Here is a 72,089-nt window from a genome sequence, read left to right as displayed (position 1 = left end):
GGAATATATCAGTCCCCTAACTGCCCATTGTGCAACTGAAACCAAGAAATGGATTCGGAACACCTCAAAATCTGTGCTTCAGTGGCTGACCATGATAATATCTTTGAAAAATATTGGAGTGCAAGAGGTCAATGACTTTATTGTCAAACGCCTGCATTAGAAAACAACAACAACAACTATAGATGATCTTTTGTACAGATATTTGTCTGTATATTATGCCACTTACCAAAAATAGGAGAGTTCGAAATAACATAATAAAATTGAAAATATCCCACTTAATTAATTCTAGAACTGATTAGAAATATTGTAAGATATTAGTCTGTTGAAAACATTAATCCTGTTCATAATTTTGCAACAGCGAAACTACAATAAATACCAAAATATTACAAACAAAAGAGTGATGTAGTTTTTTTTTTGTGAAATGAAATAAGTATATCTATAATAATTAAATATCAGCAGTTTCATTAATTTTGTATGAAATATTCACTTAAGACACCATATTAATCGCGGTATGGTGAAAGAATTAACCAAATCGATCAAGTATCTTCTGAGATTACTTCATACAAACACACAACACTCTCTCTTTACATAGTAATATTGATAAACATTTATATGCACATAACAGATTAAAATGAAATCCATATAAAAGTGCTAATTGAATATCATTCGTTTATTGTGCAATGCCGCCTTAAATAAACACAGTCATTTGTTTTGACTTCATTGTGTTAGTCTGATTGAGACGGGCACTGATATAAAAAGCATTGCTACTTTAAACCTCATATATCTCGTTAAATTTTGTATAGAATAAAACTTGTCGGAAATGCGTTTGCAAAGATATTTCGATCTGTTGACTTCAGGCACCCTTTAAAAAAACTATTTTAAATGCCATATAGCCTAAATTCTAAGTGGGACCCAACTTAATTTATACAAATATTTTCATAGAACTCGACTCAGCCATTATCACGTTAAAAGGTAACAAATATTCAGACAGACGACATGCAAAAATAAATTTCAAAACTGATTTTTGGTCTCAGGGTAGTTAATTATATGTGTTAACACCAATTTTATTTTTGAATAGCTAAAATTACCAGAAAAATGTTGGTTACAGTTTCATTATTGGTATCATTTTGTTTGGCCAATCTTCCTGAATCAATCCGATCTATAGGCCTATGCTCTACAATGTTGTCTTTCTTATGTCAACTAAATCGAATAATTTAAATTATTTTCGTACAATGGTGCTGCGGATGTAATCTCTTAAACTGTAACCTGATATTCGTCGTAGGAAGCGCATTTGTGCTGCCTCTATTCTTCCTTTACCAGATCTATTGAGTGTCTAGTTTCCTCTTCCGTACTGTATTAACCCAATGAACTCATATTTAAATTATTTAAATTCCCTGCACTCGGAATTAATGTCCAGTTTGCAGATGAATTTGCAATGTGATGTAAAGAAACTCATAATATATAACTATGCAAGATTTCTGATTCAGAATTTATCAGAGGCTATGCCGGAAGCATGTACTTACCGGAAGCATGTACTTACTGATGAAGATGTCTTACTAAGATACTGTGGTGTGGTAAATTTGGAGCGACTATAGCTCGTCAAACGAGACGATTTGGTTAATGGTGGAGCCGTCACTAGGCCTATGTTATAAAATCGAATCACAGTAGTAATAATAATAATAATAATAATAATGATAATAATAATAATAATAATAATAATAATAATAATAATAATAATAATAATAATAATAGAATATTGTACGAAATGGAACTGTAAAAGTTGGAGATTTATCCTTCGAAGAGGTGGAAAAATTCAAATATCTTGGAGCAACAACAATAAATATTGATGACACTCGGGAGGACATTAAACGCAGAATAAATATGGGAAATGCCTGTTATTATTCAGTTAATAAGCTTTTGTCATCTAGTCTGCTGTCAAAAAATCTGAAAGTTAGAATTTATAAAACAGTTATATTACCGGTTGTTCTGTATGGTTGTGAAACTTGGACTCTCATTTTGAGAGAGGAACAGAGATTGAGGGTTTTTGAGAATAAGGTTCTTAGGAAAATATTTGGGGCTAAAAGGGATGAAGTTACAGGAGAATGGAGAAAGTTACACAACGCAGAGCTGCACGCATTATATTCTTCACCTGACATAGTTAGGATCATTAAATCTAGACGTTTGAGATGGGCAGGGCATGTAGCACGTATGGGCGAATCCAGAAATGCATATAGAGTGTTAGTTGGGAGGCCAGAGGGGAAAAGACCTTTGGGAAGATAATATTAAAATGGATTTGAGAGAGGTGGGATATGATGATAGAGACTGGATTAATCTTGCTCAGGATAGGGACCAATTGCGGGCTTATGTGAGGGCGGCAATGAACCTCCGGGTTCCTTAAAAGCCAGTAAGTAAGTAAGTAAGTAAGTAAGTAAGTAAGTAATAATAATAGCAATAATAATGATAATAATAGAGGAAAGTGCCCAAAACCGGACCCCCATTTTGTTTTTGATTTAAAAAATATAAAACAGTAAAAAATTATGTTTTAAAAGCATGTAAAATTTACTTTATAATGTTATGCACCATTTACATTTTACTTTTAGAAAATATAATTAAAAATTGGTATGAAAAAAAATTATTTTCAATAACCTTACACTTTGGCGATTTGAAAAATAGTTGCCGAAATCGGACCCCTTTTAAATTAAACAAAAAACACTAAAAAAATTTGGAAAAAGGTATTAAATAAGAGAAAACATAATCTAGTTTCAAAGTATAAGCATAATATTACAATTACAGGTTTAGTTTTTAAAAAGAGATATAGGATGTATTCAAAAAAGATACGCAAAACGTACAATAGAATTGAATCGTTTAGCAGATGTTCATGTCCTTTTCAGTCCCAGCACATAACGCAAATGACCCAAAGTTCCCCTTTAGGATTCTCCGAAAATTTTCTGTCACAAAACACACATACCAAGCATCATCTTTGGATGGGAAAACTTTCGAGAAGAGATCCAATTCAGATATTCCAGAGGTCACGTCGTTTTCATCTTCAGTGATTGATTCTCACATTTTTCACAAAATTTAGACGATTTTTCACAAGCCCTTTCCCTTTTCTTGAAGGCTGTACTTCTGAACCACGTCCCTGGCCGCGATTGCTTTTGCGTCCTTGAGCACGATTCCGTGCTTGTTGTTCAGCTTCCATTGCTTCTTTAGCTTTCTTAGCTTCCACCAATTGGGCTTCATAAGACGTAGATGTGATGATCGTAGAACTGCAGATCTTTCGCCCCCCTATTCGAGAACCTCTTTTAAATTTTGGAATGGGAGTGATTTCAAACGGACTTGTCTTAGAAGATGTAGAACCCTGAGGATCCTCAAGTGTAGCTGATGACAGAGGAACACCCTGACCTGCCGTAGATGTTGATCGTTGATTTGAGTCAAACTCTACAATAACTCGTGATTCGTTCACATCACATTCTTCTCCGTTCTCTGGAAAGCTCTGCATTTCTGCTGTTCGTTTCTTTAACACAGATTCATAGAAAGAGAAATCTCGTTTTTTGTTTGCCTCTTCATTGTATTCGGCATCTGAAAACAGCTTCTTGTTCAAGGGTTGCTTTAAATCCATTGCTTGCTATTTGAGCTGTCTGGCATCTAATATAGGCTTTGCGAAACAGGTCTATTGCATCAAAAGCACTGACAGCACGTTCATTGTGCCTTAACCACTGCCTGATTTCCTTGCTGTAGTGAACTTACAGGGGAACCATGAAAGTTTTGTCCAAAGATTGTAGTTTGTGTGAAGAGTGAGGTGGCAGCGACACAATGGTAACATGATTAGTTTTTGGCAAGTTGATCAGATCAGTATTCTGTGTGTGGCTAAAGTGGCCATTCAAGAGCAACAGCACAGGTTTTTCTTTGTAGAATTGGCAAACTCGATGAAGTGTCGAAATCACTGAGTGAAGGACTTCATTTGGATCCACCCTGAATGGTACGCTGTAAAGATTGTTCCTTCCTTCCCCATTATGCTCTTGAAATTTGGAACAGAATTCCAAAAGAATAAGAGTGTGTACAAATACAGGTATACTTTAAACATTAAAAAATAAGGGGTCCGATTTAGGCAACTGAAGGGGGTCCGGTTTACGCGACTATAGCCAACACTTTGTTAACTCAATAGATTTTTAACCAAACATCTGAATTAAACGGTTTAATGACAAGTAGTAACCTTAAACCTTACCATTTAAGGATATATATATAGATCGAATGGCTTACCTGCCAATATCTAGGAGAAAAAACAAAAAATGTAGCACAGTGTAAAAACTTTTTCCACTGTCAAAACACATAATTGCAGACTGATAAGCAACAAGTGAAGCGGGTGACGTGTGTGCTCCGCTACAGAGTGGTAGAAGCCTAAACTACTATTTACACTTAGTTCTGCTAGAGTTAAGGAGAATGCAGAGCCAGGAGACCGGGGGTCCACTTTAGGGGGAGGAGTCCGGTTTAGGGCACTTTCCTTTAGTAATAATAATAATAATAATAATAATAATAATAATAACAACAACAATCACAGTAGTAATAATAATAATCCGTGGTGCAACAGCACATGAAGTTGCAATGTCGACTAGCCGACTGCTGGTCTCACGTCCACATACCTCAGCAGAGGTGAACAATCATCCAAGTAATATGAGGTAAACGTGTAATCAGCATGATGATCACCCAGCCGTTACAGCTGGTTTCTTAAACAGCATTCGCTCTCTTCATAACTCCTCAAGTTCATTACGATAATAATGAATGGGCACTGGTATTATACAGTGTCCGAAAATTTATGATAAATTTTCTTCAGCAGGAGTAATCGAACCAATGTTCATACTGTAACGCGTGCCCAGGTATGATATCTTAGACCACGACTCTACGAAAGTAGTACACGTTTATGTTTGAGACAATTTGCAACTATTACAACCCTCGTGCCATTCTCTTTCGCGGTCTTCCCTTTCTATTTTTAGCGTTCAAACGTAATGCAGTACGTTTTGTAACAATGAACAACAATGAATCCAATAAGATTAGATAGTCGATGTTTAGGTAAATTTCTATTTACACGACATTCTGATAATTAGAAAGAATATAGAATATGTCCGAATCATTTAACTTTAAACATTCCGGTTAAAATTAAAAAACCTGTTTTGGCTTTTTAATATAAATGCCGTTTTATGGTCAATTGAATTTTTGTCTTTTAGTTCACAGTTTACTTCAATTTGACACTTGAAGTTTTTAAAGTTTCAGGAAATAGCCTACAATCCAGTTAATGGTCGAAATTCTAAATACCAGAAAACTGAAGTATGTAGTGAAAGGAAAGTCCAAATTATGTATAACTAGGTTATAGGATTAGTGAAGGCTGCGAGATTACTGCATGTTCAATGGCCAATCATTCAAATTCCAAAAAATGTATTTATCTTTCATCAGAATTAGAGCTCTGTTGTTATACTCTGACGGTCTTACCAATAAAAATCCTTATATGTACGTTTAACTGTCTGATACTTACGTAGTGAATAACTCGTTTATAAGTCGTGTGTAAATTCCCGACTAATCACTACATATGTCATGTATATGAATACAACTGTTACACAGCTACGTCATAGTTTCGCCATTATTTTATTGCGGAATGTGACAGAATAATTAAGATTCTCTATTGAATCCGATAGTGAGCGCTAGTGTGCAGCGCTAAGTATCGATAGTACAACTGAGTCTAATCGATTACCACGCCATATTTTGATCAAAGAGTATAGCTACAGCAAATATTAATGCATAACAGGTAGAGCTCAATAAGGAGCTCTACTGTATGTGTGTCTCCCAGTTCAAGTGATTATTCAACTCTAAACCAAGATATTGTGCGTATAGATTCTATGAGTAGAGTTTCATTTAGTGTAATACTGTAGGAAAACTGAGCTCTACTATGTGTACTAAATTTGACTGTACTCCTTTTATCAACATTACGTGTTAGTATATTTGCATGGAACCAATCATACTTTAGATTCAGCATTGTATTAGAAGTGTTTGTAAAATGATCGTATTGTCAGCTTGAAATAATCACACTTGTACCACCTCCAAACAAAATTATATTGGATAACTCATTTATGGTTAAGGATAAATAATTAATTTAAACTTGAAACAACACTGGACTTAAAATTGACTCCTGGCGAAATTCATGTTTAATTTTCTTAAATTCTGAATAAGTATTAATATTTATTATTATTATTATTATTATTATTATTATTATTATTATTATTATTATTATTACACTACCCAACAAAAAAAATGTCATAAGTCCGCGATAAAAATAGGTGATTCTTAACGAAAAAGTTGTGCTGATTTTTTTAAATCGCCATAGATATTTCCTATCACATCAGGTTGAAAAGATGTAAACACATTTAGAATCCCACATACGAGGTTTCAAATAAAATATTATGTTAGATGAATTCTTATGATATAATAATATATTCATGCTAGATTAAGATTAATTCACAAATTAGTTTTATATGCATGCAATAATATTTGGGCTATATTTTAAGGAAACACATCTGCAACTTTACTTAAAAGTGTTTGGTCCCTATGTGATTTTCTTGTGTACTCCTGCCTGTTCCTCTAAAGAAACCAACAGTAATCCCCCACCATTACTGGATCCTTACGACCTTAGTACCTCTTCTACATGATGGAAATATCTTTTTGAAAATGTTCCCCTTGTTCATCACTATCATCATCCGTGTTTTCCGGAAAAAAGTTTAGATGTGAATAAATAAAATGGATTTTCTAAGACATTCGACAACTCATGCAGTATTTCAACATATTTGACACCAAGGTTTTATAGTTTTCTTCCTTTGTGTTTCCGAGAAAACCAAGCACAATTCTTTTAAATGACTTGCCAAGCTGCTAATTTAACCGTCTCATGATTAAGATTAATTAAGATTATTAATCATAATCGACAACTCATGCAGTATTTCAACAAATTTGACACCAAAGTTTTATAGATATCTTCCTTTGTGTTTCCGAGAAAACCAAGCACAATCCTTTTAAATGACTTTCCAAGCTGCTAATTTGACCGTCTGTAGATTTTTTCAAACATTTCGTCCTACATGAGTTTTCTGATTTGAAGTCCAATAAAAATTCCTTCTTTGAATTTTGGGTATGTTAACTGTGAAAACTTGCCTTGTAAATATAAAATCCACTACCGTCCTTATTGAGTGATTTAACAAAATTCATCAGCCCAAGTTTTATGTGTAGCAAAGGAAAAAGAATGTTATCAGGTGAGGAGGTGCTACGATCATCCACTCCTCTATATTTCTTATAGTGGCTGTTATCGCCAGGTGGACGGTACATTGGAAGATTACATGTGCGCAGTGGAAGACTTGTAAATAAATAGTGTGAATTTGTATAACAGATATAATTAACAATAATGGATAACAATATACATTAATGATAAATGAAATAACAAAGAAATATGAAATAAGCGAATGAAAATATCACAAGTTAATCTGAACAAGTACAAAACGATATCTGAGTCGTGAAAGTATTACTAGACTGGGCAAACATACTTATAGGTCATAATACAATCTAATATGCCCATCTCTCAATAATCAATAACTGACCTATTAACCATCTAGTCATTAAACACTCTCTGAATATATATATATATATATATATATATATATATATATATATATATATATATATATATATGGTTAATATATATATATAGAGAGATGGTTAATATATATATATATATATATATATATATTAACCATCTAGATATAAAGCTCAACACAAACGCCCAGTCAGTACACTTACTCAATACATGGCCCATTCAATTACAGATAGCATACAATCTGACCAACCAAACTGAACATATACATAAACTCAATAACACAAAGACTTTACCCAGTATAAAGCGTCACATGACTGATCACTATACATTACCTATTCCACATACGTCTCACATAAACTGTGCAGATTGCACTAACAAGAATCTCTGTACTTTACAATTAACAATGCCCAAGAAAGAGAGAGAGAGAGAGAGAGAGACGGTATATAATTAACAGACGATAATTTCAAATCTCAATGATCGTTTGAATAGGAACGGAAACTCGATGCACTCGATTCCTGAATAGCGGCATGGGAAGCAATAAATCAAAATGGAGTAGGGAAAATACTAGAACAATATATGAGGCCCATACTATTCTAGTTCATTACAGCGTCAAATAGAACGTAACCCAAAGATCGTAATCGCTGCGATATCACACAAACCGTCTTGGAACATCAAAACCTCACATGTCAAATCATATCTCATCACATAATCCCCAATCATCAAACCTCACATATCAACTTATACTTCATCACGTGATCTCCAATACAATATACAATATATATATATATATAACACAATATATTACTCGACGCAATCATATATTATTTGCCCCCAAGACGTATCACTAGCAAGCGATATTTCAAAGTACGATCCACTACAATCTCTCAAACACATACAATCGAAAATAAAAATCTCACGACGCAACTTTACCTACTCCACTGATACAATCTGACACAAGTTGTAAGCACGCTAAATCACAAGATATACATCTGAAACAAAGTTCCATGTAGTGCGTAAATGTACAAAGAAATATAATGACGCACTGTTCTCGAACAATCTATCACGATAAACTTAAGTTACGAGAATTGAAAAGAGTTCGAGCTCCACTTGTCGAGTACACGTCAATTGCCTGAGTGAAAACTATGAATACGGGTCGCAACTCCCAAGTAGTGTTACCCATACGGCTTCCAACTCGTAAGTGATGTTAACTATACGGCGTGCGAGACCTGAGTGATGTTATGTTCTCTCTATGGCGTGCGAGTCCCGAGTCATGTTATCTATAACTGCCCGTGACCAAGTAAACTCACTCTCCCTCTCCCCTCGTGAGACGTAATCAACCGGCCAATAGGATAATTTGGAAAGAAAAATGAGAGGATTCATAGCGCCATCTATAATGTAACGTCTGAAAGCGCTCTGACGGACGACGTGACGTACTAGGTGAACGGCTATAATGGCGGGCACGGCTCACTCTCCCCCACTGCGCTGAATTTCAACCGGTGAGCCAGCGACGGTTGAAATTATCCATGGACGTTGGGTATAGTATCAATTCACTGGAACTCCATAATGCCACGGTGTTCCTGCGCGGCATCAATCCGGCTCCAAGTATTGGGAAATCCATATCCCCAATTCGGGTACCTCGGCCCCGGCGATTCTCTGCAACTTATATGGCCCCGGGTCTCTCCCCGGTACTTCCTGACTGCACTACGGCAGCCCCAACAGGAGGAACTCTGTCACCCCAGAAACCGATGCCCACTGCTTTGGAATTAGATTTCCGGAGCGGCATCCCGCTAGTCGCTGCAACCGATGATTACTGGCCCCTAAGTCCAAACTGGTTCCCATAAACCAGTCGTCGCTCGTAGAACTGCAACTAGTAGAAGATGAATAAGTAGTAACTCCAAGAAGCACTTGGAGGATGAAACAGACGCCAACTGGTCCCCATAAACCAGCGGTTACTGTTTAAGCTCAACGACATCAAGCATAACAGATACGTTGAAATTCCAAAAGTCGTGTGGATGCAATTATGCGAATCTCCGGAAAGTATCCGGGAGAGTTCGCAAGTCGAGAAGTGAAGAGGCTCGAGTATCGCAGAATAGAAACCAGGCGTCCCCAGAATCCGTTCGGCGGCCCGGCCAATGTCGGACGAGTGCCCGCTCGTCAAGTCCTCGGTGCATGCTGATCCCACGATGATATCGCTCTCATAGACAGCACTCAATTAAGGTATGGTAGATTAGGAAAATTTAAGGTAATTAAAAAGGAATATAGGAAAGGAATACGCCGTATTACAAAATCTGCAAACATATACAATACATATAGTACAGAGCAAAAATCCACTATACAGTGATCACAAATAAAATCAACAATGACCAAGCAAATAAAATGAACTAATAACGAGGACACATGGCGGTGCCGCCGGACTCAGGAGCTCAATGGTACATTCACAGTCTGGCCTACTTTCTCCTCTCTCTCTCTCTACTAATTTTAAATGCGGGACATGGGCTTTACGAAGAGGACGGCCGGTATCTGGGCAACTTAATTCCACCGTGACAGGGGAAAGAAATCTAGAAATGGTCAAGGGTTGGGACCATCTAAACATCAACTTCCCCGATACTTGATTCGGAGCGGAGCTTTGCGGGAAAACTCTTACCCTAACTCTATTTCCCATCAGAAATTTATGAGGTTGACGAACGGCATTATAACGGACGGCATTCTTTCTCTTTGCGTCGCGCAAGTTGCGAATGGCATCCCGCCATTGGGCCTCCAACTCAGTTTGCGACATAGGTTCCTCCAACTTCAATTTCCATTGCAGTTGCAGAGGATGGTTTAGACTCCTGCCTAAAAACAGTTCAGCGGGGGTGGACTTTGTGGCCTCATGATACGTCGAATTGAAGCCCAACTGAAGGGCATGTAGATGTTCGTCCCAAGCCAACTGGTGGTCAAGATGAAAGACAATTAGGGCAGACTTCAAATTCCGATTAAATCTTTCCATCAAATTCGGCTGGGTGTAATAAGGGGAAGTAGTTACATGTCTAATCCCACACTGAAAACACATGTCATTAAATATCTTCGATGTAAACACTGTAGCGTTATCAGTAACTATGCTCTCTGGGACACCATTTTGGGCAAACACTTGACAGTTCAAAGTCTTAATTACTAGCTTCGATGTCATTTCCCTAAACGCGAACAGCCAGACAAATTTAGAAAAACCGTCCACCATAGCCAAAATCACCGTATTCCCATTATGGGTTCGCACCAAAGGCCCTACAAAATCAATGAATAGCCTCTGCATAGGTCTGGAGTCCGTCTCCGCAGAATACAATCCAACTCGAATGTTAGAGGGAGGCTTGGCCCTCTGACAGAGCTCACACTTGGTGACATGATCCCGTACATATGCTCACATCTTAGGCCCAAAGAATTCTCTGGATATCCTACCAAGAGTCTTCGTCACTCCTAAGTGTACTCCCAACATCGAGTCGTGAAAATTATGGCAAACCATAGATCTTAACGCCTGGGGAACAAACACTCTACTCTTCCTTGCCTTTGAAGGATGGTAGACCAGCAATCCCCTTTCCATATGAAAATTCCTAACATTAGGGTCTTCTGGTACAAAACTCGATACACTCCTCGATGTTAATTTGATGTTCCCGGAGATTCTCGAAGATAGCAGGCAACTGCCCAAAGATGTTAAATGGAATACTGGACTGTTCCTCCCGCGCTGGCTCCTCTTGGAATACTCGTGACAAGCAATCTGCGACAACGTTGTGCTTCCCGGAAATATGAACGATGTTGAATTTAAAGGGGGCCAACCTGAGGATGCAACGACCAATTCGCCCCAACTGCCGAGGATGGTTTCTCAGGTAGGAGAGGGCTTCACTATCGGTGTGAACAACAAATTCCTTATGCTCGAGAAAAGACCTAAATTTCTCGCATCCGAAGATGACAGCCAGACACTCCCTTTCATATATGGGATACTTATTCTCCAAAGGGGTCAACTTCCGACTAGCGTATGCTATGGGAGCCAGTTCTCCTCCAATGTCTTGATTTAAAACAGCGGCTATAGCGAGATCACTCGCGTCACATTGCAGGACAAAGGGCTTCGAGAAGTCAGGCAACCTCAAGACCGGGGCAGAACACAAGGCCTTCTTGAGCCTATCAAATGCGGCCTGATGAATATCTCCCCAAACGAACGCAGCATTTTTTCTTTTCATTTGGTTAAGTGGGTACACTATCTCTGAGAAATCTCGAATAAACTTCGCATAGAACCCTAACATGCCAACAAACCTACGTATTTGTCTAATATTGGTGGGCCTGGGGAATTGCATTACAGCCCGCACATAGTCGGGATCCGTTTCAATGCCCTGTGCTGACAAGTGATGTCCTAAAAACTTTATTTTTGTGGCCCCCAAGGTGATCTTCTCTGAATTTAAGGTAATACCTGCTTATTGAAGCCTACCAAAGACTTCTCGCAAGTGCTCCTGATGTTCTTTTCGAGATCGAGAGTAAATCAACAGATCATCCGCATAATTAAATACATATTGGTATTTAATATCCCCGAACAACCGATCTATCTCTCTACTCAGTATCTGGGATCCCACCGCAATCCCCATATGTAATTTATTAAACTCATACAATCCAAATGGTACGATAAAGACGGTACAACGCCTACTCTCCGGAGTGAGAGGAATTTGGTAGTACGCTGAATTCAAATCAAGAACCGAAAAAACAGTAGCTCCGTGGAAATGTTGAAAGGCGCTCTCTAAAGTGGGCATGGGAAAACAATCATATTTTATTTTAGCATTACTTTTACGATAGTCAACAACCATCCTAAATTTCCCATGTGGCTTGGGGACGAAAAATGCAGGACTAGCGTAATTTGAGTTACTTTTCCTTTTTACCCCACGCCGTAGAAGATCAGTAACTTGTTCCCTTAAGATCTGCAATTTAGGAGGGGAGCAAGAGTAGGGCGGGGACCTAACGGGGGTACTATCTAGCAGTTCTATCTCACATGACCTTCCCCGCATGCAACCCAATCGCTCTACAAACAGCTCAGGGAATTCTTCAACAAGATGACCGTATTGACCTAAGTCCCCAACACGTGGCAAACCACCGCCAAAGGGTTCTGGGTCGGCATCCTCCGAATACACAAGCTTAACCGGAAGGTTCTTACTTATGGGTTTCTCATCCCACTTCCAAGTCTCTCCTGGCCTGAAGTGAAATCCATAGCCCTATCCCAAGGGAAAATCTCCATGCCAGAACTCACAATATAATCGTTTCCTAAGATTATAGGGACCTGTAAATGTTCAATAATTCTAAAAGGATGAGTCCAAGAATACTCGTTAATACGAAAATGGAACCGCACCAAGGTAGTAACAGGGACATCACTGCCATCTGCTAACTGACATTTTTTCTTGATCGACTGCTTACTCCGTATCTTCTTCATTTGAAGCAAAAATGGGACGTAGTCCGCTCTAATTATGGATGCAGCAGCACCCGTGTCCAAGATAGCGGGTATAATAGCCTCTCCAAATTTTACTGAGAACCAAGGCAAGACATAAGCCTGACTACGACGTGATCTTTTATTAACATTAAAAACCGGATTACGTAGTGTTTCCTTTCGTTCGGGTTTGCTAGAATTTTGAAGATCCTTATTAGGCATGACCCGACACTGAGCTTGAATGTGCCCCGACTTGCCACATCGAAAACACGTAAGAGGCCTCTTTCGTATAACATTTTCAGGCTGACTCACTGAATTCAACGGACGCGTACCTGAAAACTGTTCACGTGAACGAAGATGATACTGCAAAGACCTATCCAGTTGCCACTCCGGTATCAAGGAATTATCTACACTGCGCCCCAACTCACGTAACTCTTCGATCGTGCGCGGCCTAGAATGAAACACGAAGTGTGATCTAATACACGGACTCATGTTTTGCAAAACTAATTGTATCAATTGTGACTCAGTAGAATAATGGTTCAATATAACATTGGCCCTACATACTGAGTCGAAGAATTCCTAAAAATTCTCTTCCGGAAACTGAAATCGGCGCGACAAGTAATCCCTAACTAAGTCCTCTCGCAAACGTGAAGGAAGAAGTTCCAAAACAACCGGTTCAAGTAAGATGGGCCATGTCCATTGAAATCGGATACCCTGTCCAAAAATCTCCAATAATAAACCACTAGTCCGCGGGATCAAACCCAATATGAACTCTCGATCCTCAACTAATCCCAAGGCATGGATACCTATACTTTCCATTAAAAATCCCATCAATAACCTCGGGTTCTTGCCATCAGTCAACCGCAAATTTCTAACCAAATCCAAGTATACTTTCATATGGCACTGTTTTACATCGGAAGAAAATATTCTTCTCTCACCACCCAATTTTCCTTTCTCTATATCCAATTGTGTCATATTAACAGGATCAATTTGTTTTTCCCCACCTAATAAGAGATTAGACGGACCCTCACCTTCCACCTGAATGGAAGCTCGTTTCTTTGGCTCAAAAGGCACTGATGATTGTGAGGCTAATCCCTGCATAGCACATTTGTCTTTAAGTTCATCCTCAACTCGCAGGTGAATATTACTCACAATCTCCGGGTCCAACGTCTTCAAATATTGGGAAAACAGAGATTGTAACTCCCGTTTCCTACCGTCCGTAGATATGCCAGCACGCTCCAGCTCCGAAATCAAGGTAACCTTCGACAGGTCCCAACACCAACCGATTTGAACACTCATACTTAAACAAAGAAATGTGAAAGAAATCTCAAGTCAAAAGAAATTATCAAATTTCAACAAATCCACACTATTATCAAACATCAATCCAATGCACCTCAAAAGTGTGTTGCAAAAGATGCAAACAGTTGATCGAAAACAGCCAGAAGAAATTTACAAGTACCACTATATCAAATCCTAAGCACCAAAAAAAAAAAATCATATATAACCATTAATCACTCAAAACCATTTATATCCACAGTAAACCATTTATAACCACGCTAAACCATTTATAACCACGCTAAACCATTAATAACCACGCTCTGCTACCATTTGAGGAGGTGGTACGATCATCCACTCCTCTATATTTCTTATAGTGGCTGTTATCGCCAGGTGGACGGTACATTGGAAGATTAGATGTGCGCAGTGGAAGACTTTTATAAATAAATAGTGTGAATTTGTATAACAGATATAATTAACAATAATGGATAACAATATACATGAATGATAAATGAAATAACAAAGAAATATGAAATAGCGAATGAAAATATCACAAGTTAATCTGAACAAGTACAAAACGATATCAGAGTCGTGAAAGTATTACTAAACTGGGAAAACGTACTTATAGGTCATAATACAATCTAATATGCCCATCTCTCAATAATCAATAACTGACCTATTAACCATCTAGTCATTAAACACTCTCTGAATATATATATATATATATATATATATATATATATATATATATATATATATATTAACCATCTAGATATGAAGCTCAACACAAACGCCCAGTCAGTACACTTACTCAATACATGGCCCATTCAATTACAGATAGCATACAATCTGACCAACCAAACTGAACATATACATAAACTCAATAACACAAAGACTTTACCCAGTATAAAGCGTCACATGACTGATCACTATACATTACCTATTCCACATACGTCTCACATAAACTGTGCAGATTGCACTAACAAGAATCTCTGTACTTTACAATTAACAATGCCCAAGAAAGAGAGAGAGAGAGAGAGACGGTATATAATTAACAGACGATAATTTCAAATCTCAATGATCGTTTGAATAGGAACGGAAACTCGATGCACTCGATTCCTGAATAGCGGCATGGGAAGCAATAAATCAAAATGGAGTAGGGAAAATACTAGAACAATATATGAGGCCCATACTATTCTAGTTCATTACAGCGTCAAATAGAACGTAACCCAAAGATCGTAATCGCTGCGATATCACACAAACCGTCTTGGAACATCAAAACCTCACATGTCAAATCATATCTCATCACATAATCCCCAATCATCAAACCTCACATATCAACTTATACTTCATCACGTGATCTCCAATACAATATACCTCATATATATATATATATATATATATATATATATAACACAATATATTACTCGACGCAATCATATATTATTTGCCCCCAAGACGTATCACTAGCAAGCGATATTTCAAAGTACGATCCACTACAATCTCTCAAACACATACAATCGAAAATAAAAATCTCACGACGCAACTTTACCTACTCCACTGATACAATCTGACACAAGTTGTAAGCACGCTAAATCACAAGATATACATCTGAAACAAAGTTCCATGTAGTGCGTAAATGTACAAAGAAATATAATGACGCACTGTTCTCGAACAATCTATCACGATAAACTTAAGTTACGAGAATTGAAAACAGTTCGAGCTCCACGTGTCGAGTACACGTCAATTGCCTGAGTGAAAACTATGAATACGGGTCGCAACTCCCAAGTAGTGTTACCCATACGGCTTCCAACTCGTAAGTGATGTTAACTATACGGCGTGCGAGACCTGAGTGATGTTATGTTCTCTCTATGGCGTGCGAGTCCCGAGTCATGTTATCTATAACTGCCCGTGACCAAGTAAACTCACTCTCCCTCTCCCCTCGTGAGACGTAATCAACCGGCCAATAGGATAATTTGGAAAGAAAAATGAGAGGATTCATAGCGCCATCTGTAATGTAACGTCTGAAAGCGCTCTGACGGACTAAGTGACGTACTAGGGCACGGCTCACAGGCTGAAACAATATGTGTTTCTTTCACATTACTTTTCCCCGGAACATAATTCTGCCGCTTTATATATATATTTAAACTCCCTTGCAACTCAAGCAGCAAACCAATTTACTTTAAGGTTACCACATATCTTTCAACAATGAACCTCATATTTTAAAACACGCACAATCTTAGTATACTTTCATAACTTTCTTTAAGACCTACAGAATGGAAGACAGAACAGATGGAAATTCGTTACAATTATGAAGTAACACTACTTGTAAGCTAAACTTAGATGAATCTATAATCAATCGCCAGTCATTTGGATTATGCTCAACTCCTAGTTCACTCATTAAACCATTAAAGTCTACACATAAACACATATTCTCACATTACATCACTTTTTATGCAGGAAATAATATTAATTTACAACCTCATCAGAAATGACAGATCGGTCTCTACCTGAGTTTATCTTATCTTTTTGCCGTGTCTACTTCTAAAAGAAAAGATAGATTTATTACCGGTATTATAACTGACAAAGGCTTGGTTTAATGGTATACCAAATAACACATTTTCATCTTTGCATTTTATAAATATGTAAGTAACCATTTAGGACAGGGGTAGCCAGCATATAACACCGTGTTACCACGCGAACTCGTTTTCGATGTAGAATATCTAAAATACAGTATCAAAAAATTGTGACTTAATGTGACATTTTAAGCATTGTTTTCACAATCTACGTGAAGGTAAATTTCATATTGGTTAGTGTTATTATTATTATTATTATTATTATTATTATTATTATATTATTATTATTATTATTATTATTATTATTATTATTATTATATCGCTTGTATATTAACTGCTGTAAATTATTAAACATATTTATTTAATTATTCTGTACATAGGCCTACATTCTGTGCATTGTATTGATTCATTATTATTATTATTATTATTATTATTATTATTATTATTATTATTATTATTATTATTATTAAGTCGTTTGTACATCAACTGCAGTAAAATATTGAGAAAGCCAATTAATTAAATATCCTGTACATACATAATCTAACAATGTATTACTACATTATATTTAAGTCACTTGTATATCAACTACAATAAAATGTTGAAAAGTGATTATTTAATTATCATGTAGATTCATAGGCTCCTTTGAATTAATAGATTATTATTAAGCCGCTTGTATATCAAGTTCAGTAGTTATACTGTTACTATTATTTATATGTAAGGATTTAATATTACTAACAATAATAATTGCGTACCATTCATTATTTTTTCTTCAGTAAAATATTGAAATTAGGATATAACTCACGGAATTAGGAAACCACTATCACGGAATTTGGATCCCTGTCACGGATTTAGGAGCCACTGTATGACAATGAAGAATCATATATTTTATACCAAACTTGTGAAACTGTTGACACTGAATATTGTAAAAACTGTAGCTGAAGGTCCAAATAACGTCATTTAGGTGTTATTTCAAATTTTTTATTACAATTTTGGCATAAATGTAGACTTTATTAAATATGTCACGGAATTAAGCAACCTTACCCTACTGTACCTTAACATTCACATCGTACTATTATCAATCATCGGAGAGTGCTATGTTAAAAAATTCTGAGTTCGGATAGGGTTACGAACCACCATTTCATATTCCCAAATCGATTCTTGCCAGTAGCTTAAAAAAATGTCAATTTCGAGCTTAGCTAGAAGACTATGGAGCTAAGCATTGGGATTTCCCTTTTCACAGTGACATAGATTACGGTGGCTTTCTCGCGCTGTATTTTTAAAGAAATTGAGAAGCCTTATTTCAGAAATTCGACTGTTTTTTAAATCCAGATAAGAAAAAAGTGTTATGTTTTATTTAACGACGCTCGCAACTGCCGAAGTTATATCAGCGTCGCCGGTGTGCCGGAATTTTGTCCCGCAGGAGTTCTTTTACATGCAAGTAAATCTACTGACATTAGCCTGTCGCAATTTAAGCACATTTAAATGTCATCGACCTTGCGCGGGATCGAACCCGCAACCTCAGGCATAGAACGCCAGCGCTACACCACCAGGCCGACCCAGAGGAGAACATTATGGTGAATTAGAAGACCATCACTTCTTACTGAAGTCGTCATTTCTTTGTGATATCACCGAAAAACAGAATGAAATAGATCTTTGCTTGCAAGAAAAAAACATCTCCCTGGCATTAGTTATGAGCGTAATCAAGAATTTCAGAGAAAGATTACGATGTCTGAAACTCATATGAAGAAAGATGACTAGTTGCGTAGCAAAGGAATACAGGAGTATAACATTTATTTGTTTTGAATGTATTACAAAACAATTAGATGATTTCTACATTGATTTTAAAACTACAGTAGATGTAAAGAGTTATCCTAGCCACTCGTAGTTGAAAAACGTGACTTTAATGGCATTTCCATTTAAGGAACTCAGAATTAAATTCGTGAATGAAATCAACTTCAGTGTTAGTGAAAGAAGACTCCGTACATTAGAAGAATAATTAATAAAGTTGTTTTACCTGTAAGCAAGAGCTATTGATAGCAATACACCTCAATTCTTGAAATTATGGTCTGAAGACTCCTATACAAAATATTCGGAAACTGACGTTTTATTTGACGGCATTTTTAGGTTCTACATACTTATGAGTCAGCGTTCTCTGCAGTGAACGTAGTAAAAACAGAACAGAGCAATCGAATAACTTAAGGCGGAAACATATTACCATCACGTCATGTGGGCTCACAATTAGCGTCGCTTCAAGAAAATATAGTGCTCAAAGAAATTTATTATTGTGTATTACGTATTTTTAAATGGAAGTTGCTATAAGCACATGTACCTTATGTCACGGCTCCCTACGTTTCTCTGACGTCACTGTGACGTTGAAACACATGACTTGTGTTCCTCACGCCGAGCACTCGTCGCGGACGATTGTTGATAGAATAACTGCGGAGTGAATTTTCCTTGTAACATGGAAGAAATATAATCGGATTGGTGCGGGTGCATGAGAACCTTTGTAATTTCGAATGATTAAAAAAAATCAGCAGGAGCGTCAGAGATCTTGTAAAGAAATAGAAAAGCAGTTAAAATTCAGTGGTTAACATTAGGGTTTATATTAACAAGTATTAAGTATGTCTATGTAGGTACAGCCTACAGATTTAATATTAATAATAATAATAATAATAATAATAATAATAATAATAATAATAATAATAATAATACTTACTTACTGACTGGCTATTAAGAAACCCGGAGGTTCATTGCCGCCCTCACATAAGCCCGCCATTGGTCCCTATCTAGAGCAAGATTAATCCAGTCCCTATCATCATGCCACCTCCCTCAAATCCATTTTAATATTATCCTCCCATCTACGTCTCGGCCTCCCCGAAGGTCTTTTTCCCGCCAGCCTCCCAACTAACACTCTATATGCATTTCTGGATTCGCCCATACGTGCTACATGCCCTGCCCATCTCAAACGTCTGGATTTAATGTTCCTAATTATGTCAGGTGAAGAATACAAAGCGTGCAGTTCTGCGTTGTGTAAATTTCTCCATTCTCCTGTAACTTCATCCCTCTTAGCCCCCAATATTTTCCTAAGAACCTTATTCTCAAACACCTTTAGCCTATGTTCCTCTCTCAAAGTGAGAGCCCAAGTTTCACAGCCATACAGAACAACCAGTAATATAACTGTTCTATAAATTCTAACTTTGAGATTTTTTGACAGCAGACTAGATGACAAAAGCTTCTCAACTGAATAATAACAGGCATTTCCCGTATTTATTCTGCGTTTAATTTCCTCCAGAGTGTCATTTCTATTTGTTACTGTTGCTCCAAGATATTTGAATTTTTCCACCTCTTCGAAGAATAAATCTCCAATTTTTACAGTTCCATTCCGTACAATAATCATATACTTAGTCTTTTCGGGATTTACTTCCAACCCTATCGTTTTACTTGCTTCAAGTAGAATTTCCGCGTTTTTCCTACACGTTATCCACATAAACAAGAAGCTGATGTAACCCGTTCAATTCCAAACCCCCTGTGTTATCCTGAACTTTCCAAATGGCATAGGCCTATTCTAGAGAAAAGTTAAACAGTAAAGGTGATAGTGCATCTCCCTGCTTTAGCCCGCAGTGAATTGGAAAAGCATCAGATGGAAACTGGCCTATACGGACTCTGCTGTAAGTTTCACTAAGACACATTTTAATTAATCGAAATAGTTTCTTGGGAATACCAAATTCAATAAGAATATTATATAAAACTTCTCTCTTAACCGAGTCATACGTCTTTTTGAAATCTATGAATAGGCCTAACTGATGTACTGTACCCTTATACTCCCATTTTTTCTCCAATATCTGACGAATACAAAAAATCTTATCAATAGTCGATCTATTACGCCTGGAACCACAATGATGATCCCCAATGATTTCATCTACATATGGAGTTAATCTTCTCAAAAGGATATTCGACAAAATTTTGTACGACGTCAACAAAAGTGATATTCCTCGAAAGTTACTACAGTTAGTCTTGTCCCCCTTCTTAAAAATAAGTACGATTATGGTCTCCTTCCATTGTTCTGGTATAATTTCCTTTTCCCAAATTGCAAGTACAAGTTTATAAATTTCGCAAGATAATGCGCTTCCACCCTCTTGTATTAATTCTGCTGGAATTTGATCAATACCTGGAGACTTATACCTTTTCAGGTTTTCTATCGCAATGACGACTTCAGAAAGTGTGGGTTCCGGTATAAATGGCTCAGCAGTTTGTATTTGAATTTCGTCCCGATCATTTCTATTTGATGATGATAATAATAATAATAATAATAATAATAATAATAATAATAATAATAATTTCAACATAGCAAATTATGAATACATACCACAAAATAATTACATACGAATTAATATATACAAATTATCCTGTTGAATTAGAGAATAGTGAGTATTCAGCAGGCCACATGCACAGTGCCGATATTTATTTTTTCTTGAATTTCCTCTTGCAGGATGAACGACACTTAATTGTCATGGTACAAAGAGTTCAGGCAAGATGAAATAATTTTTAAAATTTACTCTAATTTGAAGAGCTTTTTGTTATAGGATATCTACCTATTCATTGTAAATGCTGTAAAGCGGGAATTTCTGTACACGACTGCTCACTTTCTTGTGCACAACATGCACAACATGAAATGACAAACGAAGCAAGCACTAATATTATGTATATGGTTTTTGATAGGATTTCTAAAGGTTTTATAAATAATCTCTAGCAAAAAACTATGAATTCCAAATACATTTTCAATTTGCGAGCAACTGACAGTATATAATTGAACATATTTCGGATACATATCCTCCTAGATGGTAACGACGAAGTAGATAGGTTGAGGTTCACCATTTTCACATAATGTAGTGCAAGTTGGAACGCCTGTTGTGTTCGACTCTAGTTTCTGCCCAATAATTGATTTATGGAAAATGCTCCCGTCACTATTACGACCATATGAATCAATGTCGATGGCAAGGAATTTATGCACATTAAATAGCCTGGAGAACAGAATGGGTACTTTTATAATAATAAAATACAGAATGTCCCGCGGCGGGATGTCCACAGCTTACCTACGTGTTCCTGGAATTATTTTGAATGATAAAGTTGTAATCAACATGGGTCCGAATTGCAACAGTATCTACAGAAAACACAATTCTAAATTAATCATTTTATTACTTTTTATTGACTACAACTTTGTTTTGAGGAATACACATTCTGAATTGTCACATTTGAGGTTCTAAATGACCTCAATGATTGTCGAGGCATCTTTGAGCTCTGTCTGTAAGACAGTTTATCGCTCTCATTACAAAACCGCCATCATTTCTCAAGTCTTTACCGCACTCCATTATTTTCCCGAAAAATTCGACCCTAGTGTTCGACCAAGCAGCGTACATAACAGATTTCATGTGCCCCCAAAGGAAGTAATGTAATGGAGACAGATCTGGTGATCTTGGTGGCCAAGTCACTGGACCTCCTTAGCCAATCCAACGATGTGGAAACTGTTCATTTAAAAGTGCAGTCATACACCTGCCAAAGTTTGGAAGTGCACCATCTTCCTGCAGTCACATCCCTTGTCTGATAAGAAGAGGAACGTACTCCAACAGCAATGGTAACTCTGCCTTGGAGGAAATGCAGTTAATGTTCATTTGTCAAGGTGTTTGGAAACTCAACAATTACGTAAATGCAGCTGAGCGCATTCTGTTCAGAATTAACTGAACTGCACCCTTATGACAAAGTTGCATAATGTTGTAAGTAAAATTATTAATTTAGAATTGTGCTTTCTGTAGATATCATTGCAATTCGGACACATATCGATTAGAACTTTTTCACTCAAAATAATCCCAGAAACACGTAGGTAAGCTATGGACATCCCACTGTGGGACACTCTGTATAGAACCATAATTTACTGGGCACCTTATGATTATCTGCTTCCCATCTATGACAGTTTGGGTAATTCCACAGCTTCTTGAAATATTCTGCTGATTTTTTTTCAAAATCTCCGTTGGCTCAGGTATTACAAATGATCCCAACTTGTTCCTGATAGTTGTAAAAACCTGGAGCACAATCTTGCAAACTGTGTTGAAATCTAATAGGAAATTCAAGCCCAAATTTCTGAAAGAACTTCCAGTTGTCTTTTATCTATAAATAAAAAAATTAAAGAAACTGTTATTTAATAAATACCTTTTCCATGTAAAACGGTTGCATTTAATATATCATTTGTGTGTATTATTTATATTATTATTTACTTAGTGTGAAGAACACATCCTTCTTGTTCTTGCAATAACTGTTGGCATTAAATAACACACATAAATGTAAATATCGTATATTATCGCGTATGTTCTGTCTTTTTTTCTCGAAATTTTTGCAAAAAATTCTAGAGGTGAATTATGAGTGTGTATTTTCTAATGGGTGTCTATTGAGCATTCATTATTGCTTATCTACCTGTCCATTGTGGCTTACATTAGTACACTGCGACTATAGAACACGGTACAATTCAGCCTTCAGTCTTCTCCATAAGAAATGTAATCATTGTAATAGACCAGTATATCTGTCGGAAGTGGGTTAGCTGACTCTGGTATTTGAGCATAAAACCGAGAAACAAACAGAAAACTTCCAGTGTGCTTTGAATGTTATGTTACTACAGGGAAGCAATAGATAGTACTTAGTTTATTTTAATGAATGGCAGACATGTGACAGAATAGGACTAAATCGCCCACTTTATAGTCAATAGTTTGAAATATATTTATGGTTTCCATTTTTACACCTCAAAATGCGGAAGAGAAATTACGAAGATGCTATGTAAATGCTTCAAACCTGAGTTGTGAGAAGGAAAATTATGATTAGGCGAGAAAACTAACGTCATAGAAATACGAGTTTCAGATGGATTTTCTTCTTTTTTTACAGAAAAAAGACACAGACTAGGCTACATGTTATATCAGACCCTCGGAAAGTTGTGACTAGCGAACAGATGACCACTCACGATGTGACTTCTGAACTCGTGACTTCCGAAGACGCACTGAATATAAGAATACTGAAGACGAGACTGTTGAAAAACAGAGTTGCACTCCAGAAAATAGGAGTAACTTAATCCTGCCATCTCTAGCAATTAATTGCTTCTTATTTAAGATAGATTGAATAATCAATACTTTTTGAATGCAACCCAAATGTTATATTTAACTACTATCCTATGATGCTCATTCTAATGATCCTTGATTTCATTCGTGATATAAACCAAGTAGTAGAATTAATAAAAAATACTTCCCAGAAAAAGAGCCAGACCTGACATAACAGCTAGTGAGATGGTTAAGATAATACAAGAAATTAAATATATGAAGAGAGAGAGAGAGAGAGAGAGAGTCCCAGGAAGAAACAAAAAAGACAATACCATGGACGACAGGAACAAGTTTTTTAAATATGGACAGCGATTGAAAAATAAAAAATAAAAGTAATGATCAGCAATACGTTATTACAGGCATAGATAAGGTATCAAGAAAATTCCTCTTCCTATTCTTTCTCTCCATCATCATCATCATCATCATCATCATCATCATCATCATCATCATCAAACCGACATTCTGACCTTATATTGCATTCCGATTAGTTTATAGGCTACGTCAAAATAAATAAAAGAATTTTCATATTCTATCATTTCTGTGTTACATACATTCTACAATGACTAATACAATTGATTAAACCTTGTAATATTTATTGAATTAATCCTTATAAAACGATTAATGTAATACGTAATATTTTTGTCTTTTCCGCTAATATCATTTGTTACTTTTCATGTATCAGGTGGGTATAATTAAACTGACGATGTTCAGCGTGGCACAGCACAGAGTGTGAAACTTCGTAGATATGCTAATTAAATACCAATGCGCTCGCGAATTATGCCAAAAAATAATTAGTTCCAAGTCTTACCACCAGGTGAAAATATGGCGCGATAAGTAGTCATAATGCCAGCTCTGGAGTATTTTCCGATTCCACTCCTGTAGAAATCACGTGGTTTTGAGTTAAAGAACTCATCCGGAAAGGAAGTTCCTTGAAGGTGTTAGAGAGCGGAAAAAGTGAAAATCTGATGGCGCATGTTCAGGTGAATAAGGTGGGTGCGGAATGATTTCGCAACCCAACTCCTGGATAGTATTTTGTGTGTGGACGGGCGTTATTGTGGAGTAACATGACTTCACGCAGTTTTATTGGTCGTTTTTTCTTGGATTGTGTGTGCAAGATGTTTCAGTTGGTGGCAATAAATGTCGACAGTGATGGTTACACCTCGGGGAAGCAATTTATAGTACAGCACACCCTCACAGTTCCACCAGATGCATAATATTATCTTTTGCAGATGCGCGCTAGCCTTTGTACGGGGAGTTACTTTTTGTTCGGGCTCAACCATCCCTTTCTTTTCCTTAAGTTAGCATAAAGAATCATTTCTCGTCACCAGTAACGATATTGGATAGGAATGTTCGATGTTATTCACGAGCCAATCGATGACGAGCAAGCAAAGTTGCACATTATGGCCACCTGCTGATTTTTGTGATTTTGGCTTGTTAGAGCATGCGGTACCCATACACCAGATTTCTTAAACTTGCCCATTGAATGCAAATGTCACACGATGGTGGAATGGTCACATTTCATCACATTTTTCAGTTCTCGAGTACACTGACGTGGATCATTGTGGATTAAAGTGTTACAGTCTTCATCAAACCCCGAATGTCTTCCTGAACGTGGACTGTCACTAATGACAAAACGACCCTGCTTAAAATGAGTATACCATTTTCTTGTCGTGCTCTCTCCGATAGCATTGTCCCCATACACGGTGCAAATGTTTCTGACCGCCTCCGCTGCTTTCGCCCCTCTATTGAACTCATAAAGGAGAATATGTCAGAAATGTTCCACTTTCTCCACTTGACACCCCATTTTATAGCATCCACGGAAGGAATGGTAAACGGGAAAAGACTTCAGGGCAGAAGGAGATATCAGATGATAGACTACATATATGCGGAGACAAAGAGGAAGGCAGGAAATAGGAAATACTGGAGAATGCTGGGTTTGAAGTGAAAGACCTGCCCTTGGGTAGAACACTATGAATGAATGACGGCTCCTCTCACTATCTGCAGAAATGAAAACTTCAATATGTAAACTCAAGTACAACAATTGAACTTCAAATAAAAATAATAATCGATAAATAAATCTATAGCAATCGGAGTACCAAAACGCGAAGCGAAAACGCTTATAACTTATGCACCAACCCAATATAATTTTAATTCCGCTATTTATTATAATTGTATGTAAATATAAAATACAAAATATATAGGGGACGCAATAGGGTTCCAAATAAAACAAACTTATTGAAAGTAATTACTCAAGAAAACGTATTTTATTTTACGTAATTTATTGCAAAGGTAATTAATGTGTTGGTACCATATTAATTGATTGTCGAAAACTATGCCTAAATATACAGTATTTAACTTCAGAGTACTCCTTAATAATGGGACATTTACATTGTATAAGGCAACAATCAGAGTTAAGTAATTAAATACTTAATATAGATGTAGGAGGTTTGTTGCATTTTTAAGATATGAGAATGTAATAATTACGGTTTTGTTTTTCTTGATAGAAAGATAATTTATGTCAAACCATTTTTAAGTCCATTATGTCAATTGCTATATGTATCATACCAGGTATTTCCACCATGTGTCATCTTCATAACAATATTGAACACCTTTGAATTGTTGTAAGCCAATTTTTAATAAGTCATTAATATATAATAAAAATGAAATAGGGCCAAGAACTGCTCAGGACGCAAAGTTGAGAGTTCCTGGATTCGAATCCCGGTGGCGGAACGAATTTTTCTCCAATAATAGGGATCTAGAAGATTCCTTTCAACATCAATTCTGACACATGAAGTTCCATCCCAACTTGAGTTCACTAAATAAATTACGATATATAAAAAGTGCAGAATATACCACGTATTATCTTAAATTAGACAGCGCCACGGTGGTCTAGTGGATAGAGTAATAGTGGATATGTAATCCTGAAGACCCGGATTCAATCGCCGATGTATCCACGATTTATAACTTGTGTTGGGTGAGCCCATGGTCCGCGTAACACAGGGGTTTGTCCGGGAGCTCCGGTCCCTCTGCGGTATCCCAACAAAGCTCAGCTCATCAGGAGTATAGCGTAGATCATCCTCCTGTGGCGCACCCTGGGCAACGACTATGTCGGTAAATTGGTAGGCTATACATAACAGGTTTCATATAGGTGAATGACGAACAGTCAACTATCCTCCACTAGTAAAAAAAAGAAAAGAAATTAGATTATAACTGTAAATTTGAAGTACGTTAATCTAATGGAATTCGTACAATTTTCAACACAGGCATCGGATATCTATTTTTCACTTCTATTGTTTCAAGAAATTAAAGCAGTTTTTATCACTTCTCAGAGAGGGCGGACCCCAAATAGCAGGCTGTAAATAAGGAAGTTATCGACTTTACCAGTCAACAGTCAGAAACCGTCCGTAACTATCGTGAGCATGCGCAGTACAGAAAAAGCGTTCCAACACAATCCGAACCAGTCCTGAACCGGAAACATGTACTGCAGTCGAGCGTTCCAACAAACTTTTGACACGGGTCCGGAACGGTCAGAAGTAGTCAGTGGATTGAGGCACGTACGGAAGAGTTCGCGAGACGCGCATGTGTATAAGCTCACCAACGTCTCCTGGATACTGAAGAAAGACATGATCGAATGTTCACATCAATGAGGGTAAGATGAAAAGTGACAGTGCAGACAAATAATAAAACTAGAGATTTAATTTAAATTCTCGCCAAAAAGAAAGGGAATGGAAATTATTTGGGTATTGAAATAGTTAATTACAATTTCAGCATGCAGCTTTGATTAAAAGTATAATAAATAACGTACATAAATTAATAATTAAAAAAAATAACTATTTTTAGATGAGAATCCCCCAGTACACGACATTGAATTATAGGAATTCTTGCCTTCCATATTTTTTGTCATCTTTTTTATAGAAAATGATCGAAATTATATTTTCTGCAATTAGAATTAGCTGAGAAACGATAATAATTAAGCATCTCGTTCTCAGCAAAGATGATCAGAGTTATAGCATCTCTGGATTTAGTACATAACGATCCGCGAAAGCGTTCCAACAGCGTCCAGTCCAGATAGCAAATGCTCAACTAGCGCATGCGCATAGGATGGTACAGGAACCGTACATGAACTGATCCATGAACCGCTTGTTGGAACAAACCTAATAACAATTATTCAAGACTTGTGTTGAGCATCTTGAGACTGAAGCGAATTGAGGTAAGATAAGAATGTGAGAATTATGTTAAGGGAAATACAGTGTCAAGATATCAAGAGAAAAATGCGCGTAATTCTGTTAGTATGTCTCTTATTTCCACTTCAATTATTTCTTCGGATCTTCCCCATATATTCGAGCTATGTCATTGCTTGTCGTTACTATATGGAGACGTGAAATGTATATCAAAAGCCGAATATCGAGTTCTTTATTACACCGACTGCCTGACGTCACCTACGAGGCGATTATTATGCTCGTGCAGAATTTCTGTTAAAACTCAGAATAGTTGTTACGTAATTCTACACTCAAGCAACTAGGCGGCTGGCTGAAATCTATTTCACGCAACAGGCTCTTTCTTTAGACGGAATCAGGGACGAATTTACGCATAGGCGTAGTAGACCGCTACCTATAACGGCAAATTTTTAATGGCGCCAGATCTTTCAATTAACAAATCTGCATCTCAAGGTCAATATTTTTCATTTCTTAATACGTTGTATTACGCGATATTTTTACTGTAGAAAATATTTCATTATTCGAATATCCTATGGATACTTAGGGCCTATGTGTTTTTTCAACAATTTTAAAGTTGATAATTTTGAAATTTATGACCAAATATCGTTTTCCACAATTAGACTGAGCTTTTATATAGATTTTGTAGTGCTTTATGAATATTATGTTGTTTTCAGACTAGATCAATGAAAGGCATGTACTTATTCAACCATCTAGAAATTTAGAAAAATTAAACGGAAAGGTGATAATTTTCAGGTAAATTTAAGGTAACTGTAATTCGCAGATAGTTTTACTTATACGAGTAAACACTGTAATATTCACAACATTGACTACAGAAGATTTACCCAAACGTTGATATTGCTCTACGCATGTTTTTGTGTATGCCATCGTCAAATGCTCAGAGGAACGCACGTTGCCATGGCTGAAGAAAGTAAAAAATTATCTTATGATAAAATATGGATAGAACAGAGAAAACTCTCTCCGACACCGGGATTCGAACATGGGTTTTCAGCTTCACGTGGTGATGCTTTATCCACTAAGCCACACTCGATCCCAGTTCCGAAGCTGGATCGAATCCACTCAGTTTAAGTTCTGCCTCTCAGTTTTTCGAAACCCGGAGAGAGTCTTTCTATATTCTAATGTTATGTATAAGTAATCACTTAGTGATTCAAGACGGAGCTCATCCCGTCAGATCCCGGCCACTTAGTCACTCGCAATGAGTGCACCTCTGTACTTAGTGCGTTGGACACTGTGCCACTGCCACATATTCTGTGAAACAGTACATGAGGGTAGGTCACCAAAGAGAAAACTGAGAGGTAGAACTGAGGGGATTCGATCCGACATCAGAACTGAATCCGGTGTAGCTTAGTCGATAAAGCGTCAGCAAGAAGAGCTGAAAACGCGGGTTCGAATCTCTGTGCCGGAGAAAGTTTTTCTCTGTTCTCTCCATCTTTCATCATATGGTAACGCAGAATTCCTGCGCGGAAATATCATATGTACTTCGGTAGGCTACATCATATTAATATGATGTGCGTAGTGATTCAAGATGGCGCTCATCCCGTCGGATCACGGCCACATAGTCACTCGTTTTTTTTATTATGGTGTGTTTCTTTTCCAAGGTTTTTTCCGCTTATTTGCCAAGTACAATTTTTTACATGATATATGACATAATTTATACAGCATTATTCATAAGACAATACGTGAGATCTTGTGACTTATTAACAAATGAATTACTCAATAAGCATTATTTATGACATTACACAAAAGAACAATTTGAAGGTTGTATTATGATAAAAAATTGTCAAAACATGGCATTTTTTGGCAATTTATGAACATATGAAAAAATACTCGATCTTAAATCATTTATTTTGTTACAGGCTTACATTACTACTTACAAAATCAAATTTTAGAGACTACATAATAGTTTTACCAACATTTAATATGGTAGTAAGTTTTTTAAGACACACGTACATACATACATACATACATACATACATACATACATACATACATACATACATACATACATACATACATACATACATACATACATACATGCATGCATACGTACATACATACATACATACATACATACATACATACATACATGCATACATGCATACATGCATACATACATGCATACATATATACATACATGCATACATACACACATACATACATATATACATACACATACATACATACATACATACATACATACATACATACATACATACATACAGGTGTCCACACCTGTGGAATAACGGTTAGCGCGTCTGGCCGCGAAACCAGGTGGCCCGGATTCGATTCCTGGTCGGGACAAGTTACCTGGTTGAGGTTTTTTCCGGGGTTTTCCCTCAATCCAATACGAGCAAATGCTGGGTAACTTTCGGTGCTGGACCCCAGACTCATTTCACCGGCATTATCATCTTCATCTCATTCAGACGCTAAATAACCTGAGAAATTGATAAAACGACGTAAAATAACCTACTAAAATAAAAAACACATACATACATACATACATACATACATACATACATACATACATACACAGTCGCCCTCGGTAGCGCAGTTAGTATAGCGCTCGCTTTCTATGCTCGAGATTGCGGGTTCGATCCCGGCAGAGATCGATGGCATTTAAGTGTGCTTAAATGCGACACGCTGATGTCAGTAGATTTACTGGCATGTAAAAGAACTCCTGTAGGACAAAAATTCCGGAACACTGGCGACGCTGATATAACCTCTGCCGTTGCGAGCGTCGTTAAATAAACCATATTTACATACATACATACATACATACATACATACATACATATAAAGTCCACACCTGTGGAGTAATGGTTAGCACATCTGGCCGCGAAACTATGTGGCCCGGGTTCGATTCTCAGTCGGGACAAGTTACCCGGTTGAGGTTTTTCCGGGGTTTTCCCTCAATCCAATATGAGCAAATGATGGGTAACTTTCGGTACTGGACCCCGGACTCATGTCACTGGCATTATCATCTCCATCTTATTTCGACGCTAAATATTCTAAGATGTTGATAAAGCGTCGTAAAATAACCTATTAAAATTATATATATATATATATATATATGTATATATATATATATAAATAGGGTAAACATTGGTAATTTCGTGATAATTTCATGAAAACTAATTTAAAATGAAAATGTGTAAATATATCCTTATTCCGATTTTTTCATCTAAAAGACGACAACTTGCTGTACAAACCTGGAGACATAAAAGATTGGACACGTTCTTGAATATGTGCCGAAAACCACTTTTACAACTTAAACTGAAAAGTTGGTTATTTCGTGATAACCTTGGTAATTTCGTGATATTGCATTGATAATTTCGTTAGAGGTAGAAGAATTGTGGAAAAATTAATTAAAGTCAAATGAAATTCTCATTTATTGTTACAAGATTTCAAACATAGTAATTCCGTCTAATATTCATAGCAAGAAAACATAGAAATACATATCAACACATAATAAGAATGAAATCAAAGTAAAAATTGAAATTGAAAAGGGATCTTCTTTGCCCTGAAATGGTGAACACTTTTATTACGGACTTTACTATAGCCTATATTACTAGGGTAACTCCAAAAGTAATGCATAACGTTTGTTTAAAAATTATATTTTTATCCTACAGCTTTGCTACTTTCACAGAATGTAGATACATCTTTTAGGAACAAAATGTCACTTTTCCACATAATCCCTGTCCCTTTCAACTGCCTTATGTAACCTACGAACGAGGGCCTGTAGACCAGCACGGTAAAAGTCTGGACCAACACGTGTGAGCCACTCTTTAGCAGCGCGCAGAAGAGAGTCATCTTTTAACCTCGTTCCGCGAAGGGATCCTTCAGTTTACCAAAGAGATGGTAATCGCACGGTGCCAGTTCAGGACTGTAAGGCGGCTTTTTCAGTGTTGTCTATCCGAATTTTCTGATCTGATCTGTGGTCTTGTGACTGACATATGGCTGTGCGTTGTCGTGCAATAGCAGAACATCCTGCTTCTCGCGATGTCGTCGAACACGACTCAGTCGAACTTGAAGTTTCTTGAGAGTTGCAACATACCCGTCAGAATTAATGGTGGTTCCGTGTGGCATGACGTCCACAAGCAAGAGTCCTTCTGAATCGAAAAACACAGTAGCCATAACGTTTCCTGCCGAAGGTGTACTTTTGAATTTCTATTTCTTTGGTGAATTTGCATGATGCCACTCCATTGTCTGCCTCTGTCTCCTGTCCAAAATGGTGGAGCCATGTTCCATCTTCTGTCACAATTCTTGCAAGTAAGTCATCTAGCACTTATCATTGACACTTAGCATGATAACAAATCAAACAGAAGCTACACTGAACCCACTGCGTCTCCGTTTTCTTTTTTATTATCACATCTTGTCTTCAGATTTCTAAAATTCCTATTGTAATACATTTTATACTATTTTAAAAATTGTAACACTTACTGCTCAACAAAATTTCTCCTCAAACAGCTAAGATTTCTATCAGTAAAGCTAAGGCTATATGGCGACTACAGATGTATCTAAAATTCCAAAAACATTTCCTAAAATTTCATGAAGATACAATAAATCTTTGTACCAAATACCATATGCTTACCTTTAGTAATAAGCCTGTAATGTAATTACAAACATCCACAAAATTTGTATGCCTGAGAAGTCGACGCAAACTTGCTCTCTCCAAACATAAAAGCTCACTGAAGCAACTACAATAGTCACACAAAGCTTAGCTGTATGTTTATGGAAACTGGACAACATATGCAATCCCTTGGCGGAAATTTCAATCTCGTAACACCATTGGTTAGTTCACAAAAGAGCAAAGAAAAAGTATCACGAAATAACCACTGCCACGAAATTACCAATGTTTACCCTATATTAATGCTGTTGATAGATCAAAATATTTAATCGATTAACTATTTGAAATCAATCGATTAATCCATAGATTAATCGAGTTTTGATCAAGTTGAAAAATGTTTTAAAATACTGTAATGCACAATTATTGTTAAATTTAACTTGTGTTCGGTATTAAGCATAAGTATTAAATTATTGTTGTATATCTGTATACATTGTATCGTTATATTACGAAACAACTATTTTAATTACTTACTAATATATTTATTATCACTAAATACGAAAAAGCTTTCTTCTCCACGATCGTTCAATTTAAATCCAAACGTTTCATCGAATTTACCTCTCAAATTTTCATATGTGTAATGTAGTTTACTCTTTTCACAAACCACAGAAAACTGTTTTTTTTTTTCTTTATCAAACTAAATACACAACCTTCATATGCAAACTTAGAAATTGCAACTGCAAAACTACAGCCGTCGAAAGAGAAGACTGGATCATATTGTAATCGAATTACCAGATTGTAAAAAGAGATGAAGATAGTTACGCTCTCACTTGCACACAGTGTAGACATGGCTATTTTAAAAGGGATGAGGGAGACGAATCCCAGAAAAGTATGTATTTCATATGCTAGGAAGATGACCTGACAAGAAGGTGGAAGTTTTCTTGCAAAGCCATAAAACTTAATAAGAGTTTCGCATTGTGTTTCAACTTTCAATAGACATAGATTCTATCCATCTCTTTCTGAAGTGTTTGTACAAATATTTTCCCTACTCTACCTGTTTTACAGTTAGATAATAACAGTACTCTTGTGCTTTTAAGTAAGCAATTTCCGTGAAAGAAATATTGTCGGAATTTTTTATGTGAGTTTGTATTAACAAAATGATAATTAGTATCAAGTACAACCGATTAATTTTAATCGACTCAATTATTAGATTAAATATATTTGATCTATTAATCTTACAATAGAAATTGATCGATTAATCGATTACATTAATCGATTAAATCCCACAACAGAGTACAGTTAATAAAGTAAATTACTCACATAATAGTAATATATTTTTATACAATTTACTGAGTGTTATTTTCGTATACCTACTGAGAAAGTTTTTTTTATTGTCAATTGCAATAAGGGCCATAGCCCCATAGGTCCTCTTTACAGAAAATTCATAAATCGAAATTCCGTAGTTTCTTTGTTACACCCACAAAGTTTCGTTGAGAAATTTTGAACAGTAATGCTGATAAACCTGTTTATTTTAATATATGTTATAGGCCCTTTATCTATAGAACATGTTCATTGTTGAGCATCATTAATAGTTGGCAGAAAATGTTAAATAGTAGATCAAGAGTATTGAAATCAATAAGTAAAGGAGTGAAAGTAAAATCTGTTAATAAGGATAATTGGAAAACAACAGAGAACAAAACCAAAAGACAGAATGGACAAACATATGATATCTCCATTTCAAGGACAATAATTAAAGGTAAAACTTTAATTTACGTAACGAAATGTTGTAATAATCCTTGTTTTTCTAACCTAACTCTGATCGATCAAAGAAATATTTTTGATCCCTTTTGGAGTGGGCAAAGTAAAGAGTCCCAAGATAAATATTTAGGGGGTTGTTTATCTGTAGAAACAGAAGCTGCTAGGCACAGGAAAACTTGTACCCCTAAAATTAAAATGGAAAATCGTTGGAAGTACAATTTGAAAAGTGAGGGACATAATATAGAGGTATGTCGGTTCTCCATGATCAATTTAATGCAAATTTCAGATAAGAGACTTAGAGTAATACAGAAAAAAATGCTTGAAGGTGAAACGTTTGAAGAGAAAAGGGGAAAACACATAAATTGTTCAAATAAACTTGAAGATGCAATTTGGGACCTAGCACTGATACACCTTAAAAGGATTCGTCATCATTCAAGTCTTTATTGTCAGGGTAAGACCAATAGACTATATTTTGAAAATCCTGATATTACACTGAAGAAGCTGCACAATGCTTTTTCAGAGTATTTTGAACAACAGACTGGACAAAAGTTGAGAATGGCTTACAAAACATATTTCAGATTTTTTCGGGAAACAAATTTTGCTTTTTCCAAGCCAAAATCAGATGTTTGAAATTTCTATACAGAACCTGAGATTAAGCTTCAAACAAATCCAAGCGATGAATGTATCCTTGAGTATAGATTGCACATTACAAAAGTAATGAAATATGAATCCATGAAAAGAGATTACATTACTGAACAAAAATTAAGTAATGAAATATTAGTGGTCGAATTCGATTATGGACAAAACCTCCTATTACTTAAATTAAATGTGACGAAGCAGTTATGCAAGAGACTTCTTTTGTTGTATATTTTCAATATTCATGTACACAGTGATGACTCTTCATTCTTTTATACATTTATGGAGTCACAATCAAAGAAGGGTCCCAATTCTGTGGCTTCATTCTTATTTGATTGTCTCACAAAAAAGAAATCTGAGTATCCAAAATTGAAGGAAATTATTTTCCTATCTGATTCCGCAACTGGTCAAAAGAAGAATTCCACAATGTAGAGATTCTCTGCCTGGTTGTCCAAGACCTTTCAGGTAAATGTGACTCAACTCTTTCCTGTTCGAGGACACTCTTCCGGCCAGTGTGATTGAAATTTTGGATTAATGCAGTCAAAAATCAAAAGAAGAAGAAAGATTCAAATCCTCCAAACATAATTAGAAGCCATAGTCCTGTGTCGTCAAAATCCTTCACTATTTTGTCTTCTCCACGATACTTCCATCATCTATGACTGGGATAAAGTATTGATTCCATTCTTCCGTAAAGTTCCTTTGGCCAAGGGAACCGTATTCAAAATACAACAGTTTTTCATCCTAAAATATAAACCCAGTGGATATATTGCATACTAAGAAACATACAATGAAGTATTAGTACCTTTCTCATACATGAAAAACTGTCCTCCAAGACTGGATCTTCAATCAACGTCTCGAGTTCGAAGAAAAGTAACGTTAAGGATGTCAGAGGCTTATTTCCATATGTAAAAGAGGAAAGCCGCTCATTTTATGAGTGTCTTTTCCAAACTTCTGAGATTATAGAAGATGAAGAGGAGAGTAAAAGTAATGACACAGATAAGCAGGGAAATCGTGTGGACAATATGGATCTGTAATGAACAGTTCATGATGTGTTACCTTGTTTAATAAACTTTTATTCCTTATTTTGTTTTGAAAACTTTTTAACTTTTCAAAATGTTCATGATTTGTTATTTGTGTGAAAAAAATGTCATACGTTCTAATATTCATGATTCAGTATTGTGTTTTGAAAACATTTCGAGCTTTTCGAAATGTTCGTTATTTGCTATGTTATGTGGAAAATATCTCAAGTTCTAAAAATGTTGATGAATATTATTAACAATATTGCTGTATTTTATATAAAAATATAAATAATAGTAATTTTTATGAAGACTGCACACAGTTTATATTTATTTTTGAATCCAAAGTACGTTCTCCAAAAAAAGGTTCATAACATGCATTACTTTTATACATTATTCTTTAAATATATAACATTGGATTAAAATGCTTTTAGCATTTCTGTTATATTATGTAAAAACACAATACTTATTATCCAGCAGTTTCATATTCATTGGTTAGTGCATTTAGTGCACTGCTTTAAAATTTTCAACTCTATATATCAGAACAGAAATTTGGAGTATGGGTCCTTATTGCAGCTACGTCCTCAATTATTAACAAATTGTTAGGTCTTTTTCTTCTCAGTTTTCTTTTAGCTTCCATTAGTAACTTTTGTAGTCCACCAATCATTGGATTGCTGCCACTAACCTTGTAGTGTATGTATTCCATAATTATCCATGTTAGTGCGAATTTATTGCTGTGAGTGGGCATTTCCAATTGAAGTACCATTCTTCGAACGTCGTTCGGGTTGTCCGTGTGCGAGTCCTTTTTAAGCTTTCGACACAACCAAGATCATAATATACGTCGGCATGTTATTAATCGATGGTGAATAGTATCAAAATTGCCATAGTGTTGACATAGAGGTGAGTGCGTGATGTAATAGTGGTACTTTTTTGCTTCTGTAGGAACAATATCATTTACTATTTTATGTGCACTTGTTTTCCAAACAGTTTGAATATTTGGTGCTTTGAAGATTGTCCATATTCTCTTCCAATTCATGTTAGGATATTTTATCATAATGAAAGGAACAGTTTCTCTAAGAGCTAATAATGACGTATATATTTCCTTTGTCGTTATAGAATCAGGATCGCTGAGGATCCGCTGGGAATTTTATTGAGGCATATTTGTATCCTTTCAAGTATGGGTAGTTGCAAAGTTAATTCAGATGTAATGGAATTTTTATATTTAATTTTCCTTTGCAGTAACGGTTTAATGACTAATGCTTTACTTTTATTATTAACTGCAATAAGACCGCATCCACCTTGTTCTGTCCGTTTCCACAGTTGAGATTTAGCAATTTTATAAATATGCCTTGTCAACAGGTAATTCCCAATTCAATGCGTTGAGCTACATCTTCTGGCAAAAGTATTATTTGTGCAATGTAAAACACTTTAGATAGTATAAATAAATTTATGTTCCATATTTTATGTCTCAGGTTTAGGTTCCTAGTGAGCTGTTTCGAGAACATGTTACGGATTGTGTTTAAAATTGGAATCCAATTTATGTAGTTCTATCATCTTCTTTATATCTGTGTATATGAACATGCCAAGTATTTTAACAACATCTTTAAATAGAATATTTGCCATAGTCAGAGATGGTGGCCATTGTCCCAAAGATAACAAGTTTGATTTCCTGGAATTTATGTTAGCAGTAAATATCATTGCATAACGGTGTAGTACTTGTTGAAGAACAGTAAATTGCTGCTCTTTTCTCAACAATATAACCATAACCATCCGCATAAACCAATGTTGTGAACAATGTGTTATTACAAATCTCGGCATGAAGATTATGGTGAATCATTCTAGTTAATGGTTCTGTACAGATGGAGTAAAGTAACGTTGACAAGGGACAGCCTTGTCTGATTCCACTTGCCAGTCTGATTGGTTTGGTAAAAAATCCATTAACTTGTATTAGGGAGTGTGCATCCGAGTATATAAAAAGAATTACATTGACAATCATTTCCGGCATGCTCATCCTATTCATGGTCTTAAATAGATATTGCCGATTGATATTGCCAAATGCTTTGTGGAAGTCTAATGAAAGTAGTAGTTAACATAATAGGTACTCAAAGTTAAGCATATGGGCGAACTTTTTTCACATACTAATACAACCGTTGCTTTCCCTCTTCCTCTCCAACGCAAACTATGACGTCGCCCATCGGCAGAGATAAAATCCGAGATCTGTACTACATACAGATCGATACGACACAAAAGTAATCAAATGGAAGAACAAATAGGCTGCGCATATGTTGTCTATCACAACAATAATGAAATATTTTGCACCAAATTAAAACTATCTCTTCATTGCATCGTTTTTCAGGCAGAATTTCTAGCAATTAATGAAGCTATAAATGGTTTATTAAACATTCTGAACGATCTGTCTGCTTTAAATCTCGTTTATGAATTATTTTCTCGGAGGATTTTAGTGATTAATAGTTGTGTTTCCCATTATAATAATTAATAATTTATTTATTTAATCTGGCAGAGCTAAGGCCGGTAGGCCTTCTCATCCGCCCAGCCAGACTCTAATTCTAATTGAATACAATTGCTTACATAGTTATTACATTAATATCTAGATCATAAAACAACAAGAAAGTAAATAATGAAAGTTGGATAAGTAATGTTAGTGTGACAATAATAAACATTAGTAAGACATAGTTATAATAATAATAATGAAATAATTTAGATATTTATCTGTGATATATATATATATATATATATATATATATATATATATATATATATATATATATATCAGAAACCTGAAACAGCTATTATTGTTAACAAGAATTGTTAGAAAAATATTTCGTTGGCCTATTCTTAAATTGGTTTGATGTCTGACAGTCCCTGACATTACTCGGTAGGGAATTCCAAAGCCGAGGAACAGCAACAGTGAAAGAAGATGAATATGAGGATGTTCGGTGGGAGGGAATGAATAATATTGAGGAGTGTTGTGATCGTGTGTCTAGGTTATGATGGGTGGATAAATTTTGAAAACGAGACGCAAGATAGACAGGAGTGGAGAAATGCAATATGTGAAAGAGAAGGGAAAGACAGTGGATTTTCCTACGATCTTCTAGACGGAGCCAGGACAACATTTCGAGGGATGGTGTTACGTGATCAGCCCGGCGAATATTGCAGACGAAACGGACGCACATATTATGAACACGTTGTAGTCTCTGCACCGAAGTAACGCTTAGGTCAGTAAGCAGAATATCACAGTAATCAAAGTGGGACATCACGAGTGTTTGCACTAACATTTTTTTTTCATGGAAAAGGGTAGAAAATTCTTCAATCGCCTAAACGAGTGGATTAATGAGAATACTTTTTTGCAGGTTTCTGCAACTTGAATGTTCCAATTTAAACTTTTATCCATATAAATGCCTAGATTATTTACTGATTCACTGAACGGAATTTCGGTGCCGTATATTTTAATCGGGGACAAATTTGGTATGGTAATAGTGCTTAATAAACGTGAATGGCCCACAATGATTGACTGTGATTTTTCTGGATTTAGTTCAAGTCGGGATTTCCGTGTCCATGTCCAGATTGAGTCCAGATCGTCATTAGTTTTAGTTATTGCATCATTTATTTCGTCAGTGTGGAATTTTATGTATATTTGAATGTCGTCTGCATAGAGATGGTGTCGGCAGTACTTTAGAGATTCTGATATGTCGTTGATCTACATTGTAAATCGTAAAGGGCCAAGAACTGATCCCTGTGGGATCCCTGACCTCACGGCCTGCCAAGAGGAAGAACGATTTCCAGCGATCACACTTTGTAGGCGGCCATTAAGGTAAGAGGCAAACCACAGGACAACGTGCTCTTCTAGGTGTAGTCTTCTGAGTTTACATATTAACAAGTCAATGTCTACAGAATCGAAGGCTTTGCTGAAGTCAAGTAAAGTCATTATTGTCAATTTTCGTTCGTACCGGGCCTCGCGTAGGTCTTCCGTGATTTTAAGTAATGCTGTACTTGTGTTATGTCCGGCCCTGAAACCTGATTAATAAGAGTCGAGAAGTTTGTGTTTGTTTAAGTATTCTGTCAGTTGCTTGTGTACAATGCGTTCCAATGCTTTGGATAGGGCAGGTAGGATAACTACTAGAAGGGTATACGTAATCTTTTGAACAAAGCCTGGCTGTCCCGAGCGCTCACGGAAATACACGATTCGAACTTAGTCTCTCAGACGCCGGCCACTTTCATTTTGTCCGAGTGTAAGCTGCTCTGGAGTGGTAAAAATAAAAACGACATCAATGAAAGTGAGTGTTTATGACATTAAAACAAGGAAATTGGTTTATAATATCATAAAATTCTGTGAATTATTATGGTCGCGGGAATGATTCAACTTCTATCGTCCCTGATAGGTTAAAGCATATGGTAGTTATACAGAGTTGGCAGGCAGACAAAATTTTGTGCTCATTACTGATAAGCGCTGATAGAAAGTTAAGCAACATAAACAAATCTCAATGGAATATCTTTAATATTACGATAGACACGGAGAGGAGCACTCCTTCTCATTTTTGTAACTGTCGTCTGTTTTTCTTCACTACTCACTCTGCTTCTTTTACGATTTTGTTCTTATGTAAATTTAAAAAGCAATAGTGTAGCATTGCTTGTTGAAACTGTCATAACTAGAAATCTACATTGTTCGTAGTAAAAAGAACTGAATAATGTACTTAAACTATTCTAAGAAGCGATTATCCAATTCTACCATTTATGTAGCGTAAATGATTGGTTCAATATGAATGTTATTACTACTACTACTACTACTACTACTACTACTACTACTACTACTACTACTACTACTACTACTACTACTACTACTACTACTACTACTACTACTACTACTACTACTACTACTACTACTACTACTACTACTACTACTACTACTACTACTAATAATAATAATAATAATGTACCATATGATAGTGGCGGCCGGGTAGCTCAGTTGGTAGAGCAGCTGGCTAGGAACTGGAAGGTCCGGGGTTCGATCCCAGGTGGGGACAGGTTTTTTCTCGTTGCCAAACTTCCAGAACGGCACCGAGGTTCACTCAGCCTCCTATAAAATTGACTACCGGGTCTTTCCCGGGAGTAAAAGGCGGTCAGAGCGTGGTGCCGTCCACACCACGCCATTCTAGTGCCGAGGTCATGGAAAGCATGGGGCTCTACCTCCATACCCCCCAAGTGCCTTCATGGCATGTGACGGGGATACCTTTACCTTTTACCATACGATAGTACTCTCTCCCGCTTTTCCAATTGGCAATGTTGCCTAACATGCTGATTGGCTATTCATTTAAGTATTCCGCGCCGTATACTTACAAATGGCTTTTAAGAACCCGTAGGTTCATTGCGGCCCTCACATAAGCCAGCCATCGGTCCCTGTCCTGTGCAAGATTAATCCAGTCTGCGCCGTATAGGAGAAGAAAAGCTACGATATAAAATAAAAAGGAAACCGTGACATGGATAAATCCATTATTCTGAGACATTTTCATAATTATTATACAGTAAATTAAGAAGTCCAAACTATAATGAAACATTTGAAATTTAGCCAGGAAGAGATTAAATTATAAGATAGTGAGTGTACACTTCGGAACGTAATTAATTCTATGGAAAATACGTTACAAAGTGTATAAAATAAAAGACACATGATGATAGGAACACAACTTAATTGTAGCGAAAAGAGTTGCATATCTTCACTTCTTGTAAAAGAACGAAAAAAATTAAAAAAAAAAAAGGTTGTTTCTTGATGAAACGTGGTGTCATACCCACTATATAGTTCTTAAATGCTGGCAGGACGTCAAATGAGTCAGGGGCCTTCACTAAATAATGACAGTCCCGTACAAAGGCTCATAGTTACCCGTCAGGGTAATGAGAATTGATTTACTCCAGTTATAGGAGAGAAGGGAACACATTTCAACAGATTGAATTTCCCATCTCAATACATAATTTTCATTAAGTTGCCGGTACTGACAGCAGAAGGCACCCCTTCTGATGTATTGGCTGCCATTTTCATTCCATTCAGTTTTTGGTGTGTACTCTGTGGATAAACTTGTGTTGAAGTACTTAGAAAGTACTTTTTCTTTCGAAATTCGTAGGATATTCTGACAACATGAAATTTTCAGAGGTTAGTTTTATTATGTAATATTGGAATCAAATTAATTCACTTTTCTAAAATTATTATAGATCTCTAATATTTAATTTTCGTTCCTTTTAATGATTAGTCGTACATGATAGGGTTATGAGGGGCACATTTCAACATTTTCTTAATGGAACAGCGTTCAGAACTGTCCTGCAACATTAATTTAACAAAATTCTGAAAAAAAACTTTTGAAAAGTTGCAAATAACAAATTTATTGATGATATTATGTTTGTTTTTAGGGCATAAATTGTTCGGACATTCATAAAGAAAAGAATAAGCATGAATTATTCAATGAAGTGTTCAGGAAGCTGCATGGTCTGCCAGTGAAGGAAAATTCTTAATAAGAGCTGCAGCTTCATAGTATGACATGTCTCACATGTCATTATTTTACCAAACAAGAAGTCGATGACATCGGTGTTCAGCGAGCAGCAGGAGTTCTAATTGTTAATTATATGATTAAATGTACTAATATTAATTATGGCTTGATTTACACAAATGTACGTCAATTAGCACACGATTATGTTCGTCACTTAGTTTGCAAGTATACCAAAGCATGGGATAATAACAGAATTGATGGGATTGACTGACTTTATGGTCTAATGAAGCTACATGACAACTCAGAATGAGAAAACCTAAGAACACCAGTCTGTCAAGAGCTACAGCTGTCAATAACATCAATATAATTGAGTTTTTTTTGTGATAATTATAAAATAACTCTGCAATTTGGATAACTCACAACAGATAGGCTCTGCACTCTAGACAAAATGACTCTTGCAACCGTTGTGCTAGGTCCAAAAGTTGTCGCTGAACTTGGTGCAAGGTAAGTAGGAACTGTGATAACAGTCTGTATGACAGTAAATGCAGATGGAAATGCAACATGTTTGGTTCACATTCAGGCAGTGTGGGTTTGATCAAGAGTTCATGGATGATTGGGTTTTTATTTATGAATGTCCTCAAATACTTTAAGTAACATACTAGGTGCACCAAAGATGACAATTATTTAGATTCTCTACACTCATTACTCACTGCACCCTTGATGCTATTTTGTTTACAAGAGAGAATGGATTTGCTTGATGACATTTACATCTCATTGAACACATCGACTTCAGCCACTGAAAGTGAACGTAAAGAGATCATTTAACCCTTCAGTAGTTGCGTGATATTTTTATACGCGAGTAGCCACGTGGATTACTGTACTAAACTATACTAATTAAATCAGTCACACATGAGTAGCAAACGCAAAATAAATTTTCAATTCACCATTATGTATATTTTTATTACATCTGAAGGTCACATGGCATTATCATAAATATATAGATTCATGTGTAAACTTTTATCTCATTTAATCATCTTATGTAAACCTACTGTTACAACTACTCCTGCATTGTTTTCCTGTCCATCGTGGACACTGTCTTTCTATTGAATTGACTCTTCCGTTTGTGTTCCCGCGTAAATTTCAATATTATAGGTAGTCTATCAATTACTGCAAAAATCTTATTCCGTATTTCGTTGGTTTGCCTAGAATATAATTATAAATGAACATCGCCCTAGAAATATGAGCAACTTCTCGTCATTAATTAGATATTCACTGTGTGTGTATGCTTGCTGTAAATTTTGTACAAATATTCCAAATCTCGTATTATTGCCAATTTGTCAATCTCTTTCTGTTCAGACCTGTTACGAACATTGTCAAAGCGCAAACAACTCGGAAGAAATCTAAGTTTGCTCTATGACATATATATATATATATATATATATATATATATATATATATATATATATATATATCCTCCTGCGATGACTGAGTGATCAGACCTTCTTCTTCTCACGCAGGTGGTCTGGATTCGAGTTCCGGTCACAACTAGTATTTTTCATTTAATCTTGTCACGGACAAGGTCGCAGCTGCAGTTATTCTTGGGGTTCTTCCGATTTCCCATAATACATCATTCGGTCAACAAATCTTCATTCTGCCATCATTTCATACAATTCTCCGAATGCCGGCTGATGATGCATGAAGAGAGGTGGCCTAGGAAAAAGTGGAGTTGCTTGCCTGAAACCTGTGTACGCAGCAAACTTTAGTGTAGTCAGCCGATGTGGGTTTGAAAATGCGCCTAGCTTGACGATTAGCGCAATAGATCATGAAATTTCAGTTGCAAGCTGCCACCGAACTTGGACCACATGGTATGTGGTTATTAGTTGCTGATGGTAGTGCTATGTGCTTCTAGTGCTCTCCCCTGGGGTTCATAGTAGCTCTTGAGATTGAGGTTGAAGGACCATGGATACCATGGTGATTCCTACGCTGAAATGTAAAGGGATTCTGTAGACTGAATGGGGTAAATGTCGAAGCAAGCCTGAAATATAGGAAAGAAACGGAGGTGGAAATGATGATGATGATGATGATGATGATGATGATTACGATGGAAGAAGATAATGTAATTATGATGACGAAATGAGTTCGAGGCCCAATGCCGAATGTTACACAGTAATTCTGTTTGAATTTATTTGGGCGAAAATCTTGAAAAAACCTGAACCAGGTAACTTGTCTCAACCACAGCCATGGACGTATCACGGTTCATAACCACCCTGAGATAACACGGTAATAAAAAAATATTTAGGTTCTATCTGATAAATCTCACGTCATTAGTAGCATTGCATACAAATTATATATTCCACTTAAAACAAATTCAAAATAAAACTATTGCCGATATATTCCAGTGCATGCGAAAACATTGAAAGTGCGCAGTGCAATGTTGTAGGAAGGTATACGATTCCCGCACGATTGGTGGCTGTTGCGTGACGAAGATGCAATAATATAATTATATGACTGGATTACTATTGTATTCCGCGCGACTGCAAGAAGGTTAAGGAAAAATTGCACATTACACAAAAGACTGGATGACCGTCAGTCCTGAAAAATCATCATTATGCATGATCTAGCTACTCTAGCAAATGTGGCTCGCTCATCTTTATTTACAATGCAGAATATAATATATGCATTTCAGAAACATGCAATGTAGCCATTTTAGACATGCGTTCAGTGATTGCGAGTTGTCGTTGATAACTGACAGGGATACAGTTATAGACCTACCAAATGAAACTTCAGATCCATTCGATGATTAATCTGAAACAACAAAACAACCAAATGAAAATGGAGAAAATCCCGTTCCTAACACAGCTACTCTCTCGCCAGAAGATTTATGACATCCCGAATCTGCACCAAAATATCTACAAAGATATAAATAGTCCCATATTTTGAAAGAAATTCCTATTAAAACAGAATTGGAGAAGAAACACTAACATAAGCATCAAGAAACGAAAAGTTATGCGCCAGATATAAAGTGTCTCTTAAAACAAAAGAAGACCTCCCTTAGACAAAGATCAGTTTCTTCTAGCAGTGACAGTGACGGAGAATTTACTATTGAAGACAGCTCAATTGGAGAAACTCTACAAGATGTAGTAGCCGTAGAAAGAAATGACATCGAGGAAATTTTTGCTTACGTAATGTGCAACAAAGAAAACTAGAGTTCTCTATTTTGGATGAGTGGAAAAGGTAGATGGGTTCACATGCAATGTTAGGTTTATGTGGAGGTTTCGAAAACGTGGAAATGTACATATCCTGAAATTGAAGACTGCAGTATGACAGAGAAAAGTGATATTTTCATGAAATTCACACAACCGGAGAATTCAGGAGGACGTACTCGCACTATGACAATGAAGCACTTTGATGAGAACTTACTTAATTACTTACTTATTTACTTACTTACTTACTTATGGGTTTGTCGTACGCCCGCCTCCTTTGTTCATTCTTCTTCGGCGTGTTGTCAAGATGGGAAGGGATAACAGGAGAGACGTGGACAAAATGGCTGTAAGTTGTGAAGAAATGAGGTGTCGGTGTTTGGTAAATTGTCGTGCGCCGATTTCCGTGATTAACACACTCGAAAACTCCCGATGAGGCGCGTAGGAGGTCGAGGGGTGCTGTTACTTGAATTTTTTTTAGGTTCTGACGTCTTCCCACCTCAAAAAGCAGATGACCTGGAATCGGGGGTGGCTGTTGGACGGGTGGCCGTGGTCCGAACTCAACGGGGAAGAGTTCCCAGTTTAGTCGCCGTCTACAGGTCCTCTTCTTCCGGGGCGTCGGAGGCAGCGGCGACACGGGACGAGGTGTGGGTGGAGGGCCCAGGCGATGTTTCTGGAGATTGGCCCACTATTCCACCAAGGGTGCCAGGTACTCGGGCAATTGATAGGGAAGAGGGGTCGCTGGTGACCGATCGCCTTGCCAAGCAGGCAAGCACTGTGGAGGCCGGGGCTTCGTTCTTCTGGCTGCTCGTAGGTAGTGCTTTCTCTTCTTTCCTGTCCAGGGTTTTCGTGGAGTAAGTTTAGGAGGGGGAGTCATGAAAAGAAAAGACTAAAGAGAATAATAAACGCTCTTATTTTATTTGATACACTGACGCCACTGACATATTTGTACAGAGAGTAAGTTTAACATGAAAGGTAGTAGGAGGAACTAAACGACATTTCATAAAAGTTGAGAGGATGCGAAGGCATTTCTTTCCCCTTCTACTTGCACTCAGTCCATCAGTAACAGACCGGTAGCTGTTACTTCTTATACCTGCACCCTCAAGTTGTACTCACTAGCAAATAAAATATTAAATAAAGTACATAAGTGGATATAAAATACAGTGACACAGATGTTTCACAATTACATGTTTCAGTATATTTTAGTGTTGTTTTTTTTTAATATTTTCAACTAATAATTAAATTAAGGAATATTAGTTTGTATTATGAAGTCAGGGGGGAGTGACACAGTGCAGATTGTCCCGTTGTTTATGCCTAGAGTAGCAACTAGCGGTGGAGAAAATATTTATCTTCTGCTGTCAGTAGCTTTTTAACGTTCCAGTTGATATAAACAACAATAAAATTAAATATAAACGCTTACTATAGATTTTCGAAATATAGATTACCGGTAAATATTTTCAATAATAAGAATTTTCACTATATTCAAAGTCAATTAGTCGAACGTTCCCCTAAGATGGACAATAGCATCTTCCACTTCACGGATGGTAAAGAGTGTGAGTAGAGGGGAAAGCCTATCAACTAAACTGAAATGGGGATTACAATCTGTGGTACCAGAGGAGTGTAGGAAACAAAAGGGGGTCACGGGAGTGGGGATAACTCGGTTTGCTCCGTTGTGCGTCGGGGGGAGGCAGTATATCGAGAGCGATGGAATCGAGTAGACGGTCAGTTCTCGAGGTCGACGGATCAACACAGCGTAGTATGCTACTTACCGACATTCGAGGAACAGTCCTTTGGAATCGTAGGATCAACACAGCGTAACTATGCGACTTACCGACACTAGAGGAGGCTTAGGAGATGGTTTGGGGTGGAGCGAACTAGCCGGGATAAGTGTGGGGAGTCCAAGTCCGGAACGTAACAGGGGAAAATGGAGAAGATAGAAATGATTAGAAAGGAATAGAAAAGAGGTGAGTGCTTGAAGGTGAGATGAGGTCTACAGGAAGGCGAGAAGAGAGGAAAAAAATAAGCATAGCGTATGTCGAGAGTGAGAGGATCGGCGGGCGTAGGAAAAATACTAGAGACAGAGGCGATACTGGGGCTTGCGTCTTGGAGGGAACATGGAAAAGTGGAAAAAAAAGAAGTCGTCAGGTAGGCAAAGAACCGTACCAATGCCTGAGAATGTCAATCGTGTTCGAACAGAAATGCAGCGAAGTCCACAGCACTCAGCCCGTTGATATTCGCTGACAATGCAAATCTGACGGCGGTCGCTTAACCAGATATTGAAAGTAGATTTGGAATTCCATACTTATAAGCTGCAAGTTGTTAATGTGTTACGTCCAATTCACCGGCAGATGAGAATAGCATTCTGTGTGTAACTTCAAGAAATGATTGCTGAGAACAACAATATTCTGCCTTATTTGCATATGTCGGTTCCGGTATTGGTCAGACACCAACTCTCAGTTGCTTCATGAAACTCCACTGTACAGCCCTACAGTTACAGTGTGGTGCGGTGTAGCCAGATTTGGAATAATAGACCCATACTTTTTCGAGGATCCCCAGGGCAGAACCGTTACTGTTAACTCAGAACGATATCTTCAAATGCTCAGCACCTTTCTGTTACCCGAATTAAGAAGGATAGGGCATCTTGACACGTTTCCAGCAAGATGGGGCTATGCCCACACAGCCAATATCAGCATGAACAGATTGCGACAGCTGTTTCCGGGCTGACTCATTTCTTGTTTTGGTGACATCCACTGGCTCTGCAGATCCTCGGACATATCAGTTCCAGATTTCTTTCTTTGATGTTACTTCAAGGAGAAAGTCTATCCTACTCATAAGGAAACAACTGAGGAATTCCAGCCTTAATGAAATTGCAGCCATTCCGCGCGACATGCTGGCACGTATGATGTAGTCTTCTGAATCGACTACACACTTGTGAATTGAATGAAGGATGTAATTAAAAAATAAGCATATGTTGGCATTAAAGTAAATGGAAAAATGTGTAGCCTACATTGTTTGCAAATAAACTGCATTTGTATTATGCAAACATTCTTCTACAGGGACATCATTTTATTTTTACTTGCATTTTTATTGTACCTGCATTTCTGAATGTACTTCACTCTCACCCCTTCACTAATGTCCTTGCTCCCGTCAGACACACAAACTTACGGCCGTGGTTGCATTCGAAGTCTTAAAGCAGTGAAGTAAACACTGCAGTGTATAGTGTGTTTCAGAAATATGATTGCGTTTTCTATAGAAGAAAGAACCTACATTAATAATATCGTATTAAAAATTATATTCAAGAAACGATAAATTCAATTTCAGATAATATGCTTCAAAATGTTTTTAATAATATGCGTACTGAATTGAAGCCTGCATTGTAATGAACGGCAACCCTTTTCAACAACTTGTTTAAAAATTCAGATTAGCTTTTTTTTAATTGAGGTGGCTAGAAGCAAAGGAATGCTAGTGACATTTGTAATAACATGAGTTAAGTGCATCCAGTGTAAGCTAAAGTATCTAAAATTTTAGTGGCAAAGGGATATTTTAATCGCATCACAAATTAAAATTTAAATAAAAATTTTACCGATTTTACGAAAGCTTAAATATTAATAATAATAATAATAATAATAATAATAATAATAATAATAATAATAATAAAGCGCACAAATTGTGCAATAAATGAAAGTCACTTGGATTGAACAAAGTTAATGACTGATAGCTGCCGATTCCCACAGACTAGGATATGGTATCTATCACATGTCTTGTTGCATAGGACACACACACAGTTGTCGTCCGGTTCGTGGAAACACTGAATTCTGCATATTCTGTGGTGGTATCCATGAACCGCCAGCGATGTCACGAAGTGGCGGAGCTTCTGGTTCGTGTCTGTCCAGGTCCGGTTTATCATGGCCTCCGTTGTGTAGAAATCCTCCCAGGTGTCTTCCCTCTTCCTTTAAACCCCATTTTCTCAAAACTAACTTAAGTGCATTTACAGCCCTTTACTTATGACCCCCTCAATTTAAATGCACTCTCTATATTGTATGTTAACACCAATAATTCATATGCTAAATAAAGTAGACATTGCATAACGAACATAGCCGCCTGAAAAGTTGAGTTTTTTTTTTTTATGTTACTACTCTACTGTATTTTGATAAATTCCGTAAAAGTGATGATCAAACTGAAAATCCTAATATCGTATTTCCCTGTAACATAAATGGATATACTACTTTTCTCTCTTTCTATACCTAGTAAAATGATTTGTTTACATATTGCACTAGTAACATCAAACTCCTGTAATGGAAGGGGGCAACAGTGTTTCCGAGTACAGCCAGGTTAATGTTAAAAATGTTGGTAAAAATAAAGTGATGTCCCTGTATAATTCATTTTTCTTTTTGTACCACATATTTTGCTCCACCTTATAGATTAAATTCTCAGGAAATCGAGGCTTTACACCATTAATACTACTTCTGTACCTCCCGGACCTTAATCATATGGAATGCATACGCAAAGAGTAAAATAGCCAAGAAAAATATGAGCGCTCAGCCCATACATTAAGAAATTGTGAACGAAAGTTTGAACCCCATCCAACAGATAAATGAAAAGAAACTGACGAACGAACCAAAAAGATAGAAGAGGAATATTGGCTCAAGGATGAGTTGATCGAGAAGGAAGTGGAACGGATGATCATTAGAGCAGATCCTGATAGCAGTAGAAGTGAATTAGATATTGAATCTACCCAAAGTGCAGAACCAACAGACGGAAGTTCATCTAACATTACTGACGAGACCGAAGAAACCGTAACAGGAATTCCATTATATTAAGTACCGATATTATATAAGTATCTAAGATAATGAAACTGTGGTTGGTTTGACATAGAACTAATAATTACAAATAATATAATAAAATGTATGGTTTCGTTTCAGCTATCACAAAAGGCGCGTAACACTGAGTGCTCCAGTTTGCGCAAATAACGAACTATAAACAATGTCACTTTCACAAGAAAATAAGAGCGTCCTCTTCTCAAGCCTAGTCAACGTTCAGTCGACTAGTAAATGTACATTGCATTCATTTGATTGTTTCGTTTCATTTTAAATATGAATACCTACTGCAGAAGGCGTATGACTCGGTTAAGAGAGAAGTTTTATATGATATTCTTATTGAATTTGGTATTCCCAAGAAACTTGTTCGATTAATTAAAATGTGTCTCAGTGAAACTTACAGCAGAGTCCGTATAGGCCAGTTTCTATCTGATGCTTTTCCAATTCACTGCGGGCTAAAGCAGGGAGATACATTGTCTCCTCTACTTTTTAACTTTGCTCTAGAATATGCCATTAGGAAAGTTCAGGATAACACAGAGGGTTTGGAATTGAACGGGTTACATCAGCTTCTTGTCTATGCGGATGACGTGAATAAGTTAGGAGAAAATCCACAAACGATTAGGAAAAACACGAAAATTCTGCTTGAAGCAAGTAAAGCGATAGGGTTGGAAGTAAATCCCGAAAAGACAAAGTATATGATTATGTCTCGTGACCAGAATATTGTACGAAATGGAAATATAAAAGTTGGAGATTTATCCTTCGAAGAGGTGGAAAAATTCAATAACTTGGAGCAACAGTAACAAATATAAATGACACTCAGGAGGAAATTAAACGCAGAATAAATATGGGAAATGCGTGTTATTATTCGGTTGAGAAGCTTTTGTCATCTAGTCTGTTGTCAAAAAATCTGAAAGTTAGAATTTATAAAACAGCTATTACCGGTTGTTCTATATGGTTGTGAAGCTTGGACTCTCACTTTGAGAGAGGAACAGAGATTAAGGGTTTTTGAGAATAAGGTTCTTAGGAAAATACTTGGGGCTAAGAGGGATGAAGTTACAGGAGAATGGAGAAAGTTACACAACGCAGAGCTGCACGCATTGTATTCTTCACCTGACATTATTAGGAACATTAAATCCTGACGTTTGACATGGGCAGGGCATGTAGCATGTAGGGGGAATCCAGAAATGCATATAGAGTGTTAGTTGGGAGGCCGGCGGGAAAAAGACCTTTGGGGAGGCCGAGACGTAGGTGGGAGGATAATATTAAAATGGATTTGAGGGAGGTGGGATATGATGGTAGAGAGTGGATTAATCTTGCTCAGGATAGGGATCAATGGCGGGCTTATGTGAGGGCGGCAATGAACCTCCGGGTTCCTTAAAAGCCAGTAAGTAAGTAAGTAAGTACCTACTGCAGACCTATTTAGTATTTAGTTGTAGGCCTACAGTATGTATTTCTATAGCTACGATACTTCTACTGAACGTGAAAATTGGAGAATATCAGACACTTTCATAGAACATTTTCAAATTCCCCAATGTCTAACTGGTGTATGATGTAACGGATCAGTGCTGAACGGAGACAATTATGGAGAACAATGGTGTGTCGTATGTGATGTATGTTTTCCTATATACTAATCTTTCGATCCATTAGTGATCTTTTCGTTTCGATTATAGTTATCACATCACCGCACTGCAGTTTCATTATCTGACTGTCTGTCTGTCTATCTACTTATTTATTTATTTATTTATTTATTTATTTATTTATTTATTTATTTATTTATTTATTTATTTATTTATTTATTTATTTATTTATTTATTTATTTATGTATTTATTTATTTAGTAGATTTGGTAGATTTATTTCTACTGGTAAAATTAAGACCATAAAGCTTTCTCTTTCACTCAACCAGTAATGGAACAATACCAAATACAACAAATTATTAATCTCGTTTGGATTAACTTTCTTCGACCTGAAAAGCATATATTTTCCGATACCCGCTTGTATACAGACCTGTTGTATGATGTGAATATTTTTTCTATTCCATACGCATTGCTTGTTTTATCAAGTTGCATTCTTATTCCTTAAGAATGCATAAAAACTTCAATCATCCGCAATATTAACTGAACTATAAAAGTTAATGATATGAACTAAATAAATAAAAATTAACTGTGGGATAACATTTGAATACTATTGTGTAAAATACTGTATGTCCAAAGTCACCGACATACAGGTCGAAAGGCAAAATACAAGTTGAAGGTCTAAACTGTGATTATTAAAAGCTGGAACAGACTGAAGCTTAAACCATAAAAATTGTGTTAATTATGATAGATTATTACTATTATTATTATTATTATTATTTTTATTATTATTATTATTTCTTTTTTATTTGGTTATTTAAGGACGCTGTATCAACTACTAAGTTATTTAGCATCGATGAGATTGGTGTTAGCGAGATAGTTTTTGGCGAGATGAGGCCGAGGATTCGCCATAGATTATCTGACAACCGTCTAATGGTTAGAGAAAACCTCGGAAAAAACTCAACCTGGTACAAACGAGAATCGAACCCACTCCCTAGCGCAACTCCGGATTGGCAGGCAAGCGCCTCAGCTGACTGAGCTACGCCGGTGGCTATTATTATTATTATTATTATTATTATTATCATTATTATTATAGTTCGAGATATTGGAAAACCTTCCTAGTTAACATGTCGAACTTGCTCAGCCTTTGAGAGAGGTATATTTTTTTCCATGAATACGAGGCAACAGGAAATGGGAAGAAGGCGTTCGTAGAGGATAACGTAGGCTTATCAGTGCTCATATCCGGCAGTAAATAGTTCCACACAGACCAATTAACATTCATTTCCAATTATGAACATGACGCTTGTGACTGAATAGCAACGACCGCGCCGGAATAAAATTAAAGATCAAAATGCGTATTGAAGATGTACTGCTGCGAGATGGACTGATGCCCGAGTCGGAGCGGACGATAGATTCCCATCGCCACGCCCCTGCTACAAATAATATATAAACAACGCGCATATCTGAACATCCTTCTGAAAGACATAGCGATTAATTTCTGCAAATTTTCATTGAATATTAAATCACAACTTAGATATTATATTATATTAGATATTAAATTATATTATATTAACTTGTATTCATTAGAAATTTACTAGCAAAAAAATAATAAAAAATAAATAAATAAGTAAATAATATATATATATGAATAAAAAAATATGGGATAGAAAATTACTAGTTTTCCATTTATGTACACAGACTGTAGGTACTGACCTACTGTTTCAACATGTACGAATTTATAAACAGCTACTTTAACTTATCTTCAGTATTCTGGAGGAACATTTGTGGAACTTGTCTCCTAAAGGTACCAAATTCAACTGGACAAACTTTACAAGCGAACAAAAAAACTTACTGAAGCTACTTATTGTAATACATCAATATTTTATTTAGAGTTTATCTGCACCTCTCTTAAGATTCTTATAACAAATTTTAAGTTATTCCACATTTTATTCCAACATTATTGGGAATTTAATTTTGGATTTGGTACATTTTGGCATAAAATTTCGTAAAGGTTTCTATACAGTGCATTTAATGACTAAATAACTTACAATAATAATATATTTTGTGACATTTAGAATTTATTACAATGTTATTTCACATATAAGACAACATTTACAATTAAAATCTTGTCTCAGAAGCAACAAAAGCAAAGTTATCAAATATCATAGTGAATGTCAATAACATTAACAAAGGTACATCTGATGCCAATGTTATTTACTTTCACGACTCTATTGTAAAGTGAAATGTTCTATAATTCATACCCCCTAACAGAAAGTAGATATATCTATTCATTTTTCTTAATTTGTTTTACATGGCTACAGTTTGGTGCAATCATATCTTATCCCATTTCTGAGCATTTTGTGTATTCATATTGATGTCACTGCTTATGCAGAATGTACACCTACTAGTGCTGTTGTAGGATGAATAGTCGGTCGTTTGGCTTCACTAATTTTAAATCTTTTAACTTTTGGATCTCTCTTTTACGAAATTTTATGTATTTGTATTCCATTATAATTTTTCTTTAGCTCACAGCATCTGTATTGGCCAATAATTGCTTGTTTTCACGTACCACACCATTATTTAATATGGATAACGCTTTACAAAAGTTATTATCAAATTTCAGGTTATGCACTTGCAGCAAATTTACGCTTCTCCTATCTCAATATACTTTGTTTATAACAAATTCGCAGATATTTAACGATTCTTTTGTTTGCCAGTACATTGTGGCATGGAATAGACGAATATTGGTTGTTGATGTAGTATGACACGTCGGACGACAAGATTAAATTAGTCTTTAGAGGAAATCAAGAATCCCAAGAATGAATAAGTAGGCTATATATAGTTATTTAGCAATCCTAGACTTACTGACAATCCTTCCATGAAAGCGTTACATGTTATTTTCAATACTGTTATTTTAAATACCTTAAAAAATGTGGGTATTCCATGTCATTTTCGATGTCAAACAAAATTCCCGTTCTCAATTTATTAATTCCGTGTAATTTCCAATATTACCCGCTACAGCAGGGCTTTACTTCAAGGAACTACTTCCTGTCAACTCGTGCGTATTGCTGTTCACTTGTTCTGTTGTTGCCTAAAATCGTTGCCTAGAGTACAATGTTTACAAATACCCACAGGGAATGTTGAAGGGTTAAGTCTGTTAGTCTCTGTTCGTCTTCAAACATGTCATGTTAATAACGACAAAAAACAAGCCATCTTGTGTACATAAAGATTACAAGTACAACATAAGTGAACGAAATAAATCTACGACGAATTGGTTGTGTTAAAAATATTACAGTGTAAAATGCACAGGAAGAATCACAACAAACGAAAATCACCAAGTAGTATCTGTTGTTAGTGAACACAGCTGTATTTCAAATGTAGCAAAAGTCTTATAGGTTACTTGATTCAATAGATATGGAATTTTTAGTATATTTGTACAGTCTTAAGCAAAAAAAGACCGTCTGCCATACGCTAAGTTCCCTTAGGAAGACTTCGGTTCATTCAGTGAGAGCTTAGGTTTACACGTGAAGGAATTTCTTAAGAGCCTCATACACGCTCAGTTAAAGTATGCAGTTTATCATGTGTGACGTCATACCGGACAGATTAAGTGCGTAAACTGTGCAGTTCGTAACGGTAATAATCCAGTTCACAAAGTTAACTTCAAGTGTGCTTAAATGCGACAGGCTCATGTCAGTATATTTACTGGCATGTAAATGAACTCCTGCGGGACAAAATTCCGGCACATCCGGCGACGCCGATATAACCTCTGCAGTTGCGAGCGTCGTTAAAAAAAATATAACAACAAAGTTAACCTGTACGTTTCCTCAGTGTATGTTCCACCGCAATCATGACTTCAACTGCTACTAAGACAGAGGCTACAGCCTACTCACTTTTATTCAGTGCCGTTTTAACTCATTGGCAAAGCCAGCGGCCGCCAGGGGTCTCGCGTTATAGAGGAGTTTCAAAATAATGACAGTAGTAGTAGTAGTAGTAGTAGTAGTAGTAGTAGTAGTAGCAATGTATTTTATTGTATTTTCAATAAGCCAATAACAATGTTACATTGTTTTAGACATCATCAATGAACGAACAAACTAGAATGGTATACTGATATTCTAATTCAGATACTCTTGGACTGACGGTCGAGAAGAGTGGACATGCTTGTGAACGCCACATATGACTTCGTTACTTGCTGTTGGTTCGGGTAGAGTACAGATTTGTGAAAGATGTAAGGTTAAAGTGGTCAACGGACTGAAGTGTAGTGACTGTCAATGTTGTTTTCATCCGAGTTGTGCGAAATTAGTGAGTACTCTTAAAGTATTGGAAGATAATTTTGTAAAATGTGGATGTTATGTGATTGTAAACGATAATGACTATGTTAATGATAATGAAGGTGTGGACGATGTTATTGATGTGATGCTTTAAGTCAATTTTTGGATAGTAATAGCAGAATATATAATAATAATAATAATAATAATAATAATAATAATAATAATGATTTATTTAACCTGGCAGAGTATATATATATATATATGTAGTTAAGTATCTTTGAAAGAGAATGAGGTGGTTATAAACGAACTGCGGGACAAGAATGAGTTATTAAGGAAACAAGTGGATTTGTTAAATCCACAAAATAGTTCAAATACATTAACGCATAGAGGGGTTATTTAAGACAGATTCCCAGAGTGGGAAATTATATTGGATCTAAGATATTGTCTGTGGAGTAACGCTCAGCGCGTCTGGCCGTGAAACTAGGTGGCACGGGTTCGAATCCCGGTTGGGGCAAGTTACCTAGTTGAGGTTTCTTCCGGGGTTTTCCCTCAACCCAATACGAGCAAATGCTGGATAACTTTCGATGCTGGACCCCGGACTCATTTCACCGGCATTATCACCTTCTTTTCATGCAGACGCGAAATAGCCTAGATGTTAATACAGTGTCGTAAAATAACCCAATAAAGTAAAGTCTAAGATAGTCAAGGTGGTTAATGGTAAAAATTTGAATGGCTCAGATAGCAATATTAATAATAAACACCAGGTCAATATAAGTAGTAATAATCCAAGTTCGAGTGATGGATTAGCTAATGATCCGTCGTTAACTAAGTTATGGGCTGATGTGGTAGGCCTACGCAAGAAACATGATAAAGTTGTAATAGAGATTAGAAAAAAATCTGCTAAGGAACTTGGGGTACATAAATTGGTACCATTCAATGTTTATCGATTGGCTCCAGATACGGAGATAGAGGTTATCTTGGAATTATTGAAGCCCATTTTCTTGAAGTGATTGGTTCAAAACTTGCTTCTAGGCGCCCGAAGGAGGATACGTCGTTGAAGATTAGTGTTTATGAAGAACATTATCAAGAGGCACTGGACCCTAATGTATGACCACGGAATGCCTATGTTAGACGTTTTCTTCTGCAAGGTCGGAAAACCAACACGGACCAGTACTGAATGGTGCTTCGACTTCGGTCAAGGAAGTAAATAGGTCTATTCCAAGTTTGAACGTTCAATCTTTAACGAAGAAACTCAATGAGAGTGGGAAATGTTCTGCTATTTGTACTAGTGAACATTGTTAAAATAATTATAATTTTAAATTGGGAAATATTACTGGTTATTATTTTGCTGCTGTACTTTACAGATCCTCTGCTAAATGTAGGGCGTAGCAATTTATTTGCATACCTATAGGCCACGAAATATAAACATCTGGAAGTGGACACATATTATGTCGAAGGACGTATTGAAGTAGTAGAAGTTATATTAGTTAACTTTAATATTATTTCAGTGCCAATTTCTAGGTCCTCTAATGGTGAATTAGATATGTTCTATAATAATTTGAATAAATTATTAATTTGTTAATACTTCTAATTTAGATTCGGTATAATGTGGGGGCATTAATGTTATTATAGTAGTAATAATATTAATACTAAAATAATAATAATAATAATAATAATAATAATAAAAACAAAAGAAGAAAGAAAGACACTAGTGAAGTGCTTTGTGTGAAGTGTGGCATTGTATGGGGTCAGAAACATGGACATTAAGACGAAGTGAAGAGAAGCGACTAAACTCATTTTAATGTGGATGTGGAGAAGAATGTAGCGTATGAAATGGACAGACGGAATAAGAAATTGTATTGGAAAGAGTGAGTGAAGAAAGAATGATGATGAAACTGATTAGGAAGAGAAAAAGGAATTGGCTGGGTTACTGGTTGAGAAGAAACTGCCTACTGAAGGATGCACTGGAGGGAATGGTGAACTGGAGAAAAGTTTGGCCATAAGAAGATATCAGATGATAGACAACATTAAGATATGTTACTGTATGAATCAGACCATTCCAACACAGCGTTTGAGGGCTAAGGAGCAGAGTCGTGCAGACTGGCCCCCCGCTCAGCACTGTTAGTGCTAATGCGTAAGCAGCCCAGCCCACCCAAGACCAACACTGCTTGACGCGGCCGCTTCCTAACCCATCACGCTGGGTTTCGCAGCCAAACTTAGCCCACCGCACTGCTCAGTGCGGTGACGTCATCCCACCAGTTGATTGAATTCTGCTGTTTTCCTGCTTGCGCGCATTAGTTGTGCTTTCGCTTGGCGTGTGGCATGAGCATACAGAACACAGTACAAAATTAAAATATTTTCCACTACTGTCGAACACAGATTTAAAAACTGTCCCTATGGTACTTTTTAAAATTTTCATCCGACTCTGTATTTTTTAACTTTCTAGCAGCGATTTTCTCCTTCACTACTTTTTCTCTAGAGAGATTGTATTCTAGAAAGTATGCTTTCACGGCTGGTGTCTGTGATGAAGTTTTTCTGGGCTGCTATTACACTATCAAAGTTTTTTGCAAAGATCTTTTTATAAAATATATATTATACAATATATGACAGCGTAATTGGTTTTCTTTTGTAAAAGTTCCTTCGATAAAAGATCTTTTATTAAATGTAAGTGCAGCTTGTTATCTTCGATAAAATATTTCTATTCCTTGAAACAAATATGGCGGAACGCAAATATAACTGGACTGTTGCTACCACAAAAATTCTGATATCGGAGTATGAAGAAAATTAAATGTAAATAAATAATTTTTATAATATAATATTAATATTATTTGGGCGAATTCAGAAATGCATATAGAGTGTTAGTTGGGAGGCCAGAGGGAAACAGATCTTTGGGGATGCCGAGACGTAGATGGGAGGATAATATTAAAATGGATTTGAGGAAGGTGGGATATGATGATAGAGACTGGATCAATCTTGCACAGGATAGGGACCGATAGCGGGGTTATGTAGGGCGGCAATAAACCTGCGGGTTCGTTAAAAGCCATTTGTAAGTAAATAATATTTTACAATAATTTGTATAACTTTTCAAGTCCTCTCATTGTAGCTCTTTCAATAAGTTCTGATGTATACCTCTCTTATCACGTCTTGCAATCCATGGTTTAACCCCTGACTACATATTTGTATTGTGATCAGGAGTTTAACCCAAAGGCGTTTCTTTCTCAGTAACATGCATATTGTAATAGCCTAATTGAATTAATTGCAGCTAAACAAGCATAATACTGTTCTTTATTCATGATGTTATAAACTTAACGCGTAAATAATAGTATCAACTAACCCAGGAACACGTGTTTTAAAAGATTTTATGTAGTGTAATATACCCAAATCGTATCTTTCATCAAACATCTTTGATGAAATATTTTATCATAATATTCTTTGTCAAAGAAATTTAATAGTGTAATAGCAGCCGAACAGAGACTGTATTTCTTTGCACCATTATTTGGACTCGTCTTGAAAATCAGAAATCAAAAACGAAAACGTTTGATACAGTAGCTGATCGTTGATCGAAACGCACACGAAAGCACAAACCCGCGCGAACTCAATTCATAAGTAACTGATAGAAGCGGAAGCTTGGGCTCGATGCTTTGATACAAACAAGTTCACCGCACTAAACCGCTCCACAAGTAGTCCGCAGCGACCCGTGCGGTGGTGCAGGGTGACGTCACGGGCTAGTTCCGTGCGACACTGCTTAGCCCAGTGCGGTCAGCGGTGCATCAGCCCGTGGGCTTGGGCCGATCTGCACGACTCTGCTACTGAGCCAGGACGCTGCCCTGTGTCTGCGTACGGCTGACCCCCCACTCCTCTCTGTCGCTGAGTCTGTGGTGGTGTACGAATGCTTGAAATCATCAACTCTTCCTCTCGTCTGTTCAATGATATTTTTCAGGAATTGCTGGAGCGTTCTGTCATTCATTCATTCATTCATTCATCCATATGGCTTACTATCGTTTGTGCTCAACTGTTGTCAAAAAGAATGAAGAGAAGTGCGTCGACAGTCGCTTCAGGATTTAACCTCTCTTGGGAGAGCCTGTATCTTGTTGTCCAATCTGACGGCACTAATGTTCAGTGTTTAATATGCTATATCAATGTACGCGCAAAAAACGTACAACATTAAGCGTCACTTTGAAGTTAAACATTCTGATACACTCATATTATCGGCGAAGAGAGGAAGGCATTAATAACGAAACTAAAGGCCGAAATGCAGTCTTCTTACGACAAAGCAAATGTTATTTTAACTAATTAAGTACTCTCAAATGTAATATACAGTAATTAAATTAATGGTTATAGTAAGTTTATTTTGAAAAGTTGTCAACAACATATGAAAATTATTATAAAAACGTTTGTTAAACTGTTAAAATATTTTCTTTCCTTTTAACTATGTAGTCCACACCTGTGGAGTAATGGTTAGCGCGTCTGGCCGCGAATCCAGGTGGCCCGGGTTCGATTCCCGGTCGGAGTAAGTTACATGATTGAGGTTTTTTCCTTCAACCCATTATGAGCAAATGCCGGGTAATTTTCGGTGCTGGGCCCCGGACTCATTTCACCGGCAATATCACCTTCATCTCATTCAGACGCTAAATAATCTAAGATGTTGATAAAGCGTCGTAAAATAACCTACTAAAATAAAAACTTAATTATGTATGTATTTTTTGTACGGTGACAATGTAATTAAAATTTCATTTTTCCCTTTCTTTCGCAGCACATTGAGTCACGTTCCGAAAGATCAGTCGATGCAAACTATATTGTTACCCTAAATATCGCCGGCTTTTTACAAATGGAACGTTTGTTATAGAGTGCATGATTTCAAGTTCAGAGATATTGTGTCCTTCCCTGGTGACGTTATTTCAACCAATTAGTCTCTCTCTATAAACAATCTCTCGCCGTGTGCAGGGACTTAGTGGACAGTTCCCGCGTATCCACGCAATGACATGCAAGTTAATTTCCATGTTTGACTCTATGTGCCTTTGTGAACACATAGGTATATTCTCAGTCATCAACCTGAATAAGAGTAAAACTAGGTCATGTTCGTCCGATGTTCCATTGGAAGAAGTCTTACGCATTCATTCTGCTCAAACAATTTCCCCTGGTGAAATAAAAGAAATGTCAGGTGACTTCCTAACTACAGAAAAGAAAGGACAATTTTATTTTATTGCTTTAGTTTGTAAAGGCTGATTGTTTTAATTCTTGGCGTGCCTCCCTCTCAGCGATCGGTATTCCGTCTCTTTCCCACTCACTCGCTGTCTTTCTCCGGGGCTCGCTGGCTTCGGTACGGCTCCTATGAACTCAGGGCTGTCACACGGCATCTCGGTGGCTGCCCACTCGGAATGGTCTGGTATGGATCATATACGGCAGCGGTGGCGAAAATGTAATCGTGTGCCGAGCCACTGTGTAACCTGCAACGTGCGTAGCACCTATGGAGGGAGGCGGACACCCGAAGGGGAAGTGAAGCAACTGACTGAGTTATTAACGGATTTTCATTTTCCTTACGTCAAGCATTTAAATATAATTTTATACAGTACAAGGCTACAAACTATGTTTAGTACGTGTAACGAAGAAAGAAATGAACAATATCACAACCTAAAATTAACTGTCTTCAGAATGTCTCTGCGACAAAGTTTCAAAATTATGTCACTTACTGCCAGTCGTAGTTGATCACGAAGATATTTGTCTGTCAGTTGTGATCTAAATTTGGTTTTTACTATTTTAATTGTTGAAAATAATCTTTCACAAACGGAAGTTGTAGCGAACATGGCTTCAACAGAGCAAGCGAAAGAACGAAGCTTCGGATATTTATTTTTTGGCAAAGATTTGAAAGTTCAACATTTGTCAAGTTCTTACAGTAGTAGTAGAAGGGTTTAAAAAGGGCGCGTCAGCTACTATGGCTATTTGCGCCCTTATCTAAAATTCTTCATAAAACAAAGACATAAATAATATAAGAATCAGAGTGCTAAAGAAACGTAAAGGCGTTGTCACGGTAAAACGAGGTACACTCAAATCCTTACATCTAGCTTTCATTTGACATCACATGGTAAATCAGTGAGTTCAAATTGAAGAGCTAACCGCATTATTCGTACATCTGCTGAAAAAGGGTCGACGTACAGAGATGATGATGATGATGAAGATGATGAAGATGATGATGATGATGATGATGAAGATGAAGATGATGATAACAACAACACTAACACTTAACCTTTTAATGTTTCATCAGTAACATGTATAATGCAGTTTTATGTTATACAACCGTTTTCCTCATAATACTTGTGAACAAATCATTCATTTAATATTCTCATCATATTGACAGCAAAAAAATGCTTCCTCCCATCCTACTTGGAACTTTCGTACATAGTTTCGAGAGAGGCATATGCCACTCGCAGGTCAGAGACAAATACAAATGGAACGGAGTTTGACTCCAGTGAGTGAGAGGGTGGGGGTTGGCAGAGGTTAGAAGCAAGCACAGCTATCACTGCGAGCCACAATGTCTCGCGAGTCACGTTCTCGCCACGGCTTATATACGGAGACAAAGAGGAAAGTTGAAAAAGGAAAGATTGGAAAATGCTGAGTTTGCAGTGAAAACCTACCTTCGGGCAGAAAACTATATAGAGTGAAATTAAGTGTTGGTTTTTTCGAGTAGGCCTAAACCTTTAATCATTGAACAGTAATAGTATTGTTTGTTGCTGCCTCTCCCTCCTCCTCCTACTTCGCATCTCTGTCGCTGTCTCAGCTGCATCCGTGCTCACCCTCTGCTTAAGTTTTTATATTTTTCGCTTTCTTTTTTTCTGCTCGTCGGATATCATAGATGAATCGGGAAGCAAACAACAAATTGCAGCCCTTATTTTATCCCCCCGTATTTACACGAGAACACTCAGAACCGAACTGACGAAAATCACTGATGAACCTGATGGAAAAACATAGTTATGCCCACACACGTTCAGTTCAGTTTTTCTCTCAATATCAGTTCTTTTACGCAGTTAAACTGAGTGTGTATGTGGCCCTTTACGCACGACTCCGTTCTATTTTTTATTTGTTTTGTTTGTTTGTTACTTTTTCTGTCTGTTTGGGAAGTGTTATAAATAATTTATAACGAAGATATATTCAAAGAGTAAATTGGGTGTAAAATAAGCATCCTTTCCCTAGCCGAGTGAACCAGGAGCAGTCCAAAGTGAACTTAGACTAAATTCACGCTACAGGAGAGCGGTCGTTTTTTTATGTCTAAGGTTGTATGTATTTAGTGCCTTATTGAAAGGAATAAAAATTGTGTCTGACTTTCTGCAGAGTAAATATTGTGACATTGGTAGTGCACAGAAATCACTGTTTATTGCCTTAAGATTATACGAAATTTTAGACAGAATTTTTTTTAAATGTGGCTAGAAGCTTGTTTACTCAAAGAAGGAAATGGAATTCAAGACAACAGGTGTAGAAGGTCATACCGTTTTCCTGAGCATTTGGAAAATTCTTTTATGTACAATGCTGTAAAGAGAAACTTGAGTCAGAAGATGATTACTACACGCATACCAAGAGGGCTTAGAAATATAACAGAGGGGTTCATCGCTATCCTTTGCCCTTTTAACCGCTGCTAAACTCTTTTACCCAACACTATGAGCGCTACCATCGTTTCTTACCAACATTCCGCCACTGAATTCAGACACCAAGAAATGGAAAATGAGCATGCGTGCTTTTGGTTTAAGTTGTCAGTCCCGACAAGCAAGGCGAAGAGGGAAGAGGGAAGAGGGAAGACATTTTGAATTTGTTTGATGTGTAGTGCTATTATTCAAAATGTCATCACATGTTAAATGCGAAGATTTCGAGTGCAAGAATCGGAAAGATTGCTACCCGAAGAAATTGCCAACGTTTCTTCAAAATACCGGGAGATAGTGAAAGGTGAGTTTTCATTTACAATGTATTAATATTATCATTTAAACTAATTTGATGTATTGTAGATTTCCCTATAGACATGCATCATGATGAATTGCATGAACTGTCGGATACTAATGTTTAAGTTGTATATATATATATATATATATATATATATATATATATATATATATATATCCTTACACTCCCCACTTTATTATTTAAATGTATTATATATATTATATTTATGTAATATGTATTCTTCTAAATTAACAATAACTTACCCGATGAACAGATGCAGTAAACCACGGTAGTACACTGTTTTACTACAAATTTTCGGATATGAAAGGGCTAACAATATTAATTTTTTATTAGGCCTACATTTAAATTTGATTGATTCACATCGTATTTTTACAAATGAATAGCTAAGCGGGAAAACGTTGCAAACGACATTATTTCTGTTTCTCTAAATTGTAATTTTGAGCTTGCAAGTTTTCCCGCTTTGCTATTAAAATATTATCGTAAATTATGAGTGTTTTTCTCCAAAACTTCGTTGCGAATGGAGTAATAATTAGTATTTTACCTTTAAGATCATTGGAGCAGTTTCTTTTAATTTTCTAGCTTATCCGAATGATTTTACAAAGTACCACGAAATGGTGTCGCTGTACTCATCATTTTTATTTATATTTTATTCTCTTTATTGATTTCAGATGCAAGGCATGGCTAGAAGCAATTGGCAGAGAAGACCTAATGGCGAATGTGCCCAAGAAATTGTACAACAACTTTCGGGTGTGTGCGGACCATTTTGAAGATAAGTATTTCACAAGTACCCTCCAGACACATCTGAATAGAGAAGTTATACCTTGCAAAGTTTAGGCTATCTCCATCAAGTCAAGGTAACTTATTTTATCGTATACTTTTTACGTATCATCGGCTTACTTCTAAAACCAAGTCCAAATTTTCTGGAATGTTGAAATCTTTGTATAACTATTTTTAAAATGCTTCTGTTGGTAACATCTCGTTAGTATGAAAATGCTTCTACATTTTGTATATAACAAATGCATAACAATTGTTAGCTTGGGTATAAAAATAATAAATTCTTTTGTGCAATTTCCTGAAATGCAGTTACAAGATTTTTAAAATACAGTAAGCCAACGATATGCAATTTCAATGCTTCAGAACTATACTCATAAATTCTGTCATAATTGGAGATTCTGTAATTGTTCTTTATAAGAAAAGATATGAAGTCCCATATTGGGCTTAGTAGACCCCATAACTGCAACCTCTATTCGTGGTGTTATTGGCCTGCTTACTCTTACTGTTAGTTTATAATTATATATTTTATGCTGTTTTGTTTTATACAGATTCTGCAGGGCCAAGTCACATGGAGTGGGAAGAGGCTGCTCAACCCACTGCGAGCTCCGGAGACCATGAGGAGATTGATAGTAACGCCGAAGAGGAGAAAGATTCACAGTCTTTAAGTACAATTTCATCGTCTGAGAGGAAGAATTCTCAAGACTTCGCAGAAAGAACCGAAGATACATACTGCCCTTGCATGTATAAAGAGTAAGGTTCCTGGGTCATTATATGAACTGGTAAGAAATTGCATCTCTTCAGATGCACGACGTGTACAGAGGAAATTAGTGGTCACCGGAAATGAAAACAAAGGCTCTTGACATTTATTTACAGAGCCCAAGTTCCTATAGGATGGTTAGGATTAAATTTCCCTTCAAAGTCTACATTGCTTAGAGTATTGCAAAAGTATATCACTGATGTTGGTTTTAGTGATAAACTATTTGACATACTAAGGAATCCCTGTAGTAAGATGACTGAGACTGACAAACTGTGTTGCCTTATGTGGGATGAAATGTCTTTAAAAGCAAACTTGTGCTACAATAGTAATGAAGACATCGTAGATGGCTTCGAGAGATATTGTAGCAATTATTCATCAGATAAAATTGCCAACCAAGGTCTTGTGTTTATAGTTAGAAGTATTTGCAGTAATTACAAACAAGTTCTGGACTATTTCTTAGCACATTGAAGCACCCCTGGCAATACATTATTTGAACTCATTGGCAAAGCAATACAGAAGCTGAGTAGCATTTGTTTAAAAGTAGTATACTGTTCTTGATCAGGGTCTAACAATCAAAAAGCGTATCGTTTATTGGGAGTTACTACAGATCAGCCCTCCTTTACAGTAAATGACAGGACAATTGTGGCATTTTTTGACACTCCACACTTGATTAAAAGTACACGAAACATGTTCAAAAAGTATTCTGCGAATTTACTTAAATGTGCTGAAGATATGACACATAAGTTTGATAATAACTTTGGAAACCTGATTTCTAAGCCTGATGTAGTACAGAGATTTACTAGCCTCATTCAGGATGAAGTTTGTTTTGATTTCCTTGCATCTACTTGTAATTCTGATTGTAAAAGATATTTGGTTTCATTGTTCACAAGAGTGTTGATTCATGCAAGATTACAGAGAATGAATGAAAAGCTGTCAAGTGGTGACAACAAAAAGGAAGAAAAGAAAATGAAAGAAGTTCTGCATCAATAAACTGGAGTCTTATATAATATAATTTCATATTATATTTATGCTATTTTATGTTAGCAGTATATTGGCGCAGATGGTTTTTGTTTTTGCTTTTTTTTTTTACATCAGAACACATATCTTCATTCAGTTTTCTAAGTCTTGCATTGATTTAACATTATAGTTAGAAAAAAATAATTTTAGCAGTTATACTTAGAATATGAAAGAAAATCAAAGTAACACTATTATGAATCAAGCTCATTAAATTGCTTTCTTACATCATTGTGTGACAGCAGATTTTCTAAGCCATTATGAAACATTTTGGTCATCAATGTTACACATTCTAATAAATGCATTTTTAATTGTTTTCCGGACCTATATGGTCACCTGTTATGACACGCGGATGTATAAATAAAGGCAACTGAGGATTTTGGGTTACTTTTTCATATTTCTTGAACATATGCCCTCATATTTTTCATTGTCTGCAAGAGCTGCACGACAATTAACACACTCTTTAGCATCACATGTCTTCTTAGCAATATAACCAGTAATATATTATTATAATGCATTTGCATTCACGATCTCATTATCAACATCAGAGAAATTGAAAGATCCCTCATCAGCCATTAACCTCTTCCACAATTTCATTTGTTACTAGAACATAACATTATTTTGAGCAGCAATGCCCGATTACTATACTGAATATCATTGCAGAAAGAGTTATCTGGCTTGTTCTACCATCCTTATTTCTAATTATGCAAAAGTTAATCTTAATTAATACTCCAAATTAAGAGCGAATGCATATCAGTGTACATTTTTAACGACTTCCTACAAATCATACCATAAAGGAGTAAATTCAGTTGTAGGTGCTAGATATAGGTTGGAATGAATTCTTTAATCAGTGCAGCTTATTAAATATGTTCAATAACATTTAGAATTTAATGTTGTTAACTAATGCTGAGTTTTTTCATTCAATAAACCCATCAACTCTCTTGCTCTCCAATATTTCCATACACAGTCTAGAATTTAATGTAGAAAATTACGAATGAACTGGCATAATGCTATTAAGTGTTAATCTTTAAAAAAATGTATGTGCCTTCAATGTCATCACAAGGCTTAACGCATTGTAATCAATATTTGAGGCGTTCAGAGCTAAAGTGGATTAAGTCACAAATGTTCATACATTGAGTTTAATTCATTTTCTGATTGAAGTTGGATCTTTTCCGAGCAGTAATAGATCAAGTCTTAATTTCCAAGCATTCGCCGGCAGGTGACACTAGTCACTTTTGGCTCAAATCATTTGTTCACGATGTTCTGAGCCATAGTGGATCAAGTCACCAAAGCGTTGCATCAATTAACATCACAATTGTTTATATTTTATAAATCTAGAATTTGAGAATGGAGCAATAAAATTATTGCTAGTGAAATTAGATAATCCACTAGAGCAGATTGACTTTAAGTCCTATTATCTCAAAACTACGGCTCATGGACTTCATCCACTTTAGCTCTGAACGTCTCATTTATTTGTACAAGACAATAAGAATACTGCATTGCAGACTCCGATTTCTACTGAGGATGATTTGAAATTATTTTCTTCATAACAGAATAATAACTCTAATGATAAATCTAACATTTAAGAAAATGAAATAAACTGACTTTAAAATATTTTTTCATGAAATAATCTCTGATTTCCAACAGACTTAAGTATACATATGATTTTTTTTACACTTTCCTGTGATGTTAATTATATTATATTAATTATATTATTGTACTAATAGTGAACTTAGGATCATGAAATCTTTTCTGTATTGCAATAAAACAGTGGAAGTTAATTGTAACAAAATATCTTGTATGTTTATGAAAAAAATATTGTTACCTAAATAAATTTAATGCATTCTAACCACAACAGATTTGATTGGTCATGTCTAATTCATTTCATATTTCACAGCCCTTTTCCTACCTTCACGTTCTGAAAATCCTGATGATGTTGACTCAAGATCTTTATTTCAAAAGAATAAATAATTTTAATAGGGATGGTTACATTTCAAATATTGATATAAATAGTAATATAACGGAGAGAATTTGTAAATAATTCACGTGGAGGTGTAAGTAATTATCGGCGGAAGTCTTGAAATTGTAAATAATAATACTACTGCAGAGGGGAAGTGAAGAGAAATATTTATTTTCCCGCAATTTTTTGCTTGCTTGTGGCGCTCCTCTGGTAGATACCAGAAGCTTCTAGACAGAGTACACTTAATCCGGCTTATGCACCCCTCTTATATATATTCTAAGCCCTCTTGACGCATACCTTCCTTCCAATTCCTGATAAAATTTTAGTGAATAAGAAAGCTCAGTCATTAAAGGCATGATGTGTTTGCAACCCTGATATAAGAATTTGTTGGATGTGAAACAACTATTGAACGTGCCTTAGTGCATCATTATAGACGTGATGAACAAAGTGAAGCCAAGTGAAACTACTCCCTAAAACAATAGAATATTTTGAGAATGAACATGATGCCACTACTGATAACATTTTAAAATTTGTTAATTTTCTTCAGTAGTATAAATTTTCATTTCATGAAATTGACAAACGTTCTAACCTATAATTTCTATGTCAACACCAGCATCTAATGTCGGCTGTGAACGTGCATTTTCATGCTTACATTAATACTTACATGCGGAACAGAATGGACCACGAACGTCTATGCGATCTCGCAGTTCTTGCTATAGAGCAGGATATCGTAAAGGTACTGGACATTGAGGATCTAATTGACAAATTTTACGCTGCCCTTAGTAATCGACGTATATATTTACATTAGGAAACTCAACAGACATTCACAGGTAACAGTAGTAGTAGTAGTGGTAGTAGTAGTAGTAGTAGTAGTAATAGTAGTAGTAGTAGTAGTAGTAGTAGTAGTAGTAGTAGTAATAATAATAATAATAACTAGATGTATAGTGTGCGCATGTTCATGAGAAAGAACGTTTGAGATTTTTTATGCACCACATTCTTACACCTCACATCCTATCCTCACCCCCTTTGGTTTTATCCTGGCAACGTCACTGAATTGAACAGACAGTGGGCGACGGGAAATATGGATGTTTTATGCAGAAATTTGAAAGAGTTTTGAATAAAAATTAGGGGTTTGTAATGTAAGGGATAAGAAAAAAAGTAATTGGTTAAAGAATTCATTAAGCAAATTTATATATTAAGTTACGATCTAATGTATAGATATGCATTATTACATTATGGTAACATCACAGCTTTTGAAAAACTTGGACAGATCCATTACTGCTCCCGACAATGCGCCTGAATAGAGGTTGCACTTGCTCGGTTACTGTATGTTGTTATTTCAGTTCGCTCTCCTCTCAACGTTTGCGAAATAAGATGGGGTACGACATATATACATACATACATGATGTTCTGCCCAATGGCAGGATTGTCACTGAAAACTCAGCATTCTCCAATCTTTCCTATTTTCTGCATTCCTCTTTAGTCTTCGCATAATTTATTATCAATATTTCTTAATGTCGTCTATCATCCGATGGGATACGACATGTTAAATTCAATTGTTATAGTTCGGGCTGAACTGAGGGTAGTGTTGTCATGACGTGACTTTCAAACTTCAGATGGAGATCTGGGGGAAAGAAAAAAAATGGCAGCATATCAACAAAAACCTTCTTCCGGTAATGTTGAATGTTGATATGAGCAAGAAACGGATTTTCATGAAGAGGGCGATTTTCCATTCTAAGAGTGAGGTATGTTTTTTAGATATTTAATGTATGTATGTATGTATGTATGTATGTATGTATGTATGTATGTATGTATGTATGTATGCATGCATGTATGTATGCATGCATGCATGTATGTATGTATGTATGTATGTATGTATGTATGTATGTATGCATGTATGTATGTATTATGTGTGTATGTGTGTATGTATGTATGTAAGTATGTATGTATGTATGTATGTATGTATGTATGTATGTATGTATGTATGTATGTGCATACGTACGTAAGTTTGTGAGTTGAAATATTCCAGTAATTTATTAGGAAGTATGTTCACATATTAACTTACATTAGCTTTTTACTAAGTTGCTTACGGTACTTTTTTAAATCCGATTGAGTTTACCCAAATTCTGGTATTTTCCGAAGGGATGTTGGCGGTTTTCATTCTTCCGAGTTAGCAACACTTTATGATGCACGGTTCAAGGTGAAAGGAAAAGACGGATGGAAAAATCGAAATTATATTACATTATTAGTTAGCTAGTTAGTTAGTTAGTTAGTTATTTAGTTAGTTAGTTAGTTAGTTACAGTAGGTACTTTTTAAAATCTGGAGCTTTTTTTTTCTGATTCTGTGATTTTTTTAAGGATGTTAGTGGGTTTTCATTCTTCCGAGTTAGCCAAACTGAACTTAAGGTATTTATTTAAATTATTGTTACAACATTAGGTTTATAACAAACGGTCGGAGCTAAAAGGAACTAAGTCAAAATATGCAGTTTCTGGGTTATGTAACCATTTGAACAACGGATGTCATGCGCATCGAACGATGGAAGAAGGAACTAAATCAGACATTTAAATGTTCTTTGGTCTTCTATAACATGAAAATATTAATATAAAAATATATACATTTGTGTTATTAGTGGAATGTTTTTTGCTTCTCCTGAAAAGTTGTGAAAAGTGACTTAGTTCCTTTTAGCTCAAGAATGATGCTGTGTTGCAAGAAAACAGACTTATAATTAATAATGTATTCCTCCGTTAGTAGACCTTAAAGTTAGTAGAGAGTCGGATTGCAGAAAGGACATTTAATTTGTTTACATCTGTTCGAATCTTTGATAGGGAGTAGTGAGAGTAGGCATTACTTTAGACAGCCATTCCAGGCAAACTGGGAATTCCAATGAAAAAGTATTTTCAGAAATATTTGTTTAGTGTTAGTGTAAGACATAAATAAGGCTTTAAATTTAAATATTCTGATGTTTTATTTTGAAAAGGAAAATATTTGACGATTTTTATGGGCATTGAATCTAAGTGCTCTTGACTAGATAATAGGT

Source organism: Periplaneta americana, chromosome 16 (assembly GCF_040183065.1).
Source record: "Periplaneta americana isolate PAMFEO1 chromosome 16, P.americana_PAMFEO1_priV1, whole genome shotgun sequence".
Lineage (NCBI taxonomy): Eukaryota > Metazoa > Arthropoda > Insecta > Blattodea > Blattidae > Periplaneta > Periplaneta americana.
This window is presented reverse-complemented; position numbering follows the sequence as displayed.